The 72,089-nt window shown below is 36.8% G+C and overlaps 1 non-coding gene across 1 annotated transcript; it reads right to left on the bottom strand.

The window, feature by feature from the left end:
* Nucleotides 1-55,588: 55,588 nt before the first annotated feature.
* On the bottom strand, nt 55,589-55,694 carry LOC145565704 (small nucleolar RNA R71). Its single transcript, XR_014095085.1, has one exon. It is a non-coding gene; the product is annotated as a small nucleolar RNA R71 (small nucleolar RNA).
* Nucleotides 55,695-72,089: the final 16,395 nt, after the last annotated feature.

The following is a 72,089-nucleotide window of genomic DNA, read 5'->3' as shown; positions in this document are numbered from 1 at the left end:
TATTATTAATAATAATTAATTTTTAATAATAAAATTTAATGATTATAATAATAGTAATAATAGTAGTAGTAGTAGTAGTTGTAGTAGTAGTAATAATAATAATAATAATAATAATAATAATAATAATAATAATAATAATAATAATAATAATAATAATAATCATAATAATAATAATATTTAATATTTAATAACAATAATAAAGCATTACAATTATTATTATAGTATTAGTAGTAGTAGTAGTAGTAATAATAATAATAATAATAATAATAATAATAATAATAATAATAATAATAATAATAATAATAATAATAATAGTAATAATAACAATATTAGTAATAATAATAATAATGATAATAATAATAATAATAATAATAATAATAATAATAATAATAATAATAATAATAATAATAATGAAATCTGCTCTGCTCGGCTCTGCTTCAATCTGCTCTGCTCTGCTCTGCTTTGCTGAAATCTGCTCTGCTCTGCCCAGAAGCTCAAAAGAACAGAGCCTTAGAAGGCTAAGTTCCCTCATCCTCGACCTGTTGGTTCTCTTTTTTCTTTTCTTTTTTTTTTTACACTTTTTGTTTTTTAATTAAAAAATATAACACTAAACGCTTACAAATTAAGTTCAAGTCTTGTTTGACAATGGTGTAGAAGTTGCATTTGAAACTTGCATTTAACCACATCAGTCCATAATTTCTTCTTCAATAAGAGTTTACGCATTTACTTGAAAAGATAATTTGAGTTAGACACTTTGACCTGATCATAAGTCGGACCTTAGCAAAAACAGTTGGCACATTTGAAGTCAATGTTTTGGGACATGCCCTAGTTTGAGCCAAAAGCTTATGCCATTGTTTCAAGTATAAAGTAATAGGCGTGACATGCTTCTTTTGAGCCAAGCCCAAATTTTAACTAAAAATTAACTTTTTGCTAATTCATAATCCAAAAAAAATATTACCTCTATTACATATTATGTGTAACTTTTGAATTTTTTATATTTCACAAATTATACGGTGCGCGAATTTTCTATTTGACTCTTACGAAAAGATTACCCACATAAGGTGTTATCAGTACTGGAGATTTAGGAACAAGGGAACTGAATGTTCAATGAATTGATCAATTTAACCCTACTAAGGTCTTTAGTAGCTCTTATAATTCACAAACTCATTGTAAGGAAACTTACAATAAATATCCTAACTAATACTTCCTCCAATTCTTTATAGTTACGTTGCAACACTTTCTTAAAATGGAAATGTCACAATAGTTGCAAGTTGCAACACACTATAAAAGGAAGGTTTTTATGGTGAAAATTGTATTATTACCTTTACTTAAAACTCATGGGCACTTGATTATACTCCTAACCACCTCTTAACCTTTTTTTTTTTTTGATTCATATGAGCCACAAGGGCGGGTACAACGGGGGGTGGGGGAAATTCCAGCATATGCTGGAGGCAAGGATCGATCCCGTAACCTCGAGGTTACGAGATGGGAGTGCTACCATCAAGCCAACTCCACATCCTTCTCTTAACCCTTTTTTAAGTGTATTACATCATGTGAGATCCATTTTTCTTAAATACAATGAAATAGTCTGTGTTACAAACTTGCAACTATAATGAAACAGAGGAAGTAGTTAGTTAATATTGTACATATACATAAACCAAAAATAATTACATTGCAACGAATGACATTTTTTTAGAGAGAGATAGTTAGAGTTTAAAGGGATTAATCTATTTGCAATTGGGGTTTAATCCCTTTAAACCCTAACTATCACTTTTTAATCATAAACTTCGTTATTTGTACGATCTCTTAAAAAATTTCAGATTTTGCATTTACAAAAATATCATTAAGGAAAATTTGATAATTACCACCTATAATTGTTGCTGTTTTAGCAATTACCACCTATAGTTTGTGTGTGTGCGTTTTTTTTTTTTTTTTTTTTTTTTTTTTTTTTTTTTTTTTTTTTTTACCACCAACTACTTTTTAAAACATCAAAACTTCGCACCTACTTGGCTTTCAACTCAAATGTGATATCATGTGGGGCCCACTAACTACCTTTTTCCCCCCTTTTTTCTTTTTCACTCGATTTCTTATTCTCATGTATTGTATACCTCTCAAAATTGGGGAAAAACTTGAATTCGTGAAATAATTAACATGAATATGTAATTTAATTTGAATTTTTTTCCCTGATTTTGAGAGGAGTATAATATAGGGGAATGAAAAATTGAGAGAGAAAGAAAGAAAAGGAGGGAAATAAGATAAGAAGGTAGTTCGTGGGCCCCACATGACATCACACTTCAGTTCAAAGCCAAGTAGGTGAGAAGTTATGATGTTTTAAAAAATAGTTGGTGGTAAAATTAAAAAAAAAAAAAAAACTGTAGGTGGTAATTGATAAAGCAGCAACAATTGTAGGTGATAATTGTCAAAAAATCCTATTACTAATGATGGAAGTTACCTCCTCCTTATTTTAAAAGATTAGGAAACTTAAAAGGGTTTTTGCTCACTATTAAATAGTTTTTACCCTTTCTAAATAATTAGATAAAATACTTTACTATCAATATATTTTATAAATAGTTAAATTAATTTATAAAATATAGAAATATATGGGGTATCAATGTATTATAAGAAGAGTGAAGGGGTTGTGGGATCAGGGAAGAGTTGTAGTTAGACAGGGGTTGTAGTTGTTGTGGTGGCTGAGATGCATGGGGGTGGTGGCTTGGTGACATGATGGTGGTAATGGTTTCTATGATGGTGGTGGACCAGTGGTAGAGTGAGGAAGATAATAGAGGAGTGAAAAATTTGGGCTCTCATATGCTATAGGGAAGAGAGTGGATAGAAGTTAAGGAGAATTTTAAGGGTAAAATTGACATTTTAACTTATAAAATTACTTTGTATATACACTGAAAAATGTCTCTCAAAATAAAATCCGAAAATGAAACAAATTTCATTGCCTAATTTGGTCAGATTCGCTTGATGAATCTAAGAATTACTTGACATGTCCATTTATTTTGATCCACTATCATTTCATTTCATAAGTCATTTTATCCATTCAATAGCCCAAATATCTTATCTTAGTTCAAAATCCACAAACCTTAACCCAATTTCCCTTTACTTAATCGCAGCCCGAAATCAAGCTAATCTCATATCTCCGGTTCATAATTTTTATGCAATTCCTACATGAATGGATAGCCCTTGAAATAATATTTCACATGATATTCCCTCCGTATTTTATTACTTGCCTCACTTTCCTTTTGCAGCCGTATTTTATTACTTTCTCCATTTTTTTTAGATGCATTACTTTCTATGGTTGGAAGTTCCAATTTAGATGCATCACTTTACTTTTTGGTTAATAAATTTTCTCTATCTCTCTCAAATCACATGGGTCAACTTTTTTTTTTCTCTCTCAATTTAAAATTGATGCATTTAATAAAAAAAAAAAAAAAAAACGGAGGAAGTATTTGCTCCATTTCCTTTTTTGAAAACCTTTCAATATTTTACTAAGTTATTCTCTCCTAGTGGACCTTCCAACTATTAAAACTTTAATATTTCCATTTTCTCTCCCCTCCCAACTATCATACTTTTTTTTTCCTACCAACCCACTTCCTTTATATTTTATTACTTTCTATTATATCTCATAACACTCCGTGCATGTAGAAATGAAGCAAGTAATAAAATATGGAGGGAGTATATCATAAGCCCAATTTTAACTTAAAACGAAAAAGATAGAGCGAATTACTAAACTCAGTCCAAAACTGGTACCCTTGCACTATTTTGGCCATATCTTAAGTTCTAGAAAATATATTGACCTAGTTCCAATTAGACTGGGCAGATCTTTCTAATGATATATTACTTTCCAAATTCCAAGTTTGGGATCAAACGATATGATAAAACAAAATCGCAAAAATTTGGAAAACCATCGCACTACACCAAATTTTACGCCATTTCCCAGTGTGGTTCACTGTAGGGAATTAGGTACTATATTGCGGAATTTCACGAATCATATTTGTTCGCACCCAAATAAGATCAACATGCATAATACATAAGAATCACATAATAATACTGTAGACACCCATTTGTGTCTCCCCAAAACCAAACCCAGTGATGAATACCTTTTGCGTCGAACCATAATCGAATTAGGTGAAAGTGTGAAAAGTCAAGTGTTGCGGTTAGTTTTTATTAAAATCCTTCTTTTTGTTTTCGAAAACCCACTCTATTTTATGAAAACGTCCAATTCAGTTTATTTTGGTCCATAATAAGGGTCCAATAATGGTGTAGTTGGATGGGGCTTGAAAAGATATTTCCAACGATATATTATAAGCCCAATTCCGATGAATAATGAGGAAGTTATGGCCAAAATACTAAACTGGGCCCAAACCGGATTTTACCTACGACCCAATGATCATGTGGAGGGTCCAAAGGTTTGATCCTATTTCTAAACTAATTAGGATTGATTAGAATCTTCTATAAGTTTCTAAAATATCTTAATTATCCTTTTTTGAAAAGATAAGATTATGGAATTTGATTTGAATTAAAACTTTCCTTCTTTAAAACTTTCCTAATTCTATTCGGATTTAAAGATGTTCAAAGATAGTCAGATATTATTTTCGTGCCTCATATTTTTTATCCAAATTTTATATGGTTGGATAGATCTTGAAATTATCTTTCCAATGATATATTATAATATTAAATCCAAGCTATAACGAAAAAGATATTAAAGATATACGAAACTCTATCCAAAACTGACACCCTTTCACTATTTCGGCCATATCTTTTTATCTACAAAATATTTTAATCTGATTCCAATTGCATTTGAAATTAAACTTCAAGAGCTTTCCAACGACATATTATATGACTTATTTAGACTTCTAGATCAAAAGATATGATAAAAACAAAATCTGCAAAAACTGTCTCTGTCGCCAAACGACAGGCTTGTCGCCTCGCGACAGACTCTGTCGCCTGGCGACAGGATAAATTCCTGGCGACAAGGTCGGTTTGTTAGCGACAGAGTGGAGTTTTATTCCTTATCAAATTCTATGATTTTCCGGACTTTTTCCTTATAAATAGGGTCTCAAACCTCCGTTTTTATTCATGATCTCTCATCAACCTTCAATCAATTCTCTCTATTCTCTCTCTAAGCAATATATGCTTTCTTTCTCCCTCTATTTCTAAACTAGCTTTTTACAAAAAACAATATTCCGCATTCACAAGACTTAGAGTCTCTTAGCCAAGTTCGAAGTTGCCTTCGCCCTAGACGTGCAAGGTTGATAATTTCTGAGGGTTTGGTCCAAAACTAGTCAAAACTTTATTTAACTTGATTTCAATTTAATTCTTTACTTCTTTAATTATTGTTTATTATTTTCATTGAAGTTACTAACTTGTGTATTTTGTTATTAGAAAGAGGTACGAGGCTTCAAAGTATGTAATCTTATTACTCTCTTTCAATGTAGATTGCATGCTTATTATTGTTAATTCCTAGTATCATGTTAGGATGTTATTTTATGCTTTCTAGTATCATGTTTAGGATGCCTTTACTCTTTCTAATATCATGTTAGTACCATGTTAGGTTTGAAGCTTTGTTCTTTATTGTTTAGTGACATGCTAGGAGATGTTATTAATCTTGTTAGTATCATGCCTAGGATCTTGCTATTATTATTAAGCTTTATTATGCCTTATCATGCTATTATCATCGTTATTGATTTATTATTATGTTGCTTGATATATATTTTATTATTGCTTGATCACACCTTTTATGATTGTTAAAGGGAATTTGTACTTGAAATCACGCTTAATAAGATAATTATTAATTTGGTTTAGGCTAATGTGATTTTAATTCAAGTGATCGCCAATAATAGTATTATTTGTGCATTAATATTCAACCAACATAGATAAATAGGGTAGGTTCAATATAATGTTTGTATGTTATTCGAAAAGCGCGCATGAATACGAGCAGAACAAAGTAGAGGCCTATTTTATAGGGCGGGTCCTTTCTTTTGTAGATTGGATTCGTACCCTCATCCCCGGACCCTATTTGGTTCAAGACCTTATGGAGTAGTTGACGGTCCTTTGGATTGTCTTCTGGGTTTACAAGTTCCTAAAACTTGTTGGCGACTCTTTTTGCTCTTTGTCTTTCCCTTTGGAACGCCACCGTACTTTAGTGTATGATCACAGTGGGGTTCAAGTTTGGGGTTATCATAATGCTTGAAATATTCCCTACAAATACCTTTAAAGCATGAATTTCACGTTGTGATTGGCTAAGAATAAGAAGAAATAGATCCCCAAGTGTTGCTCCTCTAGTCGGTACACGTGATTCGATTGAATGTCGACCAATACTAGATTGGACGGGTGAGAGAGGTAAACTACCGCAATAACCACCTTCCACGGATAACCGGCCGCCATGCGAACCACCACAAACGCGCGCACACACACACACACACCGGCACATGTACACAGGGGAGGGCGAGAAGAAGAGAGAGAGAGAGATGTTTGTTTCGTGTTTTCTAATTAGGGTTTGTTAACTGATCAACTATTCTGAAAACCTTAGGCGCCTAGTCTATTTATATTCCTATTATAATTAGACTAGGAAGCAAGCCCAAAACCTCCTAAAACTCCCCACATAACCGGACACCTAGCTAGAAGAAAAGCCCAACATGAGCCTTTTCTTCTCATGTACAAATTAGGCCTCAAAGTGTGACCTTATAGGATCCATTCTAATGGGATTTGGCCTATTTCACTAGCCAAATATCGTTGGTACCTTTAGTTATGATATAACAACAACCTAAAAGAACAAACTTAATTACCTTCATGATTTGATCCATTATATATCTAGTAATTGCACTTGACGAAGACATATATAATCCCTTCAATCTCCCACTTGTTTGAGACAAGTGTGCAATATTCAAACTCCTTAAGTCAATTTGTGTATGATTTGATAATATGATTGCATCACATATCAAGATCATACTATTAGTCTACAAATCATTTCTTGAAGTCTGACTTCGAATTGCAAAACAAATGATTACTATGTAATCCATATTAGCACGACCATGCATTTTCTCAATTCTCACTTTCCAAGAGTCCCTAAGACATTTTCTATTATATAGGTAGACTTGATCCAATCTTGTAGCAACCAAGGATCCCACTCAACTTTTGAAGTATCCAGGTGATTAAGGAATAACTAGGTCGTTACTACCTATTCCTAAATCATGTAAAATTTATAAACCTAGGATAACCAAACACAAGTATATGGTAAACAAAGAGTCGATCCACAGGGAATGGTTAAAATCTACAAAAACTATCAATGTTTAAGCTAGTTCGACAAGATGAGAATTGATTGAACAAACACTAAAAGCAAAGTAAGTAAGAGGTAAAATCTATATGGCAAGAACTATGGGGAAGGGGTAGATGTAGGATCAACTTGAACATACATAGACATAGAATCGAATTGATCGCAAACTAAGCACACTTGAATGTCAAAATAAGGTCCAATAACCACCTTTCAGGATCAAAAGGTTTCTCCTAACATAGCCTCTATGCTATCGCATTAGAACCATATACTAAAAGGTACGATCAAGTATAAATCGACAACAATGAATCTAGCAAGGTCCACTTTCGCATCATCAAGCATCAATTCACCCTCAATTCACAAACAACATGCACTTTGCAAGAAAATTGAAGAATATCAAGCATACAAAGACTTTTAATCACAATTAAATTAAATTCAAGATCTAAAACATGATCAAGCTTTAAATGATAGGAATGGTGTCCTTCGAATAAGTGTATTATTCCGATAGAGGGTTCGTAGCTATTGAAAAGCTATTTATTCAGTAAGTTCAAGTGATCGGAATGCCTAGGTGGAGGCCGCTTCCGATCAGTAATATTATGCATAATTAATATTACAGCTTAATCTTAATTGAACCCTTCGGGGCACACCCAAGCAACAAACGATCCGACACGACGAATTAATTCAGAAGGAATTAATGAGTCGCTCGAGTAATTAATATTTAGACGTCGGAAATCGAGCTAGGAGTGTCGAAACTGAGCATCGCAAGTCGAGTCGAATTAATTGAGACGAGACGGTAAAATCACTAATTAATCAACAATATTACCAAAATACCCCTAGCATCGGAGTACCCCGAGCAAACCGAGTGCTAGGGGCCAATGGTGCTAGTATGCGCACCGCACCAAGGCAATGGTGCTTGGTGTGCATGGATAGCTAGCTGTGGCGCGCAACTGGCCTAGCTGGCAACACCAGCCGCACGCACGCAAGCAGCAGCCCGCATTGATGCGCGGCGTGCTGCGCGCATATGCGTGTTGGGTGCACAACATGCTAGCAGCCCGCAAGCATGCGTGGCTTGCTGGGCTTAGGGCAGCAACAACGCGCACGGGCTAGTAGCCCAGCCAAGCACAAGGCCGGCAGCTAGGCGTGCCTTGGTGCCCCAAGGCTAGGGTGCCACGTGGCAGCTGCTGATTGGTGCAAGTGGGTGCATATGGCCGATTATGGGGAAGCCTTGGGGATTAAGTTTTGGTCCCCCTTTCCCTTGTGGTCCTTACCTAACCCCTCCTCTAAGTGTGCCACTTGGTGATTAAATAGTTGTTGGTATTTTTTTTTGTTTTTGATTTAAAAATAAAAGGAGAAAATTGATTTTACCGATTCTCCCACATTGATGAGAGAGTGGATTTCTCACTTGAGTTTCCCTATAAATACCCAACTTTGGATATGGGAAAACTCACTTGAGTAAGAGCTCAATTAGGCATCTCCACTTGAGAGAAAACCTATAAGCTCATTTGTGAGGCTCGACTTTTCTCAAGTAAGAGCTCCATTAGGTTGAGCGAAGTACGCTACAAGGGTAATTTAGTCTTTTCTCTATTCTTGTTATTTATGCATTTTGTTATAATAATTGTGAGTTTGTTCTTGGGCTCGGGTTTTATTTTCGCGGTGAGTCGGACTCATCGAAACCCAACAGCAGTATCGGCAAAGCCTTGCTCATTTATTTTTATAACAAATAATTTTCAAGGTGTTTTTAATGATTTATTTTTCTGGTTTATGTTTCTAATTAGATTAGTAGCTCGGTTTTATTAGTTTTAAACCTATTTTAAAGCTGATTATTGGCCCCGAACCCAGATTTACGCCCAATAATAGCGTTCTGGAAATGTTTTCTCCCTTTTAGGACTGTAAAAAAGGCCAAAATCTGACCAAAAATGCCTTTTTTCGAGGGTTTTTCGTTTTAACGAAATTTTTTAAATCTTTTAACCTTGAATCTTAATGGAATATTTATGGTTATTATGTATATGGTTCTTTCCTTAATGTTTCTGCAATTTTTGACCTCTTAAGCATGGTTACTTTGTAGTAATTAGTGCTTGAAAGATTGGTTAAAATTTTCACATAATTGCAAATCCATTGCATTAAGTGTGAAAAATTTATTCTTTGAGGCTTCTAAGTACTAAAGATCCAATCTTTAATAGTTTTAAGTGGTTGGAACTTTGAGTTACTAAATTCCATGAATTTTTTGTAATCATGTATTAAGTTGATTGGAATCATAAAGTTTGAATATTGTGATAGAAATTTCATTTATCTTCATATTGGAAGATATAATTTTTCAAGGATTCACAAGTTAAAGTTGGAATCTTTATCTGAATTTTTATGCTCATAATTCCAACTCCCCTTTATTTTGTCAAATCTCATGATTATTTTAAATTAATTAAATTAATAGTGAGTATTGCCCTTATTTATTTTATTGCACCAAGTTAAACCAATTTTATTAAAGAATAATTCTTGGGAATAATTTTGGCTGTGTGCACTTTGATAAATTTTTATTTAAGTTGGACTTGTTATGATTTTTCATTTTTGCTCATTGAATTAAGTCTAAAATTAATTAATTAAAGTCACGCAAAAATTCGGGTTTAATCCCGAGAGTGTCGCATACAAACCAAGGCACATCACCCTCGGCCAGCCGGGCTGCTAAGCAGCCCACATGTGGCTGCCAAGGGGGTAGTGCGCTTGGTGCATGCCACACACCTCAAGGCGTGGCTGTTGCCTGCTGACCAGCAGCTTGGCGCACCATGGCCAGCCAGCAAGCCGCATCCCAGCCTAACAACTACTGCTGGTATAGCGCGCTGCTGTGCGCACATGGGTGTGCGTGGCCTGGCTGGGATGCGTGCTGCTGCCTTGGTGCGGGGAGCGAGTGTGTGCGTTTTGGTGCATTGCGAAGGGGGAAAGCAACCTTGTGCGTGCTGCCTTGCACCTTGCAACCCGCAGCAAACGCTGCTAGGGTAGGCTTAGCAAGTGCTACGTTGGGGTGGTGCGGGAGCACGCACTAAGCCGCATTGCCCAAGGGGTTGCTAGGCACCCTTGGCTAGCAATGGTGCGCACCTAGCTAGTCTAGGTGCGCGAACCACTTGCGTGCGGTTGGTTACGTGTTTGCTAATTTTGCCGTTTTAATTATTCTAATTAATTTAATTACATTTGGTTTTAATTATTTTGATTAAATTTTGGAGGCTAGGCCTCGGTTTTGAGCGGAAATGGCAAAATTTTATTTTGGCAAAATTTTGGGTTTACCGGCTTAATTAATTGGTTTAATTAAGATGGATGCGGAATTTAGTAGGAGCTTCAATTTTAATTGCGCTAAATTACATAATCGGTTAAACAACTTTGACTAGTTTTAATTAGGCGCGTTAATCGGATTAATAACCTAAATTAGTTACTAGTTTACGCGTGTTTGTGCATTGTTACTTGTTTATCGTTGTAAAATGCATGGGCCATTCACAAATAGTGAATGGGTGAATGAAATGAATATTTTCCCGCAGGTTTTATAAAAATGGCAACTAGTGGGGCCCGATTAGGATAGAAAATATGGACTGCGTTCCATCTCGTATTTTTGTAAATCTAAATACGGTCTGCGAAATGTTGAGTATTTTTGTACCTTAATATTTAGATTAGTCCTAATTGTAGATACTAGTATTTGCATTATTTTGGTTATGTCTTGAAGACGGAGGTTCTTGGAAGACGAAGCCATGAAGTTGCAAAAGACGACCCTTGAAGACTCAAGGGGTCATGCTAGTTGCCAAATGCATCATTTATTTATGTTTTCGATATATATTTATGATTATATATATGAATTATATGTTAGATGCATGTTTAGGATTTCGAATGTTGCGATGATTAATTAAGTTCACTTAAATCAACCAACATAGGAACCCTAGGTCCCTAAAATATTAAGTAAAATTACCATTCCAAAACAACACTTACCGACCTATTGAGAGTAGTGATGGGCTACGCCAAAGCGAGACATCACTATTACTCCCTAGGATACGTAAGGCATACCGGGTATGCAAGTTGGTTTTTGTTATACTCAACGATATGAGTGATAGAGTCCTAACATGTTGTGGCAAAGTGGATAAATTGTTGAGAGACCATTAGATGCGACGATTCATCTGACTAAGAGTGGCTTGGAGCAATTAGCAAAGAGTTGCTTACCTTATAATATTGAGTGTTAAGACAAGCCAAAGCATGCTTAATTACTCATTGTTTCTTTGGATATTAAAATCGGCTTATTCTCACTAAATGGGGACAATTTAATGTGTGAATAAGACGTTTAAATAAGTTTGATTAATATGCGTGATTTCAATCTTATTTAAAGTATTATGAATGGTTCTTCATTTCAAATTCTTTCAATTGTAGAATCATGTCTTCAACTAACAACGACAATAATCTAATGTGCCCGGAACTTCCCGAAAAGTTACCATTTTGCTTGAACTTGGTGAACTTTAAGGAGTGGGAAGAACTCCGAAAGACCCTTCGAAATTTCTACCTAGAGCACATTCTTCACATACCCATCCCAAGTTTCTACTCAAAAGGGGTTATGAGCGATGAGGCTATGAGGAGTGGAGTTATGATTGCAAAAGAGTCTCACGACTTATGGCAAACTCCATTCCGGAACAATGGAAGGGGAAGTTCTCCAACTATATTCCGGACATGCTCCTCAAAGCTCTAGAGGATATAGTCAATTTGAGGGTCACCAAGAGCATCAATGACAACTATGATGGTCTTGTGGAGGAAGTGACTAGGTCACTCTCCAACATGAAGATCAAGCCACCGCAAGAGGGGTGCCTAGCCAAGGAGAGACAAGAGGTATGGGGAAAAGTCTACAATGCTAGACTAAGACCTGGAATGTCACTTCGAGCCCACGTGCTTCGAATGACAAAGCTATTCACTCACTTGGCGCTCATTGGCAAGCCAGTGGAGGATGAGCAAGCTGCTCTCATGCTATTGAGCTCTCTCCACTCGGGCTATATCGCATTGAAGATGCGGCTAACTGCCAATCGTGACAAACTCACTTTGATGGAGGTTGTCAATGAGCTTCAAATGGCTGACCCTTGCAGAAATGATAGGCTCAAGCTTGCTCTAAAGGCAAAGAATAAGGAGTTCAAGAACAAGGCAAGGATGCGATGCTTCTACTGTAGTAGGCGGGGCCACTACAAGAGAGAATACAACATGTATCTGGAAGATGAGGCAAAGGGAAGAGAAGTCTCCACCTCAAGTATCTTCTTTATAAACTACACTTGAATACAAGCAATTCATAAGGTATTAGATACTATTAATGACTCACTATATGCTCCTATTTCAGGAACCAAGTGAGAAGGGCTTACCAAGTGGATGTGTATATACAAGCGGAAGAAGAAGTTAATCTTTCCGGAAGGATTGTAATCACATAGTTTGTCTTGACAATGAACTTTTTTAAGTTTTTTTTATCAACCATACATTGATCTTTTGACGTTGGACGTCATGGTTTTGTTTTGATCACGAGACTATTATTTTAAAAGTCTTGTTTATAGGTTTATGGTATGACATGTTTATCTAAAATGTGTGCTTTCTTTAGAAAAACAAGTTTATAATGTAAATAATACCGCTAAGAAAGCTAAGACCATAGAGTCAAGTCAAACATACGTGTGGCATTGTCGTCTTGTCCAAATTAACATCAAACGCATCAAGAAACTAGTATAGGAAGGTGTTCTTGACTCATTCGATTTACAATCGTTAGAGAATTGCGAAGGATGTTTATTAGGCAAGATGATTAAGCAGCCATTCTCCAAATTGGGAGAAAGGGCAGGTGACTTGTTGGGGCTAATATACACCGATGTATGTGGACCAATGAGCTCCACCACAAGAAACAGGCATCGATATTTTATCACCTTCACAGACGACTATAGTAGATATGGCTATGTCTACCTTATGTCACATGAATCTGAATCGTTTGAAAAGTTCAAAGAATTTCAAAGTGAAGTTGAAAATCAGCTTCGCAAGAAAATCAAAACCCTTCGATCGGATCGAGGTGGTGAATACTTGAGCCAAGAACGGTCGGACTTGGATGACCTCCAAGTACTAGAACGGTCGAGTCGAGTTGTGGGTAGACTTTGTTGGAGGTCCTTTCCATTTGTGAGGCTCGGCTTTTCTCAAGTAAGTGCTCCATCCGGTTGAGCGAAGCACGCTACAAGGGTAATTTAGTCTTTTCTCTATTCTTGTTATTTATGCATTTTGTTATATTAATTGTGAGTTTGTTCTTGGGCTCGGGTTTTATTTCCGCGGTGAGTTGGACTCATTGAAACCTAACATCAAATACATCATCCCACACCTTTAGCAAAGAAAACTACTCACTAATCATTGCAGTCAGCAAGTTAATCATCAGATCAACAAGTAAAAGCATGATTAGTAAGCAAGTAAGAAGATTAAAGCTAAACAAATAAAAATCAAAAGACAAAGTAAAGAGAAAGGAGTAAGAGAATGCTCATTGATTGAATATGAATGTCTATAAGCAAGAATATCTTCCTCTTCAAGATCCAAGCATCAACAATGGTGAAAACCTCACTTTCTCTCTCTACAAAGCTATGCTAAGCTAAAAGTGTTTTATCTCTCTAGATTAAGCTACAACTCCTAGATTATTCTAAGATAATACAAGTTTTTCAAATCGTCTTAAAATGAGGCTTAAATAGCTCGTAGAAATTGCAGCTGAAATCGAAAAAGGTTAGATCGAACAGAGGGTAGGTTTGATTGAACCCTGGGTAGTTTCGACCGAACCAAGGGTAGGTTCGACCAAAATCCCCTGATCCTGGTTTGGTAGAACTCTTAAAAGTTTGACCCCTCCTACAAAAATGAGAAAATCTTCCACGATTCTGCATTTTTTGGTTATTTGATCGAACTTCTGAACAGTTTGGTCAAACCTTCTGGTTCGGCCGAACTTCTCAAAAGTTTGGTTAAACCTTCTCTTGAACTTCTTCTTATAGTCTTCTCCTCTTCTCTTTGCTTCTTTTTCCTTCATCCATGCTTCCAAGCTTGGCCAAAGAGTCCTTCACCATGCTCGAGATTGCCTTGGAACCTGCAAAAAGATAGCAAAGATCATCAGAGCGGGGGGATGACGAAAAAATGCATAAGATGATTAAAACAAGCACAAATGAGTACATCTTTCATCAAGCACACAAGAAAGCCACATGAGAATAAATGAGATAGAAAAACCTAAGAAAATAAGAGAAAATAGGCCTAAACACTACGCCTAAGAGTGACATGAATGTCACTCATCACCAGAAAACACCCTTTATAGTCCCCTTTTACGGCATGACTTTACGGTGCCCCATAGTTATAACAATCATTGAGTGACAACATTGTTCCACTCACGTATAAGGAAATGTGTATGTAAGTCCATTAATTGAACATCAAAATAGGTCAAAGTTCGTTCATGTATCATTCATACATATCCATGCGATTGACTGAAAATCTCTATGTCTTATATCTTATGAAACTGCGCTATCAATCAATCTTATAATGCTAGTCCATTAATTGAAATCATTTATGTCCCTTTTAATGAATTTGAACTAGGAACTTAATAATTTATGAATTCAGTTCACTTATGGGGTTTCATTTACCAAATCACGAATTTGATAATCCCATTAAAATTCACAATTATTTTGGAAATTTTATTTAATATTAAACCACAATTAAATAAGAGAAAAGAAAATTTCTATTAAACATAAAACTGCAAGAATGTATTATAATTGTAATAAGTTTCACAAAACATATTCAATTCGTTACAACACTTGCTTTAATCCTGCAACCCTAGTGTGACTCTCATGCTTGGGCTGTGGAAGAGGTTTAGTAAGCGGATCAGCGATATTCTCATCTGAATGAACTTTGCAGATCTTGACATCCCGCCTAACAACGATCTCTCAAATAAGGTTGTACTTTCTCATTACATGTTTGGACTTGTAATGTGACCTTCGTTCCTATGATTAGGAAATGGCACCATTGTTGTCAGAAAACAACTCAATTCTTTCATGAGAAAATGTCTAGCTTTGTGAGGAACTTCTTAATCCAAACGGTTTCCTTTGCTGCCTTAATCACAACTCAATACTCGGATTCTGTCATAGACTAGTCTTCAACAATATTTTGCTTCTAACTCTTCCAGTTCACTGCTCATCCATTCAGACAAAAGATGTACCCTGATTGAGATCGACTATCATCTTAATCTATTTAGAAGCTTTGTATAGCCCTTGAAAACTAATTTATTTTCACCACCATACACTAGGAACATTCCTTTAGTCCTTCTCAGTATTTAAGGATATTCTTAGCAGCCTTCCAGTGTGCTTCCCCTGAGTTTTGCTTGGAATTTGCTTCACATGCTCAAGGCATATGAAACATATGGTATTGTACATATCATAACATACATAATAGACCCTATTGCCGAGGCATAAGGTATATTATTCATTCATTTTATCTCATTAGGCTCTTTCGGGCACTGATACTTGCTAAGTTATATGCCATGAGACATTGGAATGTATCCTCTCTTAGAGTTTTGCATTTTGAACTTGTCAAAATCTGATCAATATAATAAGTCTCTTGACTTATTCCAATCATCTTTCGAGGTATGTCTCGATGGATCTTTATTTCCAATATGTATTCGAACCTCCTAAGTCCTTCATAGAGAATAACCTTTTCAACCACTCCTTGACTAACTCAAACATTGGTATGTAGTTTCCTATGGCACTACTACATTTTTGATCAAATGCGATGGTTGAAGTAGAGATAATGCAACGGCCAAATGTAATACCATGGCAATAGTCAAATCTAATGCAACGGATACATACTAGCCATGGAAATATCATCCTCTAATACAACGGATACACCATAATGTAACTGGGCGTTGCATTAGGTTCAGAGCCGTTGGGTTAAGGTTGTCTAATGCAATGGCCAGCCAAAATATGAAAATATGAGCAGTTTATCATCCATTGTAGGCGTCATTTGAAGTGTTCCTACTTAAGCATGTGTGAATATGCTTGGAAATCATAGGATGCAGGATTTGACATATATATACGATAAGGGACAATAAAAGTACAAAACTGCTAACAATTTTTTAAGGAACTGATAAACCGTTCATAAATCATTTAAGGCAACCACGATAAGGGACAACGAAAGACAACAATGATTGACCCGTGAATGTTACACCCCATTCATAATCCATGAGATTACTAACTCCATATGGTCTGGAACCACAAAAGGAAGATCGGTGATGATGGTTAGAAGTGAGTCATGGAAGTCAACTTTGCTCGTATTTGCCTCAACTCGATTCTTATAGTTAGCAAAAAGTATTTATTGCAATCTCAAAGGCATACAACAAAGATTTAATTTGCTCCAAACTAAATTAGGGTAAATTGGTTGAATATTAATGCACACATAACTCTAAATATTTTTGATCATTTTGATCAGCAACAAGATGAAAAAGGAACCTAACCGGTCGTCCAAATTATCGATCTTAGTAATTGTGATTGTCAATAACATGTTCCCTTTAAGCATGCAATATGGTGATCAATAAAACAATATAAAAACAATAATATTGAAAGCAATTCAACCATAATAACATAACACTTAATATATAAAAATCATAATAAAAATTATTTGTGAATATAATAAAAACAAAGGAGCATGATTTCTTACTTTGATTGCTTGTGTTTGCAACTAAAAAATGATAAACATGTTAGTAACCTCAAGGAAAATAATTAATATAATGGAAATTAAAGTAAAACAACAATGGAAATAAAGTTGATTTAGACCAAACCCTCAAACAATTCTACCTTTCACGCCTTGGTTTTAATATAGAAGTTCGGGTATAACATGGACTCCGTGAGTGCTTAAGGGATGAATGGTGAAATTATGAGGATAGTGTTTAATGCTAGAGTATGAGGGAGTGTTTAATACTAGAGTATGAGGGAGAGAAATGAGAGAATAGTATGTGTGTTTGTGCCCTGAAACTCGTACACGAGCCTCGCATTTAAAAACAAAAAATGAAGAATGAAGTCCGGAACACTAGAAATGAGGCATCGTTGAGAAGAAAAAGTACCGCAACACGACATGTGCACCGTGGAACGATACAAATAGCGTACAATGGTACTAAATTTTATCTTGTAGAAAGTTAGAAAATACGTGAAAAGATGGAATATGGGTTTAAAAAGCACCGTGGCTTTGTTCGTTTATAGTACCGTTTCATGGTACACGTGCCGTTACATGTCACTTCTCCGATTTTATGAAAAGCTTTTTAATTAAAATATTTTTCGGATTTCACAAAAAAATAATAATTAAGCATCATTTATGTCATTTTGGGACTATTTTTAGGGTTAAGGTTTGTGATTTTATCATTTAGGCTCAATTAATAACTAAGAAAATTCCCTAAAAAAAATAACTAAGAAAATCGGTTAAAAAGGGTTCGGGCTAGAAATAAGGTTAAGACAAGGATTTAAATAAATGTTTGGGATAAATATGAATCAGTTTATGAAAATGTGTCGGGTTAAAAATGGATTTTAAGCTCTCCAAAGATTAAATACGCAACCTGACCAACAACAGCGTTGAAAGGTTGTTCATCATTGGGTTTGGATTTGGAGAGACATTTTTAAGTGTCTACATCCACAAAAACCAATCTTTTCCCACTACACTTCTTGTTAACACATGGTTCTTCTTTGCTTTTGAAGAAACCAAACTGTTTGATCACTTCGTCAAAATGAATGTTCTAACTCCAAGATGCTTGCTTCAATCCAAAAATGGATTTCTAAAGCTATTGCACACTGTAGGGAATATTTCAAGCATCCCACACTTGAGCCCCAATGTGATCATACACTTAAGTATGGTGGCGTCCAAAGGGAAGGAAGCTAGAGCAAAAGAGTCGCCAACAAGTTTTAGGAACTTGTAAACCGTTCACAGGGTGAAGGTTACACCCCTTCACGATCCATGAGATCGCTAACTCCATAGTGGTTTGGAACCGTGACTAGATATTCGAGGATGAAGGTACAAATCCAACCTAAAAGAGATTGAACCTGCCCTAAAAATAGGCCTCTACTTTATTCTTCTCATATTCATGTGCGCTTTCTGACTAACATACAATCAATATATTAACCCTAAACCTGTTTTATCTATGTTGGTTGAATAATAATGCACGAACAAAACTATTATTGGCAATCACTTGAATTATAATCATATTAGCCTAAACAAGATTATTAATATCTTATTAAGCGTGATTACAAGTACAAATTCCCTTTAATCCTGCAAGAGAGGGCGTGACCAAGCAACAACAATAATAATAACAAGCCACATAATATTATTAACAACAAATCATCATCATCATAATATTCAATAAAGCATAATATTAGCAAGATCCTAGGCATGATACTAACACGATAGAAGAGATAGGAAGCAACCTAAACATGATACTAGAAAGCAATAAAAACAACCTAACATGTAACTAAGAACAATATGAACATGCTTTCTAAAGGAATAATTAGGTAATTAAATTACTTACTTCGTTGCCTCGTATCTCTTTCTAATAACAAAATACACGCGTTAGGAACTTCAAGGAAAATATTAAATCAAACAATTAATTAATTGAAATAGGGATTTGGGACCAAACCCTCAGAAATTATCAACCTTTCACGTCTAGGGCGAAGGCAACTTCAAGCTTGGCTAGATGCATCTAGGACTTGTGAATGCGGTATTTTGTTTGAAAAAGATAGTTAGAAAGCAAGAGGGAGAAAGAAAAGCTATTGCTTAAAAGAGAGAAAATAATAGAATATTGCTGATTGTTCCTCCATAAAAACGGGGAATAAAGACCCTATTTATAGAGAAAATAGTCCGAAAACGATAGAAAAGAGTTAGAATTCGAATCGAAATAAAACAGCTCCTGTTGCGAACGACAGGATTTAGCGCGAAACGACAGGAATCACGCATGGTGACAGGGTCTGTCGTCGTGCGACAAGGCTGTCGTTTGGCGCAGGTTCAAAAGATAAAACGCGCTTTTGTACGGAATGCTTTTCCTAATATGATTAAGCAATTAGACTCCGCGTGTATCAATTGTAAAAATAGATTTATCATAATAAAACACTTATTTTATTTCAAATCAAATTCATCATCTTCCTAAAAAGATAATTGTTAATCCTAACTCTATTAGAATTTAAAAGAACCTTCTAGATTATTCTAGAAGATTAAAATCAATCCTAATAACTTTAGGAATAATAATTAATGGGCCTTCCACTAGATCATTGGGCCATAAAACCATTTCAAGCCCAACTTAGTATTTAGGCCATAACTTCCTCATTGTTCATCGGAATTGGGCTTATAATATATCGTTGAAAAACTCTTTGCGAGCCCGATCCAAATACACTATTATTGACCCTTGTCATGGATCAAACTAAATTGGACTGACTATTTTCATAAATAAAGTATATTTTAAAAAACAAAAAGAAGTATATTTATTAAAACAACCGCATCACTTAGACTTTTCATACTTTCACTTCGTTCAATAATCAATGACGTGAAAAGTATTCATCACTGGATTTGGTTTTGGGGGAGACACATTTGGGTGTCTACACAAACCTTTCTAGGATTTTCTATATCTTCAAATCCTTAAGTTGTGTCATGTACACATCCTTCGTCAAGAACCCATTCAAGAAGGTGTCATTAACATCCATATACCATGTTTCATAATCAAAGTAGGCAACAATCACTATAAGGATCTAAATTGACTTAAGCATTGCTACCGGGGAAAAGGTTTCGTCATAGTCAAAACCATGAATTTATCTGAATCCATATGCGACCAGTCTCGCTTTATGATGTCGACATTCCCATCGATCTTTGTCTATTTTTATCTTGTATGCCACTTGCAAACTATAGGTTTGACCCCATCAGGCAAGTCTACTAGATTCTAAAAACATAAACATCAACAAACTTTTTGTTTCTGATTTTAGTTGACCTACGTGGGGTTGGAGCAACAACATAATATTCTCTTCAACTCTTTTAAGATTTTCGCATGAATTAGATTCAAGTGGGACGATATGATAGGAGTCTTGTAGTTGAATTAGCTTGCTCCGGCGCATAATTGATATATGTGTTTTATATGCTATTTTATCCCCCGTCCACGATCATTTTTATGCATATTTGAGCTCTTCAGGGCTATTTTTAGTACTAATGTGTGGTTTCGAGTGTTTAATAGAGTTGACATTTGTTTTGTAAGAATTTCCTAAATTTGATGGTGATTTCTATGGTTTTCCGGCCACTACGGGATACCGAAGCTATGATCACGTTCATGACCGCCGTTTGTAGCCTAAGGCCAATTATTTCGGTGACTAAGGGCTTAGTTTATGGAATTGATCCAAGTAATGGACCAAGGAAGAAGAAAATTTTGGTCACAAGTAATTGGAGCCCAAAGGAAAAGAAAAAGGAAACTCGGCCAAGAAAAAGACCAAGCACGATCGGGGGGATGCTCAGAAAGGCGGTGTGAAGAAAAAGGCGGGCCTGATCGGGCGGCCTTTTGCCTGATCGGGCTTGAGTATTTCCAGAGATTTTAAGACTTGTCGTTTTGGTTATTTTTGGGTTTGGTATTTAAACTCTTTTTGTAAGCGTTATGAGCTATGTTTTTAAATTACAATTTTCATTTTTAAGCTTTTGGAGAGATTTTAGTGAGAGATTATTATTGAACTCAAGTTTTCCCCTTTAGGCGCAATTTCATATTTCCTTCATTCGGTATTATTTCTCGTCTCTTTTATTGCTTTGTTTATCGCTTTGATTTTAATTGCTTTGCTATTTTTGTTCTTTGATTTTAATCATGTCTTTTATATATGCTTTGATTAGTTTAGATTTAAATATGTGTGAGTAGTTAATTTCTAGGGTTCTAAGGGGATCTATAATTAATATGAAGGGATAATTTGTTATTATTGAATATTAATATTGCATAATAATTCTTATTGAATTATTTTAATTCTTTATAATTGGATTATGAATCAAGCAGATGTGATTTAATTGTGAAAGTATAACAATATTGAATTGATGAATGGAGTAGATGTTAATTTGATAATAAAGGATATTTTCAATAGGAACTTAGATCTAGTAAATTGCGAGAGCCTGTTAGATCTATGTTGATTAATAAATTGCGAGAGCCTGTTAATCATGTTATGTTTGCGATATTAATCCTTCATCGTTATGTTGTATCTCGGAATATTAATTATTGGTGAACCCTTGACCCTAGGATTTTTATTATTGGTTATTCCCTTAGATTAATTCATACAAATCTTATTTGTTTCTTGATAATTTAGATTATATTAATTAATTAGGAATAGAAGAACACTGTTTCCCTTTGGACTCGACCCTACTTCTCTATCTATTTTAGTTAGTGGTTTTAGGAATTACTTTTGATTAGCTAATACGACTTTACCCTGTCAAAATTTGGCGCCGTTGCCGGGCTACATAAACTCCTTTTTCTCTTTCGTTCTTTCACTTTCTTCCTTCTTTCATATCTTTTATATTCACTTTCTCTCTCTAAACTCCATTTTCAAACCTTCAAACTTCATCTTCAAATCAAGATCTCTTTTAATTTTCTCATCAAATCTCAACAATTTTACCATATTTTGAATCCTCTCACCATCATATACATTTCCTACCTAATTTCTCTTTGTTTTCTCAATATTTTAGGAAACCCTAGAGAGAGAAAATCTCAAGTTCATCAAAAATCAACTTCTTAATGGCTTCAAAAAGATCAAGAGGACAAACAGGAGAGCAATCAAGGCAACCAACGACACCCATTGTTCATCCAGAGCTTCAAATCAAAGGATGGGAGAAGGTGGTGGTTACTAGCAAAGGATGCAAAACTGTTGGGTTTCGTGATGTCGGACACCACGCAAAACAAAACCCTCCCAAAATTCGCACATAAATTATAGTAACTAAACAAGCATATTGATTATTAATCACATAATTAATTAACTAAGGATGAAAGAGAAAAACGATTATACCTTTGACGCGTGCTTCGCTCTATCCGAGCTCTTACTTGAAAGTGTTTAAAGCTCCGCACACGCATAAGACTCCAACGTCTCTCACCCTCGAGACCCGATCGGAACGGCCCCTACCCCGGAGCTTAGCCAGGGCTTGATTAAAAGATACTTAGAGTATTAGAACGAAAGTGTTATCCTTGTTGAGATCCATTCAAGTTCACAACTCAATTGTGTTTCCCAATTCCCCATGGCCGGTATTTATAGGGAAATCCCCTCAAGAATTCCAGTCTCCCATCAATGTGCGAGAGTTGATAAAATGCCTTTTTGCAATTTAATTTTAATTCAAAAATCAAATCAAAAGGAAAATTAATCAACAAACAACAATTGTCACCTGATGAGGAAAGGGTTAGGTGAGGACTATAGAGGGGGACCAACCACCCCTTGATCCCCAAGAAAACTCACACAAATGGGTACCCACACACGCGACAAATGGCACTGCGCCAATTGGCGTGGCCTGCCTTGGGCGCCAAGGTTGCCGCGCTGGCGACCTGGCCCCTTGGCTGGGCCTGCCAGCTGGTCGCATGTGCTGGCAACCCGCTCCAGCACGCCACACATTATTGCGGGCTGCTTGGCGCTGATGCTATCGTATATGCGCGCAAGGCCCATCGAGCAATGTCTTACTGCTGGCCACACTGTGATGGTGCGGGCTGTGCGAGCTAGCACGCCTAGCTATTGCTAGCAGTTGCTAATGAGGCACAGCACGCAAGCTTGCGGCCTTCTTTGCTAGCACTGCTAGCTTGCGAGATCGGCCAATAAGCACCAACTAGCACCCTCATGGGGTTGCTAGGCTTGCAGCTATGGCTAGCTAGCCTATATAGCATAGCTCTCAATTGGCTAGGCCAACCTAAGACTAGGGCTATATTTTGACTTGTTGTTTTCTTGATTTCTCGTCTAGTCGATTCCTAAATTTGACTCGACTTATAACGCTCTATGCTCGGAATCTGACGTCTTTTTTCATAATACTTTAATGACTCATTTAATCCTTTAGATTAATTTGTCGTCTTGGGTCGGTTACTCGATTGGGTGTGACCCGAAGGGTTCAGTCAAGACTAAGCTGTATTTTAATTATGAAATAATATTACTGATTGGAAGCGGCCTCCAGCTAGGCATTCCGATCACTTAACCTCACTAAATAATTAGCTTTCTAATAATTCCGAACCCTCTATCGGATAAAACACTTTTTTGAAGGACATCATTCCTTTTAATCTCCCACTTGTCTTTTCGGACAAGTGTGCTGTTAGTGTATAGCCTATTTCCTACATCGCTTAATGTCTCTTCATGAACTGTAAGGTAAGATTCTTCGTCACAATTATTACGTCCAGAAGTATTTCTCGATTTCTGAGTTTGACTGTCAATAAGCAGATGATTTCTGAAATCCATCTGAGCACGATCATACATTTTCACAGTCTCGCTCTTCGAGAGGCCTTGTAAACAACAAAGACATATTCGTTATTGTTAATAGGGGCATTTCCAGTGTTGCATTGTAAGAATCTCATATTGAGAGTTCCTAGCCGCATGAGTGTCACCTTTATAATCCCCTTGTATGGAAGACATTTGAAAAACATGAAAGCGGACAAGTAATCAAACAAGATAACTTAAAATACTCATGGTCCAGGAAAGAGGTTCTGATAGCCATAATAAGAAGTATACTTATGATAATTTTAATCTTTTAAAGTATTCTCATAGGTCGATCCGGTATAGTTCTAAACCAATACCTGTGCAAATAATTTATGACAATCGTGTCCTTGTATCACAAGAAATGGTGCTATAAATCATACAACACACTAATCTCAAATGGTCATTAATCGTTTAACATTTAAATGACCTTGATTAGGGATAATTTTGTTGCGTTTTGTGATGTCCAACACCATGCGGAAACAAAACCCAACCCCAAGACCCGCACATAAATAAATGCAACTAAATATAAGCATATTAATTAACATAATTAATAACATAATTAACAAGAGAAAGGAAAGATGATTTTACCCTTGTAGCGTGCTTCGCTCCTTAAAGAGCTCGTACTTGAAAAGCTACCTGAGTTTCACAAATGTGAGAACCTCCTACGAATTCCACCCACAAGCACGACCCGTACGACTCCTATCTCGGAGCTTAGACGGGGCTAGACTAAAAGAGCTTAGAGTATTACGAAAGAAAGTGTTCACGCTTTTGGTGATCCTTTCAAGCTCACAACTCAAAAAGAATTTTCTCAAATCCCAAAGCTTGGTATTTATAGAGAAAATTCCATGAATATTCCTCTCTCTCATCAATGTGGGAGAGTTGGTAAAATCCCTTTTTTTCTAATTTAATTTAAATCAAAATCAAAATCAAAAGAAAAAGGCAAAAAAAAAAAACAACAAACAACAAGTGTCATAATATGACCAACGGTAGGTGAAGACCACCAAGGGGAGGGGACCAATTTTCTTTGCTCCCCAAGGCTCCTCACCAAAGACAGCTTCCACATGGCACATGCACTAGCCGCCAGCTGGCCACCCGAGCTTGGGCACCAAGGTACGCCTAGCTGGCTGCCTTGTGCCTCGGCTGGTCCTGCCAGCTCGACAGCATGTGTGGGCAGCCCAGCGCGCCAGCCGCACAGCCCGCAGCCCACGCACGCAATTGCGTGCTACTGTTGCTGCGATGCTTGTGTTAGGCGCGGCCCAACATACTACTGCCCTGCATGCAAGGCACAACACTCAAGTGCTGCTGCCCTTGCTTGCGATGGTGCGGGTTGGTTGCTGCCACGCCTAGCAAGTGCGGCTGGCTGCGGCAGCCTAGCCCTGTACGCAATGCTAGTTCGGCCAGTTTAGTCGGCCATGCTAGGCATGCTGAGCTTGCGGCCGAGCCTTGCCTTATGGCAATGGCTTTGGCTAGCTATGCTAGCCATCATAGCCTTCGATTGGCTAGGCCAATCCGAGGCTAGGATTTTCCCGAGCACTAACTTGTTGTTTAATTGATTTTACTGTCTCGTTGTTTCATTAATTCAATTCGAATTGTGACGCTCGGTTTCAATGCTTGTAGCTCGAATTCAGACGTCTATATTCATAATACTCTAACGACTCATTAATTCCTTCGAAATAATTCGTCGTCACGGATCGGTTACTTGATTGGGTGTGACCCGTAGGGTTCTATCAAGATTAAGCTTTAATATTAATTATACATTAATATTACTAATCGGAAGCGGCCTCCAGCTATTCATTCCGATCACTTGACCATACTAAATAATTTGCTTTCTAATAATTCCGAACTCTCTATCGGAATAAGACACTTGTTCGAAGGACACCATTCCAATTAATCTCCCACTTGTCCTTCCGGACAAGTGCGGCTTTTGTGTATAGCCTATTTCCTATGTCACTTAATGTCTCTTCATGAATTATAAGGTAAGATTATTTGTCATCCTTATTACGTCTAGAAGTGTTTCTCGATATTCGAGTTTGACTGTCAATAAGCGTATGTTTTCTAAAGGTCATCTTAGAACGACCATTCATTTTCACAGTCTCGCTCGTCGAGAGGCTTTGTAAACAACAAAGACATGTTCCCAATTTATTCAATAGGGGGACATTCCCAATCTTGTAATGTAAGCTTCTCTTACTAAGGCAACCTAGCCTCTCGAGTGTTGCCATTATAATCCCCTTGTACGACAGATGTTTGACAGACATCAAAAGGGACTAGTACTCAAACAAGAGAACTTGCAATACTCATGGTCGAGGAAAAAGGTTCCGATAGTCATAATAAGAAATATACTTAAGACGATTTTTAATCTTTAAAAGTATTCTCATAGGTCTATCCAGTATGGTTCTAAACCAATACCTGTGCAACTGATTTACGACAATCATGCTGTTGTAGCACAAGAAACGGTGCTATAAACCATACTACACACTAATCTCAAGTGGTCATTAATCTTCCAACATTTAAATGACCTTGATTAGGGATAATTTCGATTATAATATTCAACGTTCACTTAATATGTGTTTCTTTATCCAAGACATTGTTTTGATACCCTAGTTTCAATATTCTCAAAATCGAATGGACTCATTATTTAATTCTAAACCACAATTAAATAGAAATGGAGTGATAAAATTGCATAAAATTTAAATTACTCCAAAAACTGAATGGTTCAACATAGTGTTTTACATTAAAATATCCAAAATTAATTAAAACACATAACTAGGGAAATCAAAGCCAATCTCCTACATGCCCGATTCCCATTGCCTCAACGTGTTTGTTGTGTTTCACATGAGGCAAAGGTTTAGTGAGTGGATCGGCTACATTCTTGTCAGTTTCAATCTTACAAATTCTGATTTCACACACGGACTTCCATTCCTTTATCATGTGAAATTTTCTTTTTACATGTTTGACCTTCTGATGTTCCCTTGGCTCTCTAGCCTGAGAAATAGCTCCATTGTTGTCACAATAGAGGTCTACTATCAGACCCTTGATGGAGGGTACAACATCAAGTTCACCAACGAACTTGCGAATCCAAACTGCCTTCTTAGTTGCTTCAGAAGCTGCCAAGTATTCGGCTTCAGTTGTAGAATCTGTAGTTGTGCTTTGCTTAGCACTCTTCTAACTAAACACTCCTCCATTTAGACAGAAGATGTATCTTGACAGTGACTTGAAGTTGTCTCTATCTATCTGGAAGCTTGCGTCGGTGTAACTTTCAACAACCAATTTATTACTTCCACCATAGATTAGGAATTTATCCCTGTTCCTTTTTAGGTACTTTAGGATATTCTTGGCCGCAGTTTAATTGGTATCGACTCGTAGCACTTAAAGCATACAATACATCTGACCTAGTACATATCATGGCATACATGATCGATCCAATAAGCGTAGCGTATGGAATATGATTCGTCCTTTCCTGATCATCAGGTGTCTTTGGAAATTGGCTCTTTCTTAGGGTTATGCCATGTGACATGGGTAGGTGACCTCTCTTGGCCTCCTGCATATTGAATCGTGCCAGTACCTTATCGATGTAAGTACTTTGGCTCAATCCAATCATCCTCTTTGATCTATCCCTATAGATCTTGATGCCCAATATATTGTGCCTCTCCCAAGTTTTTCCTTGAAAAAAATTTTCCAAGCCAAGCCTTTACAGACTCTAACATTGGAATGCTGTTTCCAATGAGCAATATATCATCGACAAGATGAGGAAGGCGATGTCACTCCCACTGACCTTCTTGTAAACATAAGACTCATCTGGATTCTTGATAAAACCAAACTTGCTTATGGCTTCATCGAATCGCAGATTCAAACTTTTGCTTGCTTGCTTCAACCCAGAAATGGATTTCTTAAGCTTGCATACCTTCCCAGCATTTCTTGGATCAACAAAACCTTCAGGATGTGTCATATACACAGTTTCTTCTAAAATTCCATTTAGGAAGGCGGTTTTGATGTCCATCTGCTATATTTTGTAATCGTAATATGAAGCAATTGCTAGGATAATCCGGACGGACTTAAGCATTGCAACTAGAGAAAAGGTTTCATCATAATCAACGCCGTGAATATGCCTGTAACCTTTTGCTATCAGTCTAGCTTTGTACATAAATACATTTCCATCTTTGTCGGTTTTCATCTTGAAAATCCATTTGCAACCGATAGGTGTATAACCTTCGGCAAATCAACCAAGTCCCATACTTGATTTTCAAACATGGAGTCCATCTCAGATTTTATGGCTTCTTGCCATTTAGTAGAGTCGGGGCTCGTCATAGCTTGCTTGTAGGTTGCCGACTCATCTCCATCCATGACAAGGATGTCTTGATTCTCGGTTAGTACAACACCGAGATATCTACCTGGTTGAGACCTTGGCCTTTGTGACCTACGTAGGGTAATGGACTTAGCATTTTCATTGTCAGTTTGACTTTGTATAGTTTGACCAATGTCAACAGATGCTGTTTGAGCACTTTGACTATCAATTTGACTTTGTTTCTCGTCCTTTTGAACTTCATCGAGTTTGATTTTCCTCCCACTTGTCATTTTGGAAAGGTGTTCCATCTCCAAATGAAAGGAATGGTGTCCTTCGAACAAGTGTATTATTTCGATAGAGGGTTTAGAATTATTAGAAAGCTAATTATTCAGTGAGGTCAAGTGATCGGAATGCCTAGGTGGAGGCCGCTTCTGATCAGTAATATTAATGTATAATTAATATTACAGCTTAATCTTGACTGAACCCTTCGGGTCACACCCAAGTAACTAACGAACCGACGGGACGAATTAATTTGGAAGGAATTAATGAGTCGCCCGAGTAATTAATATTTAGACGTCGGAAATTCGAGCTTGGAGCGTCGAAATTGTGCGTCAGAAGTCGATTCGAAAATAATAAAAGACGTGACGAGAAAATTGCTAATAAATCAACAAAATTACCAAAATACCCCTAGCATCGGAATGCCCCGAGCAAACCGAGTGCTAGGGGCATATGGCCTAGCAAGGTGGCTAGCAAGCGCACCATGCCGAGCCTAGGTTGGCTGGTGCGTGCTAGCGTACCTTGGCTAGCAAGGACATCTAGCAGCCCGCACCATGTGCGAAGCATGCTAGCAGCTGGCCAAGGCTAGCAGCCCGTACCATGTGCGAGGCATGCTAGCAGGCTACGGCTAGCAGCTCGCACCATGTGGGAGGCATGCTAGTATGCTGCAGCTAGGAGCCCCCCACATTGGTGCCTGGCATGCTAGTAGCAGGCCTCGACCAAGCAACCCGCACAATGGTGCGTGGCTTGCTGGGGCGAAGGCATAACAGCAGCTGGCAGCCCACACTTGGATATGGGAGAGGAGTGGGGAGCAAGTTTGGTTCCCCCCTTTTCCAAGTAGTCCTTACCTAACCTCTCTTATGAATATGCTACTTGTTGATTTATTAGTAGCTTGATTATTAATTTTATTTTTGATTTAAAAATAAAATAGAAAAATCAATTCTCCCACATTGATGGGAGTGGAAATCTCACTCTTGCCTTTCCCTATAAATATCCAAGTTGGGGTATTGGGAAAAGCACTTGAGTAAGTGTTGAAAAAGGCATCACCATTGTGAAAACCTTTGAACACAATTAATTACTCGAGTTTAGGTCGGGCTTAGCTAACTCCTAAGCATTAGACCATTTTCGGTGCTTGGGTTGCGGGTGGACTTCGTTGGAGGTCCTCGTGTGAGCGGGGCTTAGAGCTTTCGAAGTAAGAGCTCATTTAGTGAGCGAAGAACACGCCAAAGGTATTAATCTCTTTCTTAATCTTGTTGTTTAATTTAATTATGCTTTATGGTTATAATTATTGTGAGTGTGGTCTTAGCTCGGGTTTTCTTCCGCGGTGAGTCGGACTCATCAAAACCCAACACCAAAAAGATACCATCGCGAGCAACAAACACTTTGTTCTCGAATTTATTGTAGAAGTAATACCCCTTGATTTCTTTTGGATATCCCACAAAGAAACACTTGTCAGATTTAGGGTGAAGTTTGTCAGAAATTAATCTTTTGACATATACTTCGCATCCCCAAATTTTGAGAAAAGACAACCTTGGAGATTTCTTCATCCATAATTCATATGGAGTCTTTTCGAGAGCTTTTGACGAAGCATGGTTCAATGTTAGTGCCGCGGTTAGAAGTGTGTGTCCTTAGAAAGACACAGGAAGATCACTAAGACCCATTGTTGATCGTACCATGTCTAGCGAGGTTCGATTTCTCCTTTCAGATCTTTTGTTCCATTGTGGAGTTCCTGGAGGTGTCAATTCTACAAGAATACCATGTTCTTTCAGGTGATCGTCGAATTCATGGCTCAAATATTCACCACTTCGATCCGATCAAAGGGCTTTGATTTTCTTGCCAAGCTGGTTTTCAACTTCACTCTGAAATTCTTTGAATTTCTCAAATGATTCAGATTTTTTGACATAAGGTAGACATATCCATATATACTATAGTCGTCTGTGAAGGTGATAAAATATCGATAACCATTCCTTGCGTGTGTGCTCATTGGACCGCATACATCGGTGTGTATTAGGCCTAATAAATCACTTGCCCTTTCTCCCAACTTGGAGAATGACTGCTTTATCATCTTGCCTAACAAGCGTCCTTCGCAATTCTCTAATGATTGTAAATAAAATGAGTCAAGAATACCTTCATGTAGAAGTTTCTTTATGCGCTTGATGTTAATGTGGTCAAGATGACAATGCCACAAGTATGTCTGATTTGACTCAATGGTCTTAGGTCTTTTGGTGGCATCATTGACAATATAAACATGTTTTTCTAAAGAAAGCACATTCGGATAAACGTGTCATGCCATAAAACATATAAGCAAGACTTTCAAAATAATCACTTGTTATACTCTTGTGATCAAACAACTCTATGTCCAACGCCAAAAGATCAAAATATGTTCAACAATAAAACTAGAATAAGTTCTATTTCAAGACAAACTATGTGGTTACAAGCTTGATGGAAAGATTGTCTTCTTCTTCTTCTTGTAAATGCACATTCACTTGTGAAGATCTTCTCACTTAGTTCCTGAAATAGGAGTATATAGTGAGTCATTTATGGTATCTAATACCTTATGAATTGCTTCAAGTGATGGTTCATAAATAAGATACCTGAGGTGAAAGCTACTTTTCCCTTCGCCTCATCTTCTAGGTACTCGCTGCATTCCCTTTTGTAGTGGCCTTGCCTACTACAATAGAAGAATCGCATCTTTGCCTTGTCTTTGATTTCCCTCTTCTTAGGGCTTAGAGAAAACCTGGTACCCTTGCAAGAATCAGCTATACGAAGCTCTTGAACAACCTCCATCAATAAGAGTTTATCTCGATTGGCTGTTAAATGCATTTTCAACACAACATAGCCTGAGTGGAGTGAGCTTAGTAGCATATGAGCCGCTTGTTCATCCTCCAATGGCTTCCCAATGAGCTCCAAGTTCTTGAAAAGCCTTGTCATTCGAAGCACATGAGATTGAAGAGGCCTTCCGAGTGTAAGTCTAGCATTGTAGACCTTAGTCCACACTTTGAGCCTTTCCTTAGCTAGACAACCTTCCTCTGGGATCTTGATCTTCATGTTCATAAATGATTTGGTTAAGTTATGAACATTCAAGTCCCTTGTCTCGAAAGACATAGTTACAAGCTCCTTAAGACTACTAAGAAGCATGTAAGGAAGGTATGAGGTGAATCTCCTCTTCCAATCCTCCAAAAGGGAATTCCTCATCAAAAGTGTGACCTTGTCACAATTCAAGGACCAAGTCTCACGAGTTACATCACTCATGATCCCTTTGGCAAAGAAGCTTGGAATGGGAGTGTCAAGAAAGTACTCCATGGAACAATTCCGAAGATTTTTCCGGAGTTCTTCCCATTCCTTGAAATTGGTAAAATTTAGACAAAATGCCAATTTCTCCGGGAGTTCCGGGCACATGTAGTCGTTGTCAGTATTAGTTGAAGACATGGTTCTACAATTAATAGAATTTGAAATGAAAAACCATTCATGAAACAATGAGTTTGAATTTTAAAGCATTCGTGCAATTTTCAAGGTTATTAAGCATTTTATCTACACATTAAATTTGTCCCCATTTGGCGAGAATAAAATGATTCCAAGATCCAAAGAATCAATGAGTGATTAAGCATGCTTTGGCTTGTCTTAACACTTATTATTCTAAGGTAAGCAAAACCTTGCTAATAGCTCTAAGCTATTCTTGGTTCGATAATATGTCGCATCTAATGCTTTATGACGTTTATCTCAATTGCCATGATATCTAAGGGCTCCTTACTGATACTGTTGAGTTTAATAAAAAATCTACATGTATACCTGATATACCTTACGTTCCTAGGAAAATAGTGAGGCCTCGCTTTGGCGTAGCCCATCACTATTCTCATTAATTCGGTAAGTGTCATTTTTGGAATGGAAAATTTTACTCAATATTTTAGGGACCTAGGGTTGCTATGTTGGTTGATTTAAGTGAACTTAATTAATCATCACAACATTCGAAATCCTAAGCATGCATCTAACATATCGTTCATATATAATTAAGCATAAATATATATCGAAAACATAAGTAAAAGATGCATTTGACAACTAGCATGACTCCTTGAGGCTTCAGGTCTTCAAGGGTCTTCATTGCAACTTTAAGGCATCGTCTTAAAAGAAACGCCATCTTAAAGACATCACCATCGTTTATGCAACTATGACTAGGATTAATCTAAATATTAAGGTACAAAAATACACAACGGTTCGCAGACCGTATTTAGTTTTACAAAAATACATAACGGATCGTAGTCCGTATTTTCTATCTAATCGGGCCCCACTAGTTGCCATTTTAATAAAACCTGTGAGAGAATGTACATTCCATTCATCCATTCACTATATGTGAATGGCCCATGCATGTTACAACAAAAACAAGTAACAATGCAACATTTGTGTAAACTAGTAACTAATTAAGGTGGTTGATCAAATTAACGCGCCTAATTAAAACTAGTCAAAGTTGTTAATCAATTATGTGATTAAAAACAATAAACAACGAAGCTCCCACTAAGTTCCGCATCCATCTTAATTAATCAGATTAATTATATCGGTAAACCTATAATTTTTCCAAATAAAATTTTGCAAATGCCGCTCATAACCCTAGGCTTAGCCTCCATTTTTAATTAAAATAATTTAAACAACATTAAATAATTAAATCGGTAAAACAACACAAAATTATATAGCCCTAAAACGATCTAGTGTCTAGCATCAAGCCTTTCGGCTCGGTGTGCTAGGCACTAAGGCCTCAGTTGCTATTGTGTGGGCTCACCTGCACAGCCATGGCCGCGCCAAGCGTCACCCCATAGCCTACAGCACCGCATACGCATAATGTTTTCTACGAGGCGTGCTTGCGACGACTTGGCTCGTGAAGGCCACTACGGGCTTGCTGCTGTGCGAGCCTATGCTGCCTCGCAGCAGCCTGCCGCACACCGTCGCAACATCCGCAACATAACAACACCAAGCATGCACATGCCGCGCACACATGGTTCAAGCAACGGCTAGCCGAGGCACCACCCTGCACCCTTGGCAGCCACATGTGGGCTGCGCAAGCAGCCCAGCTGGCTGAGGGATTTGCGTGGGTGGAGTGCTTCGGTTTGCGTGCTCTTGCCTCGGGATCTTTACTCCGATTTTGTGTGACGTATACGATTCATTCTAAGTTAATTTTAGAACTAACTTTTGGAAAAAATGAAAAATAAAATGCGTCTAACTCAAATAAATTCAATTTCAAGTGCATAACCAAAATTAATTTCAAGAACCAACCTTTAAATTATTTTTGTTTAACTTGATGCCACAAAATTGATAAGGGCTAATCTCATAATTAATTTAACCATACGTAAATTAACAATGAGTTTTGACAAAAATAAAAGAATTTGGAAACATGAACTCAAACATTCAAAAAAAAAAAAAAAAAAAAAAAAAAAAATTCCAACATCAACTTGTGCATTCTTGAAAAAATTACATCTTTCAATATGAAGACTAATTATATTTCATTCACAAGTTTGAAACTTTATGACTTTAATCAACTTGGATAAATGATTAAATCAAGAAATTCAATAAACAATCACGGAATCTAGTAATATATAAAGTTCCCATCACTAAAAATAATCAAAGATTAGAACTTTAATACTTGAAAGCTTCAAACACAAACTTTTTCACACACAATGTAATTTGTGAAAAATTAGCCAACTACTTGAGCACTAATTATAACTTAATAATAATGCTCAAAACAAGCTTATATATGCAGTAGGTAATAATAATAACCATACATATAATGAACAATTAATGTGCCATTAAACAAACAAGGTTTAAAGAATTAAAAATTTTTGATAAAATGAAAAAGCCTCGATAACAATGTTTCCGAGCAGAATTTGGCTTCTGAACAATCCAAAATGGATCAAAAGTGTTCCAGAATATCTATTCCACCCAAAATTCACTAGTCATGGGTTGAAATCTAGGTTATGGAGCCAAACTTCGATTTAAAATCGAGCATAAAATAAACAAAACGAGCTTCTAATCTAATTAACAAGCATAACCAGAAATTTAAAGCCATTTAAATAACCTTGAAAAATAGTTACAAAAATTTGAATGAGTTAGGCTCCGATACCGCTGTTGGATTTCATGATGTCCAACACCACGCGGAAACAAAACCCGACCCCAAGACCTGCACTTGAATAAATGCAACTAAATATAAGCAAATTAATTAACGTAATTAATAACATAATTAAAAAGAGAAAGGAAAGACGATTTTACCCTTGTAGCGTGCTTCGCTCCTTAACGAGCTCGTACATGGAAAGCTACTCGAGTTTTGCAAATGCGAGAACCTCCTACGAAGTCCACCCACAAGAACGACCCGTACTACCCCTATCCCGGAGCTTAGTCGGGGCTAGACCAAAAGAACTTAGAGTATTACGAGCGAAAGTGTTCACGCTTTGGTGATCCTTTCAAGCTCACAAGTCAAAAGTGGACTTTCTTAAATCCCAAAGCTTGGTATTTGTAGAGAAATTCACATGAACAGTCCTCTCTCCCATCAATGTGAGAGAGTTGGTAAAATCCTTTTTTCTAATTTAATTTAAATAAAAAATCAAAAGAAAAAAGGCAAAACAATAAACAAATAACAAGTGTCATAATATGACCAAGGGTAGGTGAGGACCACCAAGGGGAGGGGACCAATTTCCCTTGCCTTCCAAGGCTCCTCATCAAAGCTGGCTTTCACATGGCACACGCACAAGCCACCAACTGGCCACCTGAGCTTGGGCACCAAGGCATGCCTAGCTAGCTGCCTTGTGCCTCGGGTGGGTCTGCCATCTCGGCAGCATGTACATGCAGCCTAGCGCACCTATATGCACAGCCCACAGCCCACGCACGCAATTGTGTGATGCTGCTGCTGCGATGCTTGTGCTTGGCGCAGCCAAGCACGCTGCTGTCTTGCACGAAAGGCACAACACACAAGTGCTGCTGCCCTTGCTTGCGATGGTACGAGCTAGCTACTGCCATGCCTAGCAAGTGCGGCTGGCTGCGGCAGCCTAGCCTTGCACGCAAGGCTAGCACGGCCTGCTATCTTGGCCACTAGGCATGTTGAGCTTGTGGCCGAGCCGAGCCTTGCGGCAATGTCTTTGGTTAGCCATACTAGCCTTCAATTGGCTAGGCCAATCCGAGGCTAGGATTTTCCCGAGCATTGACTTGTTGTTTGCTTGATTTTACCGTCTCGTCGTTTCATTAATCCGATTTGACTTGTGACGCTCGGTTTCGACGCTCGTAGCTCGACTTCCGACGTCTATGCTCATAATACTCTAACGACTCATTAATTCCTTCGAATTAATTTGTCGTCACGGATTGGTTACTTGATTGAGTGTGATCTGTAGGGTTTAGTCAATATTAAGCTATAATATTAATTCTACATTAATATTATTGATCGAAAGTTGTCTCCAGCTAGGAATTCTGATCACTTGATCTTACTGAATAATTAGCTTTCTAATAATTCCGAACCCTCTATCAGAATAATACACTTGTTCGAAGGACACCATTCCTATCACGGATATGTTGAGCGAAACCTAGGGAGGGGTTTATATCCCATGTGTGGTTATTATGCTCACAGAGGTGCTATCCCCCCCCCCCCCAAAAGCTATTCTTCCCTATTGGTTTTAACCTCCCCAAAGAGGATACACCACCCCTAGTGTTTATGGTTCTTATGTGGACTACTCTTCTTTCCATTGTTATGGGGCCGATGTTCCTTTTGGATGGTTAGGTGGGAATGTGGATCCTAACTATTTTGCAGGTATTTCGGGTCATGGAGGTGCTGGTTCTAGCCATGGAGGTTGTGGTAGCTATGCTAGGATAGATGTAGACGATGATGATGATGAGTAGCTACTCGTAGCTACACTCCCAAGTCAATGAGTGTATTGCTTGATTTGGATTGGGGGGGGGGAGATGATTTATTTTATATGGTATTCTTTTTCTCTTCTCTATTTTATTGCTTTCTTAGGATCAGATTTTATCGCTTTTTAAAAAAATGCAAAATTACATTCCAATGAAAAGATAAATCATGCTTTCCTGTGTCCCTTAATGAAAATTGTTTGGAAAATTTGTTTTGACTCTTGGTTATTAATGATGAACATTGTGGATTAGTTGGTCACATGTGATGTTTGATAGCCTTGAAATCTTAACATGTGTAAATTTTTCCCAACTACCTGTGAATATAGTGCTTGACTAGTTGATTTGCCCGGTAAAGAATGTATGTTAATTCTTGGTATATGAAGTTGAGTATTAGTCTTTAACTATGAGTAATGTTGTATGATTCACTATTATGCACAATGATGAGGACTGTAGGGAGTATTTCTAACATCAACTTTGACCCCCACTGTGATCATGCATCTAAGCATGGTGGCATCCAAAAGGAAGGAAGCTAGAGATAAAAGAGTCACCAAAAAATTTAGGAACTTGTAAACCGTTCACGGGTGGGAAGGTTACACCCCATTCATAATCATGGAGATCGCTAACACCATAGTGGTCCAAAACCATGACTGGATATTTGAGGATGATGGTACGAATCCAACCTAAAAGAGAATGAACGCACCCTAAATCAACCTCTACTTAATTCTTATGATATTCATGTGCGCTTTCCGATCAACATACATACATTAAGTTAATCCTAAACATATTTAATCTACGTTGGTTGATTATTAATGCACAAATAAATCTATTTTTTGTGATCACTTGAATTAAAATCATATTAGCGTAAATAAATTTATTAATTATCTTATTGGGCGTGATTTCAAGTATAAATTCCCTTTAATCCTGCAAGAAAGGGCGTGATCAAGAAATAACAAATAATCATGAATAATCAAGCAATGTATTATTATTGACACAACAATCATCATTATGATAATAATATCAAAACATTATTAGCAAGATCCTAGGCATAATACTAAACAGATTAATGACAAATCCTAGCATGTACATGTGACTAATAATAAAGATCAAAGCATTAGCCTAAACATGTTGCTAGAAACATGATACTAGAAATCATAAAAACATCCTAACATGATACTAGGAATTAATATAAAATTCTAAGCATGATTTCTACATCAAAATAATAATTAAGTAATCGAATTACTCACTTTGATGCCTCGTACCTCTTTCTATCAAAATAATACACACGTAATAAACTTCAAGAAAGATTAAATCAATCAAATAATAATTGAGATATAGATTTGGGACCAAACCCTTATAACTATCAACTTTTCACGTCGAGGTGTAAGACAACGACGAGTTTTGGCTAAAAGTATTCAAATCTCTTGACGGAAGTATGGTGTATGATTAGGAAAAGTATCAAAGGTTATGTGTTTAGGCTAAGTCTAGATCAAGGCTAGGCTAAGAAATTAAGAGAGAGAGAGAGAGAGAAAATAAGCTTTCTCTTAGAAAGGGAATTAGATGATGATTGTTGGTGAATGAAAACAGAGGAAAACGACCTCTACTTAAAGGCGTAAAACGGGGTTTGAAGATCAGAAAAGAGCCAGAATTTGACTCAAAGTAAAACAGATTATATCGTGAAGCGATAGATTTATTGCGACGCGATATTTCTATTGCAATGCGATATGCGTATCGCAGCGTGATATTTTTATCGCCCAGAGATACTTTTTTGAATATAGAATACGTATGGAATCTGACTTCTGATCAAATTAGTTTAGTCAAACTTCTGTACGTATTTTAATTTTATCGGAAATAAAATCATTGAAAAACAAGTATTTTATGCGATGTGAAATCCTAAGTCTTTATCATTTCAATAACAGGACAAATTAGAACCTTCTAGAGGATTCTAGAAGCTAATAACAAATCCGAATGAATTTAGGATCCAAAACAACCTTTTAGATGATTCTAGAAGTTTTTATTAAATCTTAATTGGTTTAAGAATGAGGTTAAGGATAATGGACCCTCCACATGATCATTAGGTCGCAGGTAAAGCTCGGTTTGGGCTTGGTTTAGCATTTTGGCTATAACTTTTTCATTATAACTCGGATTTGGGATCATAATGTATCGTTGGAAAGGTGTTTTCAAGACCTATCCAAATCCACAATAATTGGACAAGTATTATGGACCAAAATAATCTGGTTTGTACGTTTTAGTAAAGAGGACACTAAATGAATGATTTTAAAAGATACAAAATTAATGATTTTGGGTTTAAAGGCACGAAATGAATAATTTTGGGTAAAATTTTTCAAGGAATGGTTAAAATGGTTAAGGCTTAAGGGAAATTCATGAGACTCTTTAACTCCTCACCTAACTCGATAATCAAAGACGTGAAAGGTACTCATCACTGAGTTTGGTTTTTTGGGAGACACAATCAGGTGTCTATAGAAGCACCCACTTTGACTGAGTTTGGAGAAACATAAGTTTTGAAAACAAAATTCAAAGCGAATTGATAGGGACGTAGAATAATTCAGAATGTTCTGCGATCCTAAATAATTCTGTTTAACACCGATACCTGTAGAATAGCATTATTCTACAAATAAAGGAGTTAGAAATGCATATCTTGCACTGTTGGGTACACATCTCGGGGTGACATCTCGTCGGATCCAATTTGTTTGACAACCTCTACAATGCTTAGTGAACGCCGTTGAAGATAGAAGTGCTTCGCATCTTCATTTGTAGTGACAATCTTCTACACCCTAGGGAATATCGCCGCAGATGACAGTGCTTCGCCATGCATCTTCAATATCGTGGCAGTGCTTCGCCATGGCAGTGCTTCGCCATGGCAGTGCTTCACCACTTTTGGATTAAGGTGGCAATTTCCACAATGCTTAGGGACACCGTCAAAGGCCGCAGTATGTTGCCATCTCCAAATCTCACCAGTGCTTAGACGAGACAAATCAATGTTGACAACCTCCACACACTAGGGAAAGCCGTCAAAGAGCACAATGCTTAGCAATCCTCAAACCTCGCCAATACTTTAGAGGGATTTACCAATGCTTAGGTGTATTGTAATGCGCCCAACCAATGCTTAGGTAGACTACACCAATGCTTAGGTGTGATGAAATGTGCCTAACCAATGCCTAGGTAGACTTAACCAATGCTTAGGTGTATTAAATATGCTCAACTAATGTTCAGGTGTAATACGCTTTGCCTATGCTTAGGCGCAATGTGCTTTGTCGGTGCTTAGGCGCGATGTGCTCGGCCGGTTCTTAGGCATTTCCAAGTGTAATGAGACGATGTTTAGGTGATTATCAAATATGCTTTGTAATGAGCCGATGTTTAGGCACTTAACTCAATAAGGTGATCGTCATCAGGCCGATCATCAATCAAAATTGTAATCGGGCAGATTACTAATTGTAGGCATCGTTCAAAGTGCGCCTACGCTAAGCATGTATGAATATGCTTGGCACTCATAGGAAGTGGGAATTCACATAACACGATTAGAGACTAGGAAAGTAGGGAGCCCCCAACAAGTTTTTAAGGAACTTGTAAACCGTTCACGGATCAATAAAGGCAACCACGATTAAGGGACAACGAAGGCAACAACGATTGACCCGTGAAGGTTAAACCCCATTCATAATCCATGAGATTACTAACTCCATATGGTTCGGAACCACGATAGGATTAGGGATGATGGTACGAAGTGAGTCATGAAGTCAAATTCGCACGTTTTGGCCTTTACTCGATTCCTATAGTGAAAAGTGATTCCTGCGATCTCAATGGCATACAAACAAAGATTCAATTCGCTCCAAACTATTATTATGCTAAATTGGTTGAATATTAATGCAACATATAATCCTAAAATATTTGTGATCACTTGATTAAACAACAAGATTAAAAAGGAACCTAAACCGGTTGTCCAAATTATCTTATTAGTCGTGATTTTTCAATGACATATTCCTTTTAAACATGCAATATGGTGATCAATAAAAATATAATAGAATAAACAATGAAGCAATTTAACAATAATAATGTTAGTCAAATCAAGTATAAATAAACCTAATCATGATACTAGCAACAAGAATAATAAAAAGAGTAATTAGGTGAATAATAATTCACGTTCCGTGTTTCCTTCAATTGCTACATCATGAATAAACTGTTAGTAAATTCAATGAGAATATAAATCAAATTGAAATTAAATTAAAAAAGTAGAGTTGATTTGGTCCAAACACTCAGTTAATTCTACCTTTCACGCCTTGGTTTAAGGACGGAACCTCGGGTCAAGTATGTACTCCTTGGAGTGCTTAGGGGAAGTATTGTGATTAGGAATATAGGTTTAAGGCTAGAAATTAGGCTAAAGCATAAGGGAGAGAGAGAGAGAGAGAGAGAGAGAGAGAGAGAGAGAGAATGATTTTTTGGTGTGTAAGAGAGGAAGAGAGAATGAGTTGGTGTATAAGAGAGGAAGAGAGAATAATTTTGTGTATAAGAGAGGAAGAGATAATGATTTTTGGTGTATAAGAGAGGAAGAGAGAATGATTTTTGGCGATCAAGCTTGTTGATGATTGAAAAAGGGATGATATGACCTCTATTTATAAAGAGAAAAGAAGGGTCAAAGAACCAAGAAAAGATCCGAATTCGAATCGGAATAAAACTCTTGTGATAGGCAGCAGTTTTTGCGGTTTTTGTTATCATATATTTTGATCCAAAAATCGAAATAAGATAAATAATATGTTGTTGGAAAACTCTTGAAGTCTACTTTCTAACTCAATTAGAATCCAATTAAAATCATTTTGTAGAATATAAGATATGGCCAAAATACGGTGTCAGTTTTGGATAGAGTTTCATATTTCTTTTATATCTTTTTCTTTATAACTCGGAATTAACATTATAATATATTATTGAAAAGATAATTTCAAGAGCTATCTAACCATATAAGATTTGGATAAAAAATACAAGGCAAAAAAAATCATATCTGACTATCTTTGAACGTCTTTTAATTTGAATAGACTTAGAACGTTAAAAAAGAAGAGGTTTATTCAATTTCAAAATCTTTAATCTTATCTTTTTAAAAAGGATAATTAAGTTCTTTTAGAAACTTATAGAAACTTCTAATTAATCCTAATTGGTTTAGGAATGGGATTAAATCCTTTGGACCCTTCTGTAGGGAATGTTTCAAGCATCCCACAATTGAGCTCAACTGTAATCATACACTTAAGCATGGTGGCGTCCAAAGGGAAGGAAGCTAGAGAAAAAAGTCGCCAACTAGTTTTAGGAACTTGTGAACCGTTCACAGGGTGAAGGTTAAACCCCTTCACGATTCATGATATCGCTAACTCCATAGTGGTCTGGAATCATGACTGGATATTCGGGGATGAAGGTACAAATTCAACCTAAAAAAGATTGAACCAGCCCTAAAAATAGGCCTCTACTTTATTCTTCTCATATTCACGTGCGCTTTCTGACTAAAATACAATCACTATACTAATTCTAAACCTGTTTAATTTATATTGGTTGATTATAATGCACAAAGAAATCTATTAGTGGCGATCAATTGAATTAAAATCATATTAACCTAAAATAAAATTATTAATTATTTTATTAAGCGTGATTTCAAGTACAAATTCCTTTTAAACCTGCAAAAAAGGGCGTGATCAAGCAATAACAATAATATCAAGTAACATAATAATATTGACAAATTATATATAAACTACCCGTCAATTAACAAATAATATGAAATATTCGTAAATTTACAAATAATATAAAACAATTCACTAATTAACAAATAACGTGAAAATAATTCGTTAATTAACAAATAACATGAAACCATTCATTAATTAATAAATAATATAAAAGAATTCATTAATTAACAAATTACATTAAATTATATATATAATTTAACACAACAATCATCATCATAATAATCATCAAAGCATAATAACATTACCAAGATCCTAGGCATGATACTAAAATGATTAATAACAAATCCTAGCTGTAAACACCTACTTTTGGCCTCTTGTCCCGACAAGAAGTGTGATGATGTTACAAAAATCCGTTCTTCATGCTAGATCAAATTTGAAGTGTTTATGGACTACGAAATGCATTATGAAGTAAGTTAAAACTCATATTTGAGACCAAGTTATCTTAGAGCCTTGTATGATTACTAATTAGGCATAAAATATGCCCATACATGTTTAAACTTGATTAATAACGGACCCAAATGCGGCAAATGCAATGATTCGATTCAATGGATCTTACATTGTTGAAAACTGAGGTAAACAGATAAACCAACCATCATATTTCCGTGCATGGCCTATACATGTAGATAGCCCATTCAAAGAGCTTTCTAACGGTATATTATAAGCCCAATTTTGAGCTAAAACGAAGAAGTTATGATCAAAACACTAAACTGGGCCCTAAAAACGACAACCTTTCACTCCAATGGCCATATCTTTTGATGCATAATAGACTTTAACCTAATTCTAACGGAATTGGAAAGTAGACATTCAGAGATTTCCAATGATATCTCACACGCCTTAATCCAACTTCACAATCAAAAGTTATAGAAGTTTTAAAAACGTGTTTTTGTATAAGGCAAACCGCACCGCGCGCAACTGTCAGAAATGCGCGCGCCAGCCGAGCGCAAGTCAAAGAGTTGCGCTGCGCATACCAGCGCGACTCAGAGAGTTGCGCGCGCCACCTGACGGCGCGGCTCTAAAACCCTAAACCTAGATTCCTACGCCTATAAATAGGGGTCTTCGTTCAAACCTAAAGGGGACAGAAAAACAGAATTCTAAACTCTAAATTCTGAAATCTTTAATCTCTCAAACCCTCTTACTATCATACTATTTTTCTTCTCTCTTCCCAAATACTTTCCAACCCTAATTGAATCCGTTGAAATCCTTGGAGGTACGAAGAAGAAAGAAAGTCCGTAAACGCATTAAATAGAGATTTAACATAAAAGAAAAATGATTAGTTTCCTGAGATCTTAGATAAATCACTTTTCTTTTATTTTTTAAATAACTTTAATTGATTAATTAGTGTTTCTTGATCACTTTAAACAAACTTTTAATTAATTAATTCACATTGTATTCTTTCGTTAATCAAGACTAGAATTCGATAATTAATTGTTGTTTTATCACTTAAGACAAGGTGAATATTGTTTATTTTGTTCATTTCACGAATTTGAATTAAATAAGAATAATGACATTCGTTGCAATGTAATCCTTATGTGATTGGTGTTTGTAAATAAAATCAACTAACTTAGTTTTTAGGTATCACGTTGCATATATTGTTTGGAGATGAAATTGTGAAAAAGGAAGAGCTAGTAGAGGCCGTACAAGGGCTAGGATAGCGATTCCCTCCTAAAGGGAACGTTATTTTAGTACCACCCTCGCTCCCGAACTCATTTCTGGTACACGTAGATCAATTTGGGAATGGGTAAACTTACGATTTGTGCTAAATATCCCTTGAACTCTACTTGGGAAAAAAGGCATGAACGAGGTTTATGAGTTTTCTTAAAACTCATTGGAGACTCCTACTTGTTTCTTACAAAAAGTGCAATGATAGGATCAATTCTAATTCAAGATCCCCCAAACAGTCAAGAATTCAAATCCTAATACACCCTAATAAGTGTAAATTCATAGGCTTTTAAAGGGGCATGGGAATTTAAGGAGAATGATCCCCTACGATGGGAACACCCTCCTTACAGTGGCGACTCCACTGGGGACTTAGAGATTACAAGATTAGTTCTTAGTTATGGTTCAAGGTTTCCAAAACTAGGTTACCTATGGGTTGTAATTTAACGAGAACTAACTTGGATAATCTCTAGTTAGAGAGCGAGACTTGAACGCATAATATCTTTTTTTTTTCACAAAAGTAAAAGCCAAACAAGCAACATTGCATCATGCATAATCATAGCACACTTTAACCATTGGGGATTGGCTCATTGATTAGGGGTTGCCAACACTAGGCTTCTATCCCGAAATCAATAACAATCATCCCACCCATATCGCAAACAAAATGTTGGGAGGGCTATGTCATGGGTCAACACGTTGGGTGATTGATTCGTGCATCGTCCCTTAAGATATGGTACCTTTGGACACCCAAGCCTTGACCTTAGAATAGCATTGTATGTTTTGACGGTTCCTTTTATGTGCTTATGTGACTACATGAATATGTGCTTATTATATGCTTCGTGTCTAATCTAATTAATTTCAACTTGTTACCTAGAGATATTAAAAAAAATTGTGAAAACATTATGCTTCGACACAAAACAAAAAAAAAAAAAAACTTTTCTCGTTCTCTTTTGCGTTTTCGTTAAAAAAATAAAATAAAATAATCTGCACTTCGATTTAAAAAAAAAAATTGTCGAACGTACCAGGTGGCACTCGCAACTGTTTAAGTTGCGCGCGGCCCCTCCGCACAGCTCTGTGTCCTGCGCGTGCCTACTGTTCAACGTTGATTTTGACTCATTACGAGCAATGTCATACGGAGAAAACGATATTACCGCTTCAAGGTTAATCGTTAAGTAGGTGTTAAAAATATCTCTTTGGCTAACAACGTTGTCTAATTTAGTTACTTTTATTTTGATCCCCTTTTCAAAAAAAATCTAAAAACATGTTCTATCGTTCATTTTGCGTTTTTGCAAAAAAAAAAAAAAAAAAAAAAAAAAAGAAAAAGCGCATGTGGCAGATGCTACTCTTGAAGTTGCACTTTCCACCTTAGCGTAAGACGGAAAGTTTACGTACTTTATAATTGAACTAATGATATTACTTCTTATGAGGTTCGTCATTAGAAGTTCGCATTCCTTAATAGAACGTCATCAATATGTTTATTCTTAAACGTGCCTATTTTCGTGCTCATCATTTTTTAGTTGTAATTGATCAACCTTGATTTAAGAGTATAATTTATTTACCTCTTCTATGGCTTAAAAAGAAAATCCCGAGAACCTTACTTGGGATGATTGCCTCACACGAAAAAAAAGAGAAATAGAACGAAAGAGAAAAAAAAAGAGAGAAGATAATGAATGATAAAACCGAGAAAATGATTTATTATTTCTTGGATTTTACATTTAGAGGTCATCATTCTTTTTAAGCAAATAGTAATATACTATCCTTTAAAGATGAGCAATATGAGAATCATAATTAAAAAAAAACAATATAGATCTCTATTGTAATCTAAATGATCAACATATACCATATTTCTAGTATATTGATCATTTTAAGGAGTGTACTAAGGTTGACTAATATTTCTAAAAATTTGATGAGCATGTCAATCCAACTCTCCCTTTCTTTCTCTTCTACATTTTTTCGAAAAAAATTCATTTAAAGAAAAATCCTTAGATGATTACCTTGTTGAAGTCAACACAAATCATGACATTCCATTGTTTGTGAATTTTTTTTTTTGACATTTTCTTCATCAACAAACTTGCTTAAAGTGAATTCTTATTACAAGGATTAAAAAAAAGGAAAAAAACAATCATTTTGACTTTTGATCGTTGTTTGAATGCTTGGCAGAAAAGTTTTAAGTGAACGCGCTCAATTTCTCGTGATACACATTACTAGATCATCTTCCACAATTGCGTACTAGTCCAATCATGGGTGACAAAGCAGTATTGGAGAAACTTAGAGAGGAACTCCAAAACCTAAAGGCCCTACGAGAAGAAGCCCAAATGAAGGCTCATAAAAAAGCAGAAAAGGCTAAAATAAAAGCAGAGAAAGAAAAAGAAAACATTCTACAAGAAAAAGCAAGAGTCGAAAGAGTAGAGGCCTTGGAGAAACTTGTCTTTCGAGCTAGCTCAGGGAATAAGTACTTCAATTATGAGCTTGCACCAAAACCTAGTGGCAGGACTCTCACATAAAATTCTTGACTACGAATTTACCAACCTTTAAGCTTACAGACAGTCCTAGGACTCACTTAATGAGCTTTATTGGAATTATGGCATTGAAAGGGGTTGAGCATAGCTTATATGCATGTAATTTTCCTCTTTCATTGGACCCAACTGCTAGATCATGGTTTTATAATCTCGATACAAAACAAACTTCCACTTGGAGTGACGTAATAAAAGCGTTTTTAACCCAATATGGAGATAACATCGAGCTCACAACTACCTTGCGCAATCTTGAATTGCTTAAGCAAGAGGAAGAAGAAGGCTTTATTAACTTCTTTTCCAGGTGGTGATCAAAGGTTGCTCTTCTTTCACAAAGACCTCCGGATCATGAACTTGTCCCAAAGTTCATAGAAAATATGTCTTCACCATACAAGTGCCATTTACAATACCTTGGTTTAGATACATTTCAAAAGGTCTATACTGTGGGAACATTAATTGAAAAGGACTTGATAAATGAAACCATGAATCATATAGATGGACAAGATTTTTAGAGATGATTTCACCTACGTTGGAAACGGACAAAGCTCGAAGACACAATCTCAAGAAGTTGTCAACAATTCAAGATGTAGCACCCTAGGTCTTGTTTTGTTTCTTTCCTTTTATGATAGACTAAGAAATTCATGCTGTCGAATCTACTTATTTTGTACTCTCATTAATTAATGAATAAAAAAATTATGTTTTCAAGTACGTCTGTCTTGTTCTCTTTCCAATCACTTTATTGTTATTAGCTCAAATCAAATGAAACATATACATACAAACAAGCAATATCAAAAAGGCATACATACTCAACACTTTAAGAATCTTGATGAGCTTTGCCTTACTAGATTTATCGAATGAAAAGAGGCCCATCTAAGGCCCACAAAGAAATGATGTGATGATTACACCAACATAGGAGGAAACTTGAAACTCCACAAAGATAATCCCATGTTCTTAATCTTGGAGCAAATCCATCTTCTGGTAGCCCTTTTGAGCCTCATCAATTGAGCCTTAGTTATTCAACCTACATTATTCCATACCTTGGGATAGGAATGGTGCAAAGAGATACAAATAGGAAATTGGGAGAACGGAACATAAGAGGGGGACACAAGTTAGTCTAAACCCAAAGACCCAATGCAAAAGAAAGAAAAAATCGTTCTAAACCTAAAACAAAACTTGTCAAAAAAAAAAGAAAGAAAAAAAAAGAGGGAGGGCAAGGAAAAGCACCTAATATAGAAGTTGCCACACAAAGCGGAAAGGTTTTAATTTGAGAAGCACCAAAAGTAAGGGATTTTGGGAGTATATTTGAGCCTGTCCATTCTTCATAACCCCAAGCCTAGCCACGTTACAACCTTGGAAAGGCCCTCCTTGAGGTAGACCATAACCATGTACCAAAATCATCATTCCATGAAAATATGAGCAACCTTAGGCCTTTTCACATATGGACCTACTATTGAGTAGTCATGCCCATACATAAATGCATAAAGTGTTGAGTAATGATTACAGAATCATATAAAAAAAATCAAAAAATTTTGATGATTTGACAGCCATCGGCTTGATTACATCATGTTCGTAAAGCAATCGAATCAAACTAAATTCGATGTTTTCCATATCCTTTGCCAAGAAAAATGAGATGACTATCACTTTAAAAAACAATCATCTTATTTTATTTTCATAATAGGGCTATTTATTACCAAGGTGATCCAAGTTCTATATACATTGCCTAGAAAGAAAACGAGTTAATACAGTAAATTGATTTGATATATTGATAGCCTCGACATCAACTTTAGATGTCTTTTACAACCCTTGAGCATTGGTCTTCTCACTTATCATGAGCAACTAATATGTCCGCCTGCGTGGGATTTCTTCATCCTCTCTAAGAGAGGAACATTGATTAAACATGATCGCTACATGAAAAAATGATTGTTATCGCTATTACACATATACCTCACTGTCATGTCATCACAATGATTCAACTATTAAGTCAATAATCCTTGCTTTCGAAAACATGTCTAATTCTCTTTCTTTATTCTTCTACGGGAAAGTTGGATTCCCCTTCCCTTTTATTCAAATTCGTCTTTTTTGTTCATTTCTTTTATGGGGGGTAAGTCGGGATTTTCCCTCCCATTTGGCAACTAAAATACTTGAAAAATAGTATAATTTTTTCAAACTGGGGGCTAAAAAAGCCTGGACATCCCCACTTCCCTTTATTTACAGATTTGAACACGCTATTTATGCTACGAAATCAATGTCATGTAAAGCTTATTACAAATCATCTTAATAACTTTAAATGACAAAGGGAAGAATACCACTTCCTATTATTTGACCAAGATAATTAATTATGTCAGTTGATCAAACAATTCATGATAAACATATTCAATATTCCACAGATTAAAAATACAAATCTTGGGGCTTCAAATGAACATGAGAAATATCTCCTAGCATGTGTATACATGAATTGCAAAAGCCACCTAAGGTTAAACTTGGGGGCTACAAAAATATAGGTCTCACCTCAACTTCGTTTTGAAATAAGACCATATTTTGGGAAAGTGATTAGAACGATTTTATAGATTGTTCTAACACTCCACCAAACCTAAGTTTGATAAACATTCATTTTCAAACTACGGTGCTTATTTAATTGAAAGAACTTCACTTTCGATTAGCAAAATATGACAATGATGACAAACACTAAAAAGTAAAACATAAAAAAAATTAGATATACGAAATTTTTCTCACATTTTCATATCTTTGTTGAAATAAGTTGCAAATTACAACTTACCTTCTTCAATCTTGGACAAAAAAGTCACACTCAATTACGAGCTAGACTTTTCTTTCCATTTTGGGTCCAGTTTTGAAAATAATATGATTATGTATTTTGCCTACTAGAAGACTAGCTTCATTTTATTTTCAAAACAAACTTTCATAAAATTTAGTGGACCCCCTCAAAATTTTGAATTCTAGTCCGAAATAACATAGTCTTCAAAATTTCCTTTCCGAATTTTTTTTTTTTCATTTTCTCAAATAAATAAATTTTCAGATTTTCAATAACTGTTTGGATAATACAGGTATATACATAAATATTTCCAAAAGGAACGAACTAAGATTCGACTTCTTGTTGACTCGAACTTGTTTTCGCCTAGTCATCCTGCGAATATTAGCTTGGGGATGGTAAATGAACCACCTACAAGACCAAAATCAAAGATTGATAAGAACGATGAAATATTTGATGTTCTAAATCAACTTTGAGAATATAATCACCGCAATGATCTTTATAAACGTTGAGACATTAGGTAAGATTACTAAACCTTAAATACAATTGTTTTTGGTTTGTAAATAAGCAAAGAACTAACTTGCTTTCTTGAACATGAATTTAACTCAAATGCGAAAGCCATGTCATTGTCCTAAATATTTCAAAACAAAAATAGGATATATAAATAGGTCCATCTCAATATCATGATTATATGAATGGCCTAAACAATAGCAAATCATTAGAACTACCCCAAATTGGGGGCTCCAAGACTTGTGAAATAGCAAGAATGCGCATAACCCGACACATGGGGGCTCTAATATCCACAAAAAAACAAAATGAGATATTCATGCCATTTGAGCTACTTTCGAGAATCGCCTAAAATCCAAATGGTTTACGTAGATCTCGAGCCTTACAATTTTCAAGTGCATCACAATGATTTAATAATCATTTTGTTCCTTTGAAAACTAAGTTCACAACTAAACTTGGCCATAGAAACAAGCTACAAACATAAAACATATTCGAGCCATTTTCAAGTTCAACTTAAAAACTAATCTTGGTGCATAATTGTTGTTTTGATACTTCAATTTACTCTAAAGGTTAGAGAGTATGACTAGTATAGAGCAAAAGAAACAAAATATGAGTTTCAAAATAGAATTCAGATGCATATAACATACTTGCTCATACGAAAGTTTAGTACTCAATCATTCATCATGAAATTTGTATCAAAAACTTTATTAACATAAATTTCATGAGTTAGAATAAGAGTCTCCTAAATTCTAAATTAAGAGGTCTTCATTTTTCTCCATTGTTGCACACAAGGAGGATGTTATCTACTTTCTCGAGCTTCAAATCAGTAACAAAATTTGAACTCAAAAGAAAGAATTTGAATATAGTGAGAATAGAGGAAAAAATTGAACGACATTTCATTTTTTTTCTTACTTTTTCCAACGGAAGACCAATATTTCTGGGCTTGACAAATTTCATTTGTTAAAACTATGAATGGTCGAAAACAATATAAACACACTAGTTTAATTTTTTCCAAGATCCTAGTTGTTATCATAATAAGACGAAACACAGGATTTCTAGACCCATTTCAAGCAACATGAAAGGGTCTAATTATTAAAAAAACAAGAAAGTCATCGAAGTCACCCAACATTGGGGGCTACAACATTCGAAAATATAAAATGGGGGCTTAAAAGTTCGAGATATAGCCAAATTACACCAGTTCGATGATGTCTTCAAGAATCTCCTAAACTAACTAGTTTTGTGTAAATCTTGAAATCACAGTTTTATAAGTGAATAATAATAACCAACGGTTATTTTTATCAGTGATAAAACCAATTTTGCAACTTACGCATGAAAAAATAAACACAAGTCACAAGAACAATTTCATGCTATTATCAAAGTTCAAAATTTTATTTTTAATTTTAATGAATAATTGTTGTTCTAAACACTTCAATTTACATTCAAATTAATGAGTATAGTATATGTGAGCAAAAAATGAGAAATAAAGTTCAAGCTTAAATTCGAAAATTAAATGAACAAAAAAAACACATATATGTTTGTATATGCTCATATAGGATTAATACTTTACCACTTCACATGAAACTTGTTGCAATATATTGCTTAAACATATCACAACAACATATAACAAACAAATTCATGAAAACAAGTCAAATTAAAAACCCCAACTTCTAGTTAGGATTCTTCATTCGGCTTTCTCCATTTTATTGACCAAGTTCAAAGTCTGGTAAAATAAAAGGAGCAAGATTTACTTTCCTTAGCTGCAAACGATAACTAAAAAATGAAACGAGATCAAAATTAGAGAAAGAGGAGAAGAAGAGAGTGAGCTGCAGATCGTGCTTCTCCAATTCTTTTTACTAATTAAAATGTTGCGCGCAACTCATCAAGTTGCGTATGGCATCCCAACGCAACCTAGTTTCTTGCGTGCGCCTGGCAAGCGCGACCCAATGAGTTGCGCACGGACAGTGGTCACCAGTACCAGATTTTGATCCGTTTTGAACTTTTTTCCCAACGGTTTTGTACGTTGTTAGACGTAATAATGCACAAATTATCGAAATCTTTTGAAATTGCTTTGCATCAGTAGTTTCTTTTCTTCTTTGTTAGCTTTTTGCATCATCCTGCATGCACACCGTGCTTTGTGCCTGCCCTAAGCATATGTTTTGGACGTTCTTCATGAACGTGTCTTAAGATGTTCCGTAGTGGTGCTTTACGTAAAAGCTCCCATAGACAGGTTTGTCATTTTACTGTACTGACTTTAGAAATGTCACGTTCTTTTCTTTCTTTTTGGCGATCACAGCAAAAAGGATGTCATTATCATACAGTGTAAAATTGTAAGGCGTTATCATACAGCGTAAAAATATATGGCGTAGGTGTTGCGTAAAATTTCACCTCTTCCCAGCCAACGTGATCTACTTGTCGTAACTAAAATGGTAGAATTTCTTTACTTTCTTCCTTTCTTTAGGCATTAGCTAAAACGAGTCGACTGGCGTGCCAAACCATTCGAGAACAGACACTTCTTGATTGGAATCAAATATGGTAGTTAGTGAGATTACTGACTAACCGGAAAGTTAGGGTGTCCGTCTACCCCCTGTATAAAGAGCGACGTGCGATGTCGAAGAAAATACGGTAGCTAGTGAGTTTACTGGCTTACCGGATAGTTAGGATGTCTGTCCACCCCTTGTATAAATAGCGATGTGCGATGTCGCATCTATTTAGGCACGTGCCCGCAGTCCTGAGACACGTGTTTTCATCTTGTGGAAAAAATTGCTGAGAGAGTTGCCAATTTTCTTCTCTCTCACTGGATTTGGATACATGCCTCCAGTCTTGAGACTTGTATTTTTATCTTGTGGACATTGAATATTGCGTTTTGACAAGCGAGTGTCAAGGACTTTATTCACGTGTTAGGCTACGAATGCCAAAACACCTCCCCTTTTATCATCTTTTTAACTTGTTAAAATCAGGCTTAAGTTTCGATGACATATCGAGGGACTTTAGATCAACGATGCCACAATTGAGAGCATATCATCCCCTTGAATCCTTTTTACACGGATTTCTTCTCATGACTTGACATCACCTAGGACAACCTTTACTTGTAAAAGCGTTCTACATTTGCAAAGGATCAATTTATATTCTTTAGCGTGTTAAGACTATAAAATGCTTTTTCTAGCCTTAATAGCTACTTGTCTTAAACATTTAGCGAATCGAGCATAATTTCGACATTCTCAAACACTACTGAAAGATTCCTTATTTTTAGGGAACTTCGCAGAATGAGTCTTAGATTTATTTCCTTGGCTACTTTGATCATTGTCAATTCTAGACTCGATCGAAGTGGGGGCTAGCTGTAGACACCTAATTTTGGCCTCTTGTCCCGAGAGGAAGTGCGATGATGTTACAAAAATATGTTCTTCATGCTAGATCAAAGTTGAAGTGTTTATGGACTACGAAATGCATTATGAAGTAAGTTAAAACTCATATTTGAGACTAAGTTATCCTAGAGCCTTGTCCGATTACTAATTAGACCTAAAATGTGCTCATACATTTTTAAACTTGATTAATAACAGACCCAAATGCGGCAAATGCAATGATTCGATCCAATGGATCTTACATTGTTGAAACCAAGGCAAACAGATAAACCAAAAATCATATTTCCGTGCATAGCCTATATAGATGGATAGCCCTTTCAAAAAGATTTCCAATGGTATATTATAAGCCCAATTCCGAGCTAAAACGAAGAAGTTATGATCAAAACACTAAACCGGGCCCTAATAACGACACCCTTTCACTCCAACGGCCATATCCTTTGATCCATAATAGATTTTAACCTAATTCTAATGGAATTGGAAAGTAGACATTCAGAGCTTTCCAATGATATCTCACAGCCTTAATCCAACTTTGCAATCAAAAGTTATGGAAGTTTTAAAAACGCGTTTTCGTATAAGGGAAACCACCCCGCGCGCAACTGTCAGAACTGCACGCGCCAGCCGAGCGCAAGTCAAAGAGTTGCGCTAGGCATACCAGCGCAACTGATTAGTGTCATTTATGGCACTCATTTTTTCTCTTTTAGGGTGATTTTAGGTTGCTTTTATAGCTCTTTTCTTTCCCTTTTCCTTATTTTTTCTCTTTATTTCATTAGTTTGCATTTTCCTTACTCGAGTTTCCTTTTCATGCATTTCTTGGTTTTTTTCTTGTCTTTTTCCCTTTTATTTGTTTGTTTTCTCTCATTTTTCAGGTTAAGATTGTTGTCCTAAAATTCCCGAGGTTTCTCCCCGAGTTTTACATCGATGAGGATGCGTAGTGTCCTCCGTTTGAAGCTCAAGTATGGAGATGTGCAAGTTCCTAGTGACCATAGGCCGTGCATTCAAGCCGTGGGGGCACAAATTCTCGTGTTGAACCCACCATCAGGGTCTTTAGGGTCTTCCATGCTCCGTGTTCATCAAGCACATTAAATGGAGTGCACAAGGAGCATCAAGAATGAAGGGGAAGAAGTTGCCATGTTCCCAGGCGCGGGTGCTCGCTACCATGGCGCGAAGGCGCATCCGAGTGACGCGGGCGCGCGGTGCCTAGGCGCGGGCGCTCCTCCCGCTTACCATGTTCCGTACCCTTTTTCTCGCGGCCGCGCATCTTCAAAGTTAAGGCCGCGCCTGTACGAGTTCTTTTGGGACGACTAACTACTTTCTCTTTTGTTTGTTTTACTATTTATAGTTTTCTCTTCATTTTGAGAGGTGGAAGGAATTAGAAAGCTTATAATTAGAATTAGGTTTAATTTTCTTAGAGAGAGAAACTCTAGAATTTTGATTTTGTAGAGAGAGATACATAGAAGATTGATGGTTGATGATTGATGATAGTTGCAATTGGTTTGAATTCAAGTATATTTCCTTTGATTTGATCAAGCTTGTAAGAATTTTCTTTACTTAAATTCAATTTAAAGCTTTTGATTTGAATTGTTTTGTTGAATGTTCAAGTTTATTGATTGTTTGATTGGATTGGTTTAATTGGAATGATTTTGAAGAATTTGATGATTTGTATAGCTTTGTTCTTGATTTCTTTAATGGATTGTGAGTAGTTTGCTTGCTAGGGATGTGGTGAAGCATGTATTAGTGATGGATCATTAGCTAAATGGGAGGTTTTTGATTGATTTAGTATTGTGATTAAATTGGTTGATTGATTTTGTGCATGTGTATGGATTGGAAGGAGTGATTAACCTTGTTCTTCATGCTAGATTGCATTGTGTGTTTACATTGATACGGACCATTGATTTATAGGTAACATTTATCGATTGAGTTTGGTTTGTGATGTTCCTAGTAAAGTCTTTCATAGTTGGCGCTAGTTTGACCTCTAGGAGATAGCTTGTCGAGCTCTTTAGATTACATTATCTATCTTCCCTCGCAATACTCAAATTAATCAATCTCCAACCCAATTAGTGCGTATTGATTGCGAGTATATGTGGATCCTAATTCCCTAGTGTTTGATATATCGATTTACTTTGTGTTTGCTTTATTGGTTTAGTTGAACTAGACTTCCTACATTCCCTTTTACGCTTCGAGATAGCTTGACTTTGACAATAGTTAACTTCCACCCATTCCTTTGGGATCGACCCTTGACTTACCTCGATACTAGTATTTAGGTGTGTTAAGTGTTTACAAATTTAGTTTTGACCGTGGGAGGATTAGTTTCAATGACCTAGTGTCAACCCGCGTCAAAAATGGCGCCGTTGCCGGGGAGTGGCGTAGTTCTTTGCTATTGTTGTTGAGTCTATTTCACTTTATCTCAAAAACACAAAAAGATTTTTCTCTTTAGGCTACATTTGTAGCCATGCTACTAATATTTTCCTTTGAGATTGTTTGTGCAAGAGAACATGGGAGAAGTCCCAAGGGTGACATTGATGGAGTTGGAAACTCCGGGTGCATATAAGTATGAGAGCGGGATTGGTCCATCTTCAGTTTCGGAAAGTGACTTTAAATCAAGCTGGCAATGATAACTTTGATTGAAAGGCGACAATATAGTGGTGGAACAAATGAAAGTCCCCTCAATCATCTTAAAGAATTCGAGAAATATTGCAACACGATTAAGGTGAACGGGGTCGCACAAGAATTCATAAGGCTTAAGCTATTCCCTTTCTCTCTAATTGGAAGAGCTCAAGAGTGGCTAGACAAGGAAGTGAAGCCTAATTCCTTGAGAACTTGGTATGAAGTCACTAAAGAATTTCTTTCCCGTTTCTTCCCTCAAAAGAAAACGGCGGAGGCAAGAGCTTTGATTCAAGGTTTCGAGCAAAGGACTAGTGAAAGCCTTTATGAAGCATGGGAGAGATACAAGGAGTATCAACGCGAGTGTCCTCATCATGGAATCCCCACTTACCAATTCATTTAAATTTTTTATGGTGGTTTGAGTCCTCAAGGGAGGTCAAGTCTTGATGCCGGAGCCGGAGGCCCAATCTTGAACAAGACCGAAGAAGAGGTTGTTGATATTATTGAGGATGTAGTGAGACACTACATGGATTGGCAAGATGGTGAGAAAGAGCCGACAAATAAGAGTAACACCACGGGATGCTCGATCGATCAAATCAATGCTATTAACAATTTGTCCACGCAAATTTCGGATTTAGGGAAAGAGGTGGTATCTATCAAGGTTAAGCTCGAGAGTGCAACTTCACAAGCACCGATTCTTCCCTCCCAAATTAAGGGGAGAGGTACATCTCCTTACCCTAACACTCTTCCCTCTTCTTGTTGTATGATTAGTGAATGTTGGTTTTGTGATTTATGTGGAATGAATGATCATGATGCTTCTTTTTGCCCCAATGTTTCTTGTGATAGAAATGACGAATATGATGGAAATGGGAGTGAGCATGTGAATTATGTTTCTAATAATGATTTTGGATCTAGATTTGATGCTCATAGGAATGTTGGGAATAGGAATTATCAGAACCACGGGAACTATTATAATTATAACCATAATAGTGGTTATGGGAACCAAAGAACCCAAGGGTTTCGTGGTAACTATAACAACCATGGTTATAATGGTCAAAGTCATGGCCAAGGATATGGAGATCATAACCAAGGTTATGGTAACTATAATTAAAATCATGGCCAAAATTAAGGTAGGGGTAATTGGAGTAATCAAAGTAGGGGGAATTTTCAAAACAATGCTCAAAGAGGTACCTCACTCGGATTTATTCCAAAGGCCCAAGGACAATGTGATAGTTTCTATGATCAACCTTCTTCATCTAGGAGTTGGTTAAAGGATGTCATTGAGAACCAAACCAAGGTGTTGAATTCTCATATAACCCTTAGTAATGATAAGATTAATGACATGATGACATATAGTAAGGGGTTAGAGAACCAAATTTCTCAATTGGCTAGTATGTTGAAAGATTTTACTAATCTTTCTTCTTTGACTTCACAAGGCTTAGATCCTAAGAGTTCTATGAATGCAATTGTGACTAGGAGTGGTAGGATTCTTAAGAGTGGAGTTTCTAAGAAGAATGATGCGAAGGAGAACCCTAGCAAAGATCTAATTGAAAATGAGGGAGATGAGAGTCCTTTGGTTGAGAGAGTTGATGAGGAACAAGTTGAGAAAGTGAAAGAGAAAGTGACAGAAGTTATCAAACCTAAGCTCCCATACCCCTAAAAGTTCAATAAGCACAAATTAGATGAACAATTTGGCAAATTCATAGAGATGCTTAGGCAACTTCATCTTACCCTCCTATTCACTGATGCCATTGACCAAATGCCGAATTATGCAAAATTCCTTAAGGAAATCTTGAGTGGGAGGAGAACATGTGATATGGCGAAAACGGTTAGTTTGATCGAAAATTGTAGTGCCATCATAATGAACAAGATGCCACCTAAGTTGAAGGATCCCGGGAATTTTTCCATCCCTTGTGCTATTAACAAGACACAAATTGATAATGCCTTGTGTTACCTAGGAGCTAGTGTTAGCCTTATGCCGTACTCGGTCTATCAGAGACTTGAGCTAGGAGAACTTTCACATACCAACATTACCTTACAATTAGCCGATAGGTCCATTAAAATTCCAAAAGGTAAGGTAGAGGATTTTCCCTTAAGGGTTGGGAAATTTGTGATCTCGGTAGATTTTGTTGTGCTTTATATGGACGAAGATTCCAATATCCCCATCATTCTTGGTAGACCTTTCCTTGCAACATCGGGAGCTTTAATTGATGTCAAGAGTGCTAAAATTTCTCTAAAAGTGGGGGAAGAAGAGATTGAGCTTGATTTGAATGAGAGCATGCAATACCCTTCTTCTTCTTTAGAGAATTGTATGAGAATCAAAATTTTAGATGACATTGTTAATTGCATGCAAGAGCACTTGCTCGCCTCTAATGATCCTCTTAAATGTGTTTTGTTGAACAAAGAAAAGATAGGTGAGCATGGCAAAAAAATGGCTTTCTTTGAAAGATTCATTGATGAGAGCTTGGAAGGAAGAGATGAGCAATTATGCATGAAGATCTCAAGCCAAGAAGCTTTGTAAGCGGCCTCAACCAAAGAAGGTAAAGGTGTTCTAAAGGTAGAGCTCAAACCTCTACCTTCACACCTTAGGTATGAGTTTTTAGGCCCTAATTTTACTTATCATGTGATTGTTAGTGCATCTTTGAGCAAGAGCAAAGCTCAAAAGTTATGTGATGTTTTGAGATGGCACCAGGGTTCTTTGGGATATACCATTGATGACATCAAAGGAATAAGCCCCGCTTTATGCACACACCACATAGCCCTTGAGGAGGGCGCTCTTCCCTCTATTGAGCGACAACGGAAACTACATCCCCAAATGGGGTGGTAGTGAAGAAAGAAATTACCAAGATTTTAGATGCGGGAATCATATTCCCCATCCCGAGTTCTAGGTGGGTCTCCCTCGTTCATGTTGTCCCAAAGAAGGGAGGCATGACCATCGTCGAGAATGAGAGAGGTGAGCTGATTCCGACGAGGACGGCCACGGGATGGAGGATGTGTATAGACTATTTACGTTTAAACACATCCACCAAGAAAGATCACTTTCCCCTTCCTTTCATTGATCATATGCTAGAAAGATTAACAAGGCATAAGTATTATTGTTTTCTTAATGGTTATTCAGGATTTTTCCAAATCCCTATCCACCCAGATGACCAAGAGAAAACAACCTTCACTTGTCCATATGGTACATTTTCCTATAGGAGAATGCCGTTCGGACTTTGTAATGCTCCCGCAACATTCCAACGATGTATAATGAGTATTTTTGGTGATATGTTGGAGGAGGAGATGGAAGTGTTTATGGATGACTTCTCCGTAGGCGGGGTTTCATTTGAGGCATGTCTTGAAAATCTTGAGAAATGTTTATCAAGGTGTGAGAAGGTGAACTTGGTTTTGAATTGGGAGAAATGTCACTTCATGGTGGAGGAAGGCATAGTCCTTGGTCATAAGATTTCTCACAAGGGGATAGAGGTGGACAAAGAAAAAATTGAGGTTATTGAAAAGCTTCTACCTCCGGTCAATGTGAAAGGAGTGAGATCTTTCTTAGGACATGCCGGGTTTTATAGAAGATTCATAAAGGATTTCTCACTCATTGCAAGGCCCCTCAATGATCTTCTTCAAAAGGACGTCGAGTTTGTACTTGATGATGAGTGTTTTGAGGCATTCAACAAATTGAAGAAAGCTTTGATCTCTACTCCCATTGTCCAATCTCCTAGGTGGGATTTTCCTTTTGAATTGATGTGTGATGCTAGTGATACAACCATTGGGGGTGTGTTGGGTCAAAGAGTTGATAAGAAGCTCCATGTCATTTATTACATGTCAAAGACTCTCAATGGTGCTCAAAGGAACTACACAACAACGGAGAAAGAGTTCTTGGCAATTGTTCATTCTTTTGAAAAATTTCAATGCTATTTGTTAGGGTCCAAGACGATAGTCTTCACCGATCATGCGACCCTAAAATATCTCTTTTCTGAGAAGGAATTGAAGCCAAGGTTGATCCGTTGGGTGCTTGAGCTTCAAACTTTTGACCTTGAAATTAGAGATAAAAAAGGAGCGGAAAATGTAGTTGCGGATCATTTATCTAGACTTGAGGATTTTCAAGTTCAAGATGATGTGTCTCCTATAGAAGATAGAATGTTGGATGATTCTTTGTATGCCATACATGTGAAGGAACTCCCATGGTTTGCCGATTTGGTTAACTATCTTGCTTGTGGGGAGTTTCCTCCTTCATTTACCAAGAATCGAAGAAAGAAGCTTAAGAGGGAGGCTAGGCATTATGTGTGGGATGAACCGATCTTGTATAAGAGAGGTGTTGATGGTTTGTTGCGCAGATGTGTGCCAAATGAGAAGATACCTAGTGTGTTGAAGATGTGCCACTCGGATCCTAATGGTGGTCACATGGGTGTTTCTAGGACATCTTCCAAGGTGCTTCAATGTGGATTGTGGTGGCCAAATCTCTTCAAGAATACTTGGGAATTTGTCAAGAGTTGTGACCGGTGCTAAAAAACCGGAAATATTTCAAGGAGAAATGAGATGCCCCAACAACCCATCCTTGAGGTGGAAGTTTTTTATGTATGGGAATTTGATTTCATGGGTCCTTTTCCTTCTTCATATGGGAATCAACATATTTTGTTGTCGTTGATTATGTGTCGAAATGGGTTGAAGCCATTGCTTCACCAATAAACGATCATAAGGTAGCAATGAAGATGTTCAAGAAGATAATTTTCCCAAGATTTGGCATTCCCAAGGCGTTCATAAGTGATAATGGATCTCATTTTGTGCATAGTGCCTTCCGCAAGATGTTGAAGAAGCATGGAGTTAATCAACGTTTCAGACTCCCCTATCATCCTCAAACTAGTGGACAAGTTGAGGTGTCCAATCGTCAAATCAAGTTGATTATTGAGAAGACGGTTGCAAGAAATAGGAAAGATTGTTCGGACAAGCTTGATGATGCTTTGTGGGCATATAGAACGGCCTTTAAGACTCCTACTGGTACCACTCCTTACCGCTTGGTTTATGGGAAGTCTTGTCATCTACCGGTTGAACTTGAGCGTCGTACTCATTGGGCTATTAAGAAAATCAATTTCGACTTGGCAAGTGCGGGTGAGCAACGTTGGCTTGATCTCCATGAGTTGGAAGAACTTCGTTTGGATGCATATTATTGTGCAAGCATGTACAAAACTCGTACCAAGGAGGTGCATGATAAGCTTATTGAGAAGAAGGATTTCAATGTTGGTGATAAGGTGCTCTTTTACAATTCAAGGATGAGATTATTTCCCGGAAAGTTAATGTCTCGTTGGAGTGGTCCTTTTGTAGTTCAAGAGGTTTTCCCCAATGGTGCGGTTGAAATCTCTCCCTTGGATTTCTCAAGGTCTTTCAAAGTCAATGACCATAGGCTCAAGCGTTACTATGATGGATTTTTTGTCAGAGTCATTCATAATATGACCCTCTATGAACCACCTTGAAGAGTGGAGAACGTCAAGCTAATGACGTTAACCAAGCGCTTCTCGGGAGGCAACCCGAATTTCTAACTTTCTTTTCTATTTTCTTTGATTTTATTTTTCCTTTTTGATATATTTTTTTCTAATTGATTTTCTTTCTTAATTGTGTTCAAGGGTGATTTTTAATTGGATGGAAGTAAGGTTTCCAACAATTTTGGTACCAAATTTGAGGATGAAGTGTTCAATTTGAATGCTTGGAGGCATATGTAAGAATTGAAGCTTGGTGGGTTCAAAATGGCGGGTTCATGAAATTTTTGTGTTAAACCCACCGTAAAGGCGTTTAGGGACTACCAAGTCTCGTGTTCATCATGATCATATATCTTGTGCCCACCGATGTGCGCACAAGAGGGTTTTGGAGGAGCAAAAGACCTAGGAGGGCGCGGGCGCGCGCGATCATGGCGCGGCCGCTCGGCCAGGTGGCACGGCCGCGCAGCCCCTCCGCGCGGGCGCGCCCCCCTGCTGCCCCTTTCTTTTAAGCGCACCATCCTTCATTTCTTTCTCTTCCTCCATTTTTTACTTCATTTCTCTTGTTGTGTTCTAGCATAATCACCTTCTTTGCTGCCATATTATCATCATAATATCATCATTTTTCACTTTATTTAGTTGCTTATTACTCTAAAATCTCCAATATTACACTTTCCTTGTGATTTTCTCTCTCCAAAAGTTGGGATTTTTGGGTACTATTTGATTGGGGTTTGAGTTTGCAATTTCGGATTGAAAGTGTGTGATTGTGCTATTTGTTCCATTTCATTGATTTTTCTCATCAATTCAAGGTATGATTTCTTCATTTCTTTTGGTTTTCTTGATAAGCTTTCTACCTTGGTTTTTCATGAGAAGTTTAATTTGTTTTGGTTCTTACATTAATGGTGCTTTCATATTGCTTATTTCTTACCTCCAATACTTGTATTGATGATGTTTATTGATGGATAATTAAACTTGTAATGCTTGATTTTGCTTGAATAATCACTATTTTGGTATCATCATTGTTGGATATGTTGCTATGATGTTTGGTAGTAATGATGTTCATATTGATGGGTTCTAGATGATTGATTGGAGTGTTGTTGCTCTTGGTGCTCATTTGTAGTTCATAAATTCATGCTAGCATTATTGTTCAAGTGCATTTTTATACTTGTGGTATGATAATTTTCTCATTTTCATGATAATTGTGGCCTTAAATTTATGAGTTATTGATATGCACCATCTTTTCACATCATTTCTCTCATAATTTTGAACCTAGTTCTGTCTGCTTGTGTGTAGATGGCACCTCTTCACCGGGCCAAGAGGGCACGGAGTTCTACTTCTAGGGAGGTTGTGCCACCTCCGCCCAATGTCGAGGAGACTTACAGCATTGAATTCACCAAGCAAGAGCATTGGGATAATTTCATTCGTCTTTCATCTAGGAAGCTTCTATCAACTCGATTCTATGATGCATCAGCAACAACATCATTAGGAATTGATGATGATGTGAGATTCTTGGCTCGAAATTTGGGGTTAGAAGAATTCATTGGTCTTAATGCTCCGACCTATGCTCGCATCACCTTCAAGTTTCTTTCATCTTTAGAAGTGAATGAGGAGAAGTTGGATGGTGTGTCTACCCAAAAACTTACTTTTCAAGTTTTCAACAATGACCACTCAGTTCCTCTCTCCTATTTTTATGAAGCCTTTAAGTTTCCTTCGCCAATAGAGGGTACTCCCTATATTTACCCGGCTTTTGAAGTTTTACAAAGAGATCATGATTATAAGGAACGTCATTGGTGGAGGCACATATCGGTTGAAAATAGCTATCGTCCCCAATATTCCAAGTCGGCTTCCATCATCCACTCGGCCTTGAGATACTTTAGTAGGCTCCTCACATATGCATTTTTCTCTAAAGAGTCTCCTGGAGCCATCTCTAGGGAAGAGCTAAGTTGGCTTTGGTTGGCGGATAAGCCTTTTGAGCATAAGGTCGAGGTCCTTGATTTTGCGGCCCATTTTCTTGATCGTTTCATCGATATTCGTGATGGTGTTTTTCTCTCCGGAAGCATTAATTGGGAGGAATGATCACTATCTTGATCCTTTCTCTCAACAAAGATATGGGAAGATGCTTGAATCCCTTGAGCCTATTCATGATAAACGAGAGAAAACTCCTTCTCATATACTTAGTATCTATGCCTTGATTAATCAAAGATTTTTGGAGCGCACTTCTCAAGAAGACTTGTTTGTTTGGAAAGTCTCAAGGACAATAGATTGGTGCCCCATCCCTCACCCGGAGGCTACGGCTCGATGTTTAGGCACCGCTCTTCCATAAAGGCCAAATAAGTGGCCGGTCGACCAATCTCTCAAGAAAGCTCCTTTGCCGAATCTCCGCCATAATCCATATGTCCCTCTCGTTCCCTCTTTGCCCTCGGTTGAATGGGGAGGTACTCCTATCCCTTCTTCTACTTCTTCTACTACACTTGAGTTATCCACTTTGCATGCCAAGTTAGATTCCATTGCTAATATTTTGTATTCCATGCCTTTGGGAAGGGATTCTTCTCTTGGCTATGATTTCCATGCCAATCAAGTGTATGACTTCCATGTGAGGAGGGGGGAGATTGACCTTTACTTGAACTATCCATACCTCCCGGTCCAACAAGGACCTATCCCTCAATGGGAACCCTTTGACCCATCCGTCGGACCTAGACCTTGTTACCCCTATTGGGAGGGTCCTCATATCCATCCTAGTGTTGTTGTTGGCACCACCCCGGCCACTTACGATTATAAGCGGCCCGGTGGATATGATGATACTTATGATCCCGCGAACCCTATACCTTTCCCAAACCTCGAGACTTTTGGTTGGCGGGGAGTGTCGGGCGAGCCGGTCTTGGATGATTGGTCTCATTTCTTCGCGATAGATCGTGCTAGGAGGGAGGGGAGGTTAAGGGGAAAGGCCCCTATGGAGGTGAGTGAGATGGCTAGCTCGAGTCATGTTTTAGAGACCAGTGAGGGGAGTTCTCACTCTACTCCTTACTATAGTGCAGAGTGAGACTATCGTGACTACCCCCCTTTCTTACGTGCTTTATATGTTGTCCTCTTTTTACCTATGTGTTATTAGGATTAGAGTTTTGGGAGTAGTTCATTTCAGGCTTGGGGGTGATTTATGTTGTTTATGTGCTTCACCGTTCCCCCCTTCGCCTTTGTAGTTCACTCTAGGTCTCTTTTGCTTGTTGGTATTGATCACTGTTTATCTCTTGCTTCTCTGATGATGATGATGATGATGTTTTTCCGATGTTTCTCTGCTCCAGTTCTTGGTATTGCTGTTTGTTTCCCTGATTGCTAGTGATGTGTTTCTCTGCTTCCTGATGACTATGATTTCTGATGATTGTCTGCTGTATTGTTTCCTGATATCGTTTCCTGATCCTATTCTTGATGATATGTTGCTATCATGTATTACTGTTTCTCTTTTGAGTACATATATCTCTTTTATATCTTTAATATTTTCTTTTATCTTGAAGTTATTAACATTTTTCTTTCTTTGTATATAGTCTATTTTCTTTCTCACTTTGCCTCATAGCTTGTGCTATGGTTATTGTTGCTCCATGAAAGTGGTTGTTCTTTCACCTTATTTGTTATAGCATAGCTCAGATGCCCGGTGAGGTCCTTCTAATCTTTTTCCTTTTATTTCTTTACTTTTCTTGGATGCTTAGTATAGGTTTAGACTAGGAGAAGTTGAACGATTCGAGGTTGTTTGCTATTTAACACCTTAGCGTGTTTGGGAACATTGGCGTTGTGGCCGAATGTTCACTTTTTTGTCGATTGGGATATATTTGTTCGCTTACTTCCTTGAGACTTACTATCTTTCTCCTTTGTTTCTTTTTCCTCTTTTTCTATTTCCTTTTTGTTTTACTTTTTCATTTTGATTTCTTTATCTTTTTCCTTTTACATTTCTTTTTGTATTTTACATTCTTATGATTTTTCTTTTCAATTTTGATTTAAAAAAAAATAAATAAATAAAAATAATAAAGAAAATGATTTTGAGGCTCTATTTTCTTTTTCCTTGTTTAGCTCTTGTATTTGGACATACTACCATTCGAGATTTTGCATTTGACTGTGTGCTTTCCTATGTTTTATCTGTGTGCATGCTTTGAGAGTATCTATGGTTGATTCTAGGATAGGGTATGCTAAGGTAGCGGTTTAGACCTTTTGGGGCCTTGAAGCCGGATTCTATTGGTTTGTGGTAAGACGAAGTTGCTTCCTTTGGTGGATTTGACGACTTTAGTGAGTTTTTGCTAAAACAATGTGAGGTTTCATTCTTTTCAAGCCTTCTACATATTTTTCTTTAGCGGCACATGGATCTTCGGCTATTATGTACTTTATCTAGAGTTTGCCTTTCATCTCCCGAGATCGCGACCGAGTCATTTAGGAAGGACGAAGGCATCTTTTTGGGGTGGTAATTTTTGTTTTCTAGGATAGTTTTCATTTCTTTATTTTGGGTTTTCATTTTCTTTCTTGCTAACCATTTGAGCCATATACCGTTCATTTCAAGCCTCATCTTTAGTTCTTAAGCCTTTTGTTTCATTTTTTATTCCCATCTTTTGTTTTTGTGAAGCATTTGGTCTCTTATATTGGAAGTTTGGTAGATGAGAATAATTGTTTGGTTCTTTTGTTGAAAGCACGTTTATGTTGTAAATATTTTATGAATAAAAAGCAAATGCATTGAATGAAGAAGCCGTCCATAGTTAAAAGAGGCGAGGACAATGAATACAGTGAAAACATGACAAAATGAGATAAAGCAAAGCACATTCAAAAGCTTTGGCAAAATTGAAAAAAGTAAAAAATGAGAAAATTCGAAAAATATTTTTGATGTAAGTTTCTTTCTCCCAATTTTATGCATTGAGGACAATGCTTTGTTTTGGCTTGGGGGGGAAGCGTCTTACACTTTTTGTACATATGTTTGTGATTCTTAGCTTTGAATAAGCTTGGGGGTGTTGTGTTTTTGTTTGGTGTTTACTTGGTTTTGGTGTTGAGATTTGGCCAATCTTTGCTTCACGATTTAGGTATACCACCAAATTTCAAATTGTAGCCTACCTTTACCCTTCTCGCCTTTACATTACAACCCTTTTTGAGACCTTTTAACCTTTGTGGTTGAGTCTCTAGTCGGTTGAGGGAGATGTAGGGCAAGCTTATGGAGCGGTATGTAATAGCCGAGATGTCGAGAAACCTCAAACTTTATTTCTTTTCCGGTTCCTTCGAGGAACCATAGAGACTCTTACTAAGGGAAGATTTGAAGCCATTGGGAGAACGCGGTTAGATTGGTTGGATGAAAGTGGAGTGCGCCTCATTAGTTCACTACGCTTAGCATACCTTATGTTTCAATCAACCTTAGATATCTTGGAGCATGCATACCCCTATCATATAGAAAAGTGCTTATTTAATCGTTTGCAAAAGTCTTTGTCAAGAGCTATTTGTTTGAATCTTTGATTTACCTTCTTTTCTTTTAATGATTTTGCCTCATTTTACTTCAAAGAGGTATGGGTAAAACTCTTAGGAAACCCTTATGAGACCATCACTCGTCCTCTAGAGCGATCTAGGGGTTTAAAGGGGTTGTTGTAGCTAAAAACAATCGTGATTCCTATGACAGTGAGTCTTAGCGTATATTCTCTTCTTATGTCTTTCTTTTTCATTTTTGAATAAGTCTTTCATCCTTATTCTTGCTTGCTTAGTTTTTCTCGAGGACGAGCAAAAGTTTAGCTTGGGGGAATTTGATGAGTGTCATTTATGGCACTCATTTGTTCTCTTTTAGGGTGATTTGTTCTCCATATGTCTAGCTCTATATGGGTAGGGATAAGCATTGGAAATGACTCGATCATGTGTGGATATGAATGTGGACATGAATGTGAGTATGAATGTGGCCGCACCTCATTGTGAGGTTGGCTACGTATCCATTAGAAATCAGGCCGTACGTAGTTCTAACCGAACTTTGCACAAGTGTATGTACACCTCAAAGAGGTCTTTCCAGGATTGTAACGTGGTTAAGGCTGATGGTTTAAGGAAGAAAGGGGTAAAAGGCTCAAGACCCGAGAGAAGCCACCAAGATGTGTAATTGTGTATTTGAAATTTGAACTTTGCAAGTTTTATTTTTTCGCTGTTTTTTTTTTCCTTTTGCTTTGAATTTTTTCTTTATTCTATTTCATTATTTTGAATCAATGTGGGCAATCTCGGAGCATGCGGTCCCTCACTCACTTAGCATTCATGTTTCTCAGGCACGGTACCAAGCACTCGATGAGAGACGCAATTCGAGATGTGTTCATATCAAAGACATTGGAACACTTTCCCTTAGACATTGTTTTATTTTTATCATTCTTTTTTTAACATGCTTTTGAATGTTACACAAATCATACACCTTCCAATATTAGGGTTAAGTGAATATGGGTTGAAGAAATGAAGGCCAAACGTTAGATGAGGCTCAAAGTGGTTGATGAAGAAATAGAATGTGTGTTTGAATGGTTAATGGGAATGATGGGTTGCAAAGGTGCCTCAAGTCATTGGTGTACCTTGTGTTTAATTTGGTGAATTTGTTTTTCTTTTTTTTTTTTTTGCTAATGAATTCCATGATCGATTGCAAAGGAAAGGAATTTGTTTATGGAAAAGGTAAGAAACATGACACATAGACAGTACACATGGATAAGGGGAACCTATGCTAGACTCATTAGGGGAAAGGGTTGAAAAAAAAAAAGAAAAAAAAAGCATGAAATCTTGTATGGAAAACTTGTCTTGTGCTTCGTCTTCATGGTTGCTTATGAATTACTTGTTACCGCCAGGGAGGACAAGAAATTTGCTAGTGCTGATGCTTTGATTGGAAGAAAAGAAGGAAGGAATGACGTTCCCCTTATTCTTCCAACTCTTGCCTAGTGATTCTTGAACTCAAGTACTATGCAACAAAATGAGCTCACTTAATTCATTGACTCAATACTCGGATTGGAAAGGAAGAGTGTATGAAAGAATTTTGAAAACCAATGGGAAATACTCCACTCATTCCTATTACGTCGGAACATGCATGGTCCAAGTATACGATCATAAATAATATAGTGCATTACTCGAAGACAAAGTGTGTGCAACGACTCAACATGTGTGATTAGGTGAGTTTGTTAAGACTCGTGGTATGATCGCATGGCTAGACATGAGGACATTGTGAAAAATAAAGGACCCAAGGACCAAATAGCACGGAAGACTAAAATACAAACTAACTTGATTAAGTTTGTCAATTGGCAATCATTAGTCATAAATAAGATCAACCACAATCAAAGACAAAGAACACACGTTAAGGTTAGCACCAAAATCACAAGAAACTAGGAAGAGGACTAGAATTCTAGAAAAGTTAGGACTCATGGGTATAAATAAATAAATAAATAAAAATAAAAATCAATAAATCTACGTTATACGAGTTGACACGATTAAAGGACTTGGCTAAGACTAGCTTGACACGAAAAGAAAAAATAAAAATAAAAAGGTTGCACACTAAAAAGACACCTAAATTGCACAGGCTGTAGTGTATCGATTATAGCTTTTGATCAGTGACTCTGGTTGAGGCGAAACCAACGCCAAATGAAAGTAAAACTCGGGGCTACAGATTCATAGGTGGCACGACACGTAACCCTTTTGAGAACTTTGGCTATGACCAAAACAAGTTGGCTCTTATACAGGATACGGGAATAAAAATTCGGGTCGACTCAAAATAAAATAAAAACCTATGACTCGACTCTAATATAAAAAAGGGTTACATAAGAAAAATAAAATAAAATAAAAATATGCACACATAAGCACATTGTCACGCATGATGCAATGAAGTTTGCAACCTAAAGTCAAGTTCTATGTACAAGTATGGTCAAGCTTTTGGGTGTTAAAGAGTACCATGGCTAAGAGTTTGGACGCGTTAGCAAGGCAGCCTCCCTTGAGGGTGTATGACAACGGGCAGCTTTGCGATTTCATGATGAAACCGAACTCGACTCCATAGTTTGGGTGGATTTAATAACTCGGATGAACCCTTATTGTCATGAACGTTTTCGGGTTGATAGAGCTTCAATCCCCCGGGGCTAGCCACATACGTAGAACACGTACTATCGTGGAAAAAATAGGAAAGCTAAAATGTATATGCATATGTGAAAATGCCAATTAAATCGCAGGACTACAATTCAAGAATCTTTCAAGTCTCATCCCCTCATCTTAATTAAATACCGATCACTCAAATTGATAAATAACCAAGAATCCTCCCCAGTAAAGTCAACAAATTGTAGGCGTCGTTCGAAGTGCGCTTACATTAAGCATGTGTGAATGTGGTCGGCACTCATAGAAAGTGGGAATTGACATAATACGATTAGGGACAAGGAAAGTAGGGAGCCGCCAACAAGTTTTTAAGGAACTTGTAAACCGTTCACGGATCATTAAAGGCAACCAGGATTAAGGGACAGCGAAGGCAACAACGATTGACCCTTGAAGGTTACACCCCATTCATAATCCATGAGATTACTAACGCCATATGGTTCGGAACCACGAAAGGAGGATCAAGGATGATGGTACGAAGTCAATCATGGAGGCACATTTGCCCGTATTGGCCTCTACTCGATTCTTATAGTGAAAAGTGATTCCTGCGATCTCAAAGGCATACAAAAAAAGATTCAATTCGCTCCAAACTATTATTATGCTAAATTGGTTAAATATTAATGCAACATATAATCCTAAAATATTTGTGATCACTTGATTAAACAATAATATTAAAAAGGAATCTAAATCGGTTGTCCAAATTATCTTATTAGTCATGATTTTTCAATTACATATTCCCCTTAAACATGCAATATGGTGATCAATAAAAATATAATAGAATAAACAATGAAGCAATTTAACAAAAATAATGTTAGTCAAATCAAATATAAATAAACCTAATCATGATACTAGCAACAAGAATAATAAAAAGAGTAATTTAGTGAATAATTACTCACGTTCCGTATTTCCTTGAATTTCCACATCATGAATAAACTTTTAGTAACTTCAATGAAAATTTAAATCAAATTGAAATTAAATTTAAAAAGCAGAGTTGATTTGGTCCAAACTCTCACTTAATTCTACCTTTTATGCCTTGGTTAAAGGACGGAACCTCGGGTCAAGTATGTACTCCTTGGAGTTCTTAGGGGAAGTATTGTGATTAGGAATATAGTTTTAAGGCTAGAAATTAGGCTAAAGCATAAGAGAGAGAGAGAATGACTTTTTGGTGTATAAGAGAGGAAGAGAGAATGATTTTTTGGTGTATAAGAGAGGAAGAAAGATTGATTTTTGGTGATAAAGCTTGTTGATGATTGAAAAAAGAGTTATATGACCTCTATTATAATGAGAAAAGAAGGGTCAAAGAATCAAGAAAATATCCGAATTCGAATCGGAATAAAACTCCTGAGATAGGAAGCAGTTTTTGCGGTTTTTGTTTTTATCATATCTTTTGATCCAGAAATTGAAATAAGATAAATAATATGTCGTTGGAAAGATATTGAAGACCAATTAGAATCCGATTAAAATCGGTTGTAGAATAAATGATATGGCCGAAATAGTGGGACGGTGTCAGTTTTGGATAGAGTTTCGTATTTCTTTTATATCTTTTTCGTTATAGCTCGGAATTAATATTATAATATATCATTAAAAATATAATTTCAAGATATATCCAAACATATAAGATTTGGGTAAAAAATATACGGCACAAAAATCATATCTTACTATCTTTGAACGTCTTTCAATTCGAATAGAATTAGAACTTTCAAAAAGAAGAGTTTTATTCAATTTCAAAATCTTTAATCTTATCTTTTCAAAAAGGATAATCAAGATCTTTTAGAAACTTATAGAAACTTCTAATTAATCCTAATTGTTTTAGGAATGGGATTAAATCCTTTGGACCCTCCACATGATTATTGGGTCGTAGGTAAGGTGGGTTTAGGTTCGATTTGGGCTCAATTTAGTATTTTTGGCCATAACTTATTCGTTATTACTCTAATTTGGGCTTATAATATATATTTGGAAATATCTTTTCAATCCCCATACAAATATTCAATCATTGAACCTAGATTATGGACCAAAATAAATTGGTCTAAATGTTTTTATAAAAAGGACACGAAATGAATGATTTTGGGTTTAAAGGCACGAAAAGAGGAAAATAAGTTATGGTTTTGGGAAATGGGATAGGAATTGGGTGGTTTATGAAATTTATTGGGATTGAATATGGATTTAAGCACTCCATGATTAAATACTCAACTCGACCAATGATGGCGGTGAAAGGCTGTTCATCATCGGGTTTGGTTTTGGGGAGAAATTTTTAGGTGTCTACACTAATCAAATAAACTGATGATCATGAGGCTCAAAAGGCTTAGTGGCGTACCAAAAAGCTCTAATGGATAAATATTGACCACAAGTTCAATTATAGGACCCACCAAGTCTGACGCGGGCAGCAGCAGAAGTATCGCGTGACAACATGTCCTATCACGCCGCGTTGGGTCTATCGCGTTGCGATAAATTCGCAGTTCGTGAATTTAAACCCCTTCTTCTTCTTTCGTTTCGTTTTCGCTCAAACTTGATATTGCTCGTTATTAGTCGTTTCTTAACCAAATCCGCTCAAATTTGTTGCAAATCGACACATTTTCGTTCTAGTTTATCATTCCATGTAATTTTTTCTCAAACTTTTCTTAATTTTTGTGAATTTTGCGCATGTATTTCACGTTTTCTGAAAATTAAAAACATGTCCATGATTTTTTGCTCCATTTTTGTTGAATCTTTTGCCATGAAATTGCTTATATATGTTTGTATATAACTTTGTGAGTAATTTGAGACTATAATTGCTTGATTTGGAGAAAAAAACGAGCATTTTTCCATTGCTGCACACTCTAGGTTCTTGAGTACAATATGACTTGTTCTTCATGATTTTCTTGCTTTTTATGCTTAATTTGTTGCAATATTTGTCATAAAATTCTAAGAAATTGTTTTGGTGCTCAAATTTGTGTTGTTGTGCGAATCAAAATCATGCTCTATTTTTGTATTTTGTACTCTGTTTTTTATTTTAATTTTTTTTTTACGAACATAGTATCATGCGGCTAGGAAAACTTAGACATTATAGAACCTTTAATTTACTATTTTTATGTAAATAATAAATAGTACAGCTTGACGTCAAGGTTCCGATTCACGTTCCCGCTCGTCTCACCGAGAGGACAAGCCCGTATGCGGTGGGGATGAGCACACTCTGGCTTTTTAGCCAGTCCACCACATTCCCAAGCGCGTTCGGCTAGGATTCACT

The sequence above is a fragment of the Chenopodium album genome, chromosome 10 (genome assembly GCF_948465745.1).
Source record: "Chenopodium album chromosome 10, dcCheAlbu1.1, whole genome shotgun sequence".
Classification (NCBI taxonomy): Eukaryota; Viridiplantae; Streptophyta; class Magnoliopsida; order Caryophyllales; family Amaranthaceae; genus Chenopodium; species Chenopodium album.
This window is presented reverse-complemented; position numbering and strand designations above follow the sequence as displayed.